This window comes from Lissotriton helveticus, chromosome 1_1, assembly GCF_964261635.1.
Source record: "Lissotriton helveticus chromosome 1_1, aLisHel1.1, whole genome shotgun sequence".
Classification (NCBI taxonomy): Eukaryota; Metazoa; Chordata; class Amphibia; order Caudata; family Salamandridae; genus Lissotriton; species Lissotriton helveticus.
In genome coordinates, this window is record NC_136057.1 from 1573972198 (window position 1) to 1574044286 (window position 72089).

The window sequence follows — 72089 nt, forward strand, 5'->3', positions numbered from 1 at the left end:
TGAGGCAAATTGGATCTAGGGGCCGTAAACTCCCTCACCACAGAGAAGATCTCTTTACAAGAATTGGTAGCTGCCTCTATCCTCCTGACAAGATAATCCTTTTTCTCACGAAGGATATCGCGGTGATGGGCTTTGACCGCCGTCCTATAAGCACATCTAGCCTCCAGATCATATTGAAGGCGCCACGCCCTCTCAGCCACCTTACACTGGCGGCGAGTGGCACACAAAGCCTCAGTGAACCAAGGTGCAGACACCCGCTTTCCCGTGGCCCGAGGGGCCGTTGCCGGGGCAAGGTCATTCAGCCTGCCCATCAGCCACTCCTGCATGGACTCTACGTCCTGCTCTAGGTTACCTGAAAAAGGGCACGGATGGTCCACCAGAGCCTGAGCTAACAGCTCAGGAGTCACCCGATGAAATGCCCTCGAGGCAGATCCATACTGTCTAGAGGCGCTACTGGGTAGTTTCCCCCTGCCCAGAACAGAGAACCTGGCCAGACTATGGTCGGGCCAGAGCACCGGGAGAAGCTCGATATCCACTAAAGGGACCGAGGAAAAAACCTGATCCAGGGTATGTCCCTTATCGTGTGTGGGGCCAGCAAGAAAAGGGACGAGGCCAAGGGGGGCCGTGATATCGAACAATTTATTGGCCTCCAGATCCTCACCCACATCCATGTGAAAATTAAAATCTCCCGCCAGCAGACAGTGCTGAGCACTCAGAGCTAGCCAGGCAATAACAGCCTGAAGGTCATCGAAAAAAGAGCCCACTGGACCAGGAGGTCTGTATACCAGCAGCCCTTTTAAAGCTTGTTGAGGGGCCAGCATGATAGTGAAGGCGAGGGAATCGCAACCTGCGATTGTCTCCAGAGGGAGAATGGAGCACAAGGCTAGCTTCTTCACCACCAAAGCCACCCCGCCTCCCCTTCCCTTGGATCTGTCTTGACGAAAGATGTTATAATCCGGTGGAATGGCCGCCATGATGTCAGGATTAGACGACTCCCCCAGCCAGGTTTCCGTCAACATAAGACATAATGGTTTTTCCCTAACTAGGAGGTCAAAGATCTCCAGGGCATGTCTGCTTACTGATCTCGTGTTAAGCAATAAGCAAGGATGTTTCACCCGCTCCTCTCCTCTCCGCAATGAGGCGGCGGGGGCATAGCCAGGCGACCAACCGCACCCAGGACAGTGCTTTTTTCCCTTATGGCGACCCGGAAAAACAGATCGACAAGCGCAAGAAATGTTTTGCAAAGAACGAAGTTCCCTCGAAGTGTAACAGACCATCTTCCCCGCAAGGGGAGCCCTGTAGGGCCAGGCCCTCCCCCCGCTCCGCCGCCTCCGAGACGCTGACTGGCGCAGACGGGCAGGACTCTGGCAAGACTCAGGCACAAGCGAGGGCAACCCCGCTGCGCGATCCCGCTGCGCTGAGAGGAGCGGTTTAAATAGATCCTCCTGATGAGGTCTCACCTGCCCCACAAGGACGCTAAAGATGGTGCTGCCAGAGCGCAGCTGACCATCCCAAAATGGCGCCCAGAGTCGGAGCGCTGCTGAGCCCAACCGCCCCGGAGCCCGGACCCGCTAAAACAGCGGTGATTAACAATTATATGGAGTAAGGGGGCACTCCTATATAAAAACAAGGGAAAGGAAACATAAAAGAAAACAAATACAAAAAACGGGAAGTTAAAATGAAACGCGCTGACAAGCAGCGCTAACACCAGTACAGAGCCGCCCCTCCGGGCAAATGTGTCCAAACAGGGCGAGCACACACGAGGACCGCCTTAAATAGGTCCTCCTGATGAGGTCTCACCTGCCCCAGAAGGACGCTAAAGATGGCGCTGCCAGAGCGCCGCTGACCATCCCTAAATGGCGCCCAGAGTCGGAGCGCTGCTGAGCCCAACCGCCCCGGAGCCCGGACCCGCTAAAACAGCAGTGATTAACAATTATATGGAGTAAGGGGGCCCTCCTATATAAAAATAAGGGAAAGGAAACATAAAAGAAAACAAATAAAAAAACGGGAAGTTAAAATGAAACGCGCTGACAAGCAGCGCTAACACCAGTACAGAGCTGCCCCTCCGGGCAAATGTGTCCAAACAGCGCCTGCACCTCCAGTCCATTCGCCCACCCACTCTCGAGCAGCCTCTGAGTGAATCTATTCATCAACCTGTCTTGTTTCAACCGCATAACTTTTGCATGCTCTGAGCGCACCTCTAATCTTGTTTTACCATATACTCTACATGTCTGGCAGCGCAGTACCCTGCACCTATTTACTCAGGAATGTCTACCCACGCGAACTGACTAATCGAGTGCTGCCATTCTCCACCGCTGGCAGCCTTTTCCCACACCTGAAGCCTCGGCGCTATCATGGAATGGGTCTCGGCGGTGGGGGTTCTTCCCTCGTCCTGCCACATGCTGGCCACGAGATCAGCAACTACCTTTGTTGCGCCTGCCCCTTCCAATCTTCCCCTTTGGAGAGTGACTTCTCATCTCTTCACCAGAATGGCCCATGTCCTGGCTATGGAGCTATTCCTGGACTGGAATGGAGTTTCTTGGCCCTGTTGGCCTCTCATTGTTGATTTTCTTCTCATTTTCCTACTCTTTTCTTTCTTAATCCCCACGGGGATTGTGGTGGAAGACAAGATTATGATGGGCTGCTCTCTGTTTGGGGTTGGGTCCCACACGGTCTATCGATGCTCTTGACTGCTGCTGCTATCCTTGCCTTTTACTTCCCCGGACCCGTCTCAACATTTTGCCCTTTATAAGCAATATGGCTGTAACCTGCCACATATACCTGCGACTACTCCTGGGACGTGGAACCTGGCCCCCAGGGGTGACACCTCTACAGGCCATTCCCAATCCTAGCAGCTCTCCTCGTTCTTGACAACGGGTACCACCTCTTGTATTAAAGTCCTTTCCCTTAATGTGGAGGATCTCCATGCCCCCAACAAAAGGAGTCCGGTCTGATGCTACTTGTTCATACAAGACCCGGATATTGTCTTCTTACAGGAGACTCATCTCTTGCTATCCGACACATCGCATGGCCCACCCTAAATACCTGTCACAGTATTGGAGACCTACCCCAACCAAGACTGCTGGAGTCGCCATTCTATACAAAGCTGGGATCTGCCACGGGGCTCGCAGGTGGTGAGGGACAGGGAAAGCAGGTCCCTAAGAGTCAAAATGCACGGCCCCTCACCTTGCTCAACGTATATGCCCCAACCATGCACATGATTTCTTTCTTTGAAACTTATTGAAAGGCCAGGTGACAAGGAAGGGTACCGAATAATTCTAGGGGGTAATTTTAACTTTGTTTGGGACCCAGACCTGGACCTCTGTTCTAGTGCCTTCCCGGGCACCGGGGGCGATGTCTGCAGCTTTGAAAAAAGCACTCACTGACCTGGGCCTTATAGATGCCTGGCGCTACCAATTTCTACACACACAAGATTACTTTTACTACTCACATGTACACGCCTCATGCTCCTGCATTAATTACTTTTTCCTCTCCTCATACGGGGCTTAGAATCCGCCCGTACCTCAGACATCTCCATCTCCGACCATGCCCATTTGGAAGTACTATTGCAAGGGCATGCTAACTCTGCTCTCCCCAGGTCCTACGAGACCCGGTCGATGTGGCAGAGATACTGAGGGAGACCTCGGCCTAGTTTACCTCCAACGACCTCCCTGAAACCTCCCACGTTGTTGTGTGTCGACAAACAGGGACATCATCACCTCAATCACAATAGCGCACAGTCGGGAGGCCCGATTAGTCGAAACTGGTCGGGCTAGCGATATGAAAGCCCTGGTGCGATTAGATCACTCCGCACCCTCTAGAACCCTTAACCGGTGTCTCGCTATACTCCGAGGCCAACTGATGGTACGTAGGACAAATAGGGTGGGGCGGACACTGTTAGAATTGAAGCAGCAATACTATGAAGGTGGGGTCAGTTCTCAAGTGCAAACTGTGACGGCGGAGGGCTAGGGCTCATATTGCCATGGTTAAAAATGCAGAGGGTGCTTGGGCCTGATCAGAGTGTGACAAATTAATAGCATTTCACGCTTTCTGTACCGCTCTATATGACAAAGAACCCTCCCCTCCAAGCGAGATCCACTCTCCTCGCGATCTGTCCGTGGACCCCCTTGATGAGCAGCCTTCACAGCTTCTTGAAGTGCCAAACATGTTAACTGAACTTCAGCTGGCGCTAAAGGGCCTGCCAGTTGGCAAAACCCTGGACCCAGGCTGCCTTCTGGTCCATTTTTATCGCATATTTTTACCACAACTACAGGATCATCTATTGCGACTTTTCAACTAATTCTGCGACAGCACAGGTCTCACTACCGTAATGTCCATAGCCTAGATAGCCCTCCTTCCCAAGCCAGGGTAGGACCATGCACTATGCTCATCATATCACCCTATTGCTCTTCTCAACACAGACGCAAACCTTTTCACAGAAATCCTGGCAAATCGATTAGAGCTTTACCTGCCCGGTCTGACTGACCCAGACCAGGTCGGGTTCATTCGCCAACGTCAAGGGGCTGACCACGTGCGTTGGGTAGCTCATCTAGTAGAAAAAAGCCCATTGTCTGGATATCCCTGCTTGCTTATTCTCCATTGATGCTGAAAAAGCATTTGACCGTGTTGATTGGGTCTTTCTACGGGTGGTCCTTCAGAAAATGGGGCTGGGCCCAGTAATGGTCTCTCGGATCATGGCATCTTATTCCACCCCCCAGGCACAGGTTAGGGTCAATGGCCAGCTCACTCAACCCATGCACATACGCAGGGGCATCAGGCAGGGCCGCCCTCTCTTTTCCCCTGCTTTTCACCCTCGGGGTCGAGCCATTATCGATTGCCATCCGTCAATCCGGGGCATTCCCTTTGGGGGCACCAAACACAAGAAAGCACTATTTGCTTATTATTTCCTACTCACTTTGTAGACCTCTAGGACCTCTCTGCCGGCATTGATATCAATTCTCAACTCCTTTGAGGCAGCCTCGGGTCTTAAAATTAATTTGGCCAAATCACGGGCACTGAACCGGTCGATCCCTAGCTAACATATCCCAGAATTGCAATCCCTCACCCCTTTTCAATGGGCTCCACACTCGATCGTTACCTTGGGTTGAATGTGACGCCTTATCTATCCACATGGACACAGGCAAATTGGTCAGAGTATAGGAAGGCAGTGCTGGAGGACCTACGAACCTGGAAAATGCTCCCAATCTCGTGGCCTGGATGACTTAACGCAATTAAAATGTCCCTCCTGCCGAAGATTCTATAGCTATATCTATTTCAAGCGCTTTCTACTCTTATATTACAGACGATATATTGCGCTTGCAGCGGGACCTTAACACTTTTATCAGGGGAGGGAAGCGCCTGAGATTCCCCAATAAACTCCTCATGCTACCCAGGGATAGGGGGCTTGGTGTTTCCCAACCTCCTGGAATATTACTGGGCATCATACCTCGGTTTCATTTCAGAATTGGTGTTCTGTGACAGCGAGAAACCCTGGTTCCATATGGATTGGGCTGTGGCCTGCAGGCCACTCTGGGACCTCGCTTGGCTTTCACGGCATGCCTGGCCTCGTAGTGCCTACATAACCACACCCACAAAAACTGTGCTGGACATCTGGGATAAAATCGCAATACAAAGTAGCCTCACCTACTTTCCCTCCCTAACACACTGTTGGCGCGTAACCCCGACTTCCCCCCGGCTCCACAGCCACAATCCTTCTCGACTTGGAGAGAGGGCGATGCTGTATAATCCAGGACCTCTTGCAGGTAGATAGATTCAAAACCTTTGATCAATGCAAGACTGCTTTTCACTTACCTTACGAGTCCAGGCTGCAATATTATCAGATCCGACATTGTTTGCACACACCACTAAACACACATGGGGCAACCCGGCCCATCGCCTCTTTTGAAACACTAGTGCACTCATATGATGGCTCACAGGGCTTGATCTCGTACTTTATCAAGTGCTGCAGCATTCTAGCCTTATCAGACCCCATACATACCAAGCACAATGGCATGCAGATGTTGCAGAAGAAATCACTTTGAAACAATAGGAGCAGTTATGGCATGGCATTCTGAAAATATTCAGAAGCATACCTCAGCGGGAAACGGCTTACAAACTCATGACAAGATGGTAATACACCCCTCAGCTGTTGCGCAAGATGTTCCCTGCCTTCCCTCCCAATTGCTGGCCAAGGACGAATGGTAATCTGACTGGGAGCCCATGCAGATCCTTGGGGCCTGAGAAGTGTACTACAGGAGCTGAAAGAGAACCAACAATATGAGTTGTTTAATCAGACTAGTTAGTTTGTTTGCTTTACCCCAATTGTAACAGTTTTATACTTTTTTCCATGCACTAAGGTATATGGAGCTAGCAGGGCAATTTTCCACATGGGTCTTACATGTGTTGGACCAGACAGAAGTCAATGCTTGTATTCGTTTTTCTGATTGATACTTCTTTCTACCGGCCTTCCTCACCTTGAATAACCAATGTGCTGGACTGGATCTGGAAATTTCTGACATAGGTCTCCCGTGCTGGTATGGGGTGCTGACTCCATCTGAATGCTGGAAGTGAAGTTGTGGTTACGTCATAGGAACCATATATCACCCATCCCAGTACCCTGCCCCTTTCAACACGGATCTGAAACTCTCATGCTTAAGCCAAAATTCTGCTTCCCACAATTATTTTCTATGAAAACAAGTAGTGCTTTAGGGATATGTCTGACTCTGGAAAGTCTTTATTTAAGCCCTGTAACGTAACAACCGCAGTGGCCAAATGTCAATCATCCGCAGCTACATGATGGCTGTCTTTGGTGCCTGGGTTCTAGGCACAACTTTAGATTGTGCAACCAGACCCTTAGCATGAACCAAAGGGAATCCAGGGAAGCCAAACTCTTCATGAAGCCTGTCTGGGAGGATGGTCAAGCCTGTAGTCGGTCAAGTTCCAGGTCCACTTTCTGTTCTCCTTCATTGTCCAAACCCAATCCTCCAAGTATAAAACGAGAAAATACTAGAAAAGGCAGCACTCCTATTTTTCTAGGCCATTAAGATCAAGAGATAAATCACCCCAAGTGTGCCTTTTCGGGCACCATCTTAAACTGTACTGGTAGAGGCTAGTCCTCACGAGGCCCCTCTGGTGCTAACCTAAATTTCTGGTACTGGCACAGCCCTTTTACTCCAGGCAATAGTAGAAAGATTTTGGTAGGCGTTGATCCCCTTGGGAATGCTGTATGGCTCCATGGGACCATTTGAGGTTGCATTTGGGGTTCGGCTGCCTTCGCTCCAAGCGTACCCTTTGCTCCACTATGGTCTCCCCGGTGCCATCCAATGTTGTTTCAATGCCAGGACCTTTCATGGCTCATCCTGCCCTGGTGCAACTTTCAACGCCAGTTCCAACAACTGCCGGGCTGCCTCTTCTGCAACCACCCATTATTCCTCCACAGGAAATTCCTCTGTTCCCAGTCAAGACACTTCAGTCCAGGAAGGAGGCTCAGAGGCTACTTTAGTCAGAGAAGTGCCGAAAAGAGTATGTTTGTGCCCTTCAACATTACTGGAACACCATGCACAATATTTTTGTAACAAACTCTGATCCTTTAGTTGGGTATCGGGACATGGGTGATAGCGATTCAGCATCTTTTCCACATGTTCCTACATATGAATGGGTAGATTATCTAGCTCTGCAGAATGCTAGGGGGTTGGATCACTCCTCAGACATGGATACTGATCTGCATGCAGAATCTGCCCAGCAAAAATGGCATCATTCCAGGGTCTCCTAGAATGTGTGAAGGATGCCATTACAAGACTGACCACAGCAGGGAACCATACTGTGTCTAGGCACTATTGACCAGTTTAGAAGGACCCAGCATTTCTTTCAGTCAACTCTTCGAAGGAGAGTCTTGTGGTACAAGCTTTTTCCTTGACAAAACTCAATTTGGGATCCTTTCTTACCCACCCACCTCACAGGAGTCTACAAAAAAACTGCAGAGTGTTGGGGGGGGGGGCTGGCTACGGGTAGCCTGTACTCCCCTCCCTCGATGTCACCTGCTTATGTAGCCTCTACACCCATGCTTTGTTAAGCCTGGCTGCAATGATTGTCCCGAACTTCCCTTTTCCTTTGAAGGATCATTTTGCAGAGGTTGCCCTCCGTGATGAGGGTACATTGAGGCAGGTCTGGCCATAGCAGACTCAGTTGCCAGAGTGAAGAGCTCCTCAATAGCCCTGCTCCATCATGCCTGGTTATACTACTACAGGCCTATCTGGCGATGTCCCGGTCACACTCATGGACATGGCATTTGATGGCGTACATCACTTTGGAGACCATGCAAATGTAGCCTTGTAGCACTTTAAGCTGGTAGGGCTATGGGCCGAAGCCTGGAGCTTCAATATTTAACTAAGGACTCCATGATTCCATTGTCGCAGGTCTTGGGAGAGACCTGCGAGAGCATGAGTGCAGCAGCAGCGGTGGAGCAGAGCGGGAGCCAGGAGCCGCAAGCAGGCGGGGGGGGGGGGGGGGGGCAAGAGGCGCAAGCTATACCTGATTCGGTTTGGGTCTAGTTCGCGCTATATTAAACTCAAAAAAAAAAAAAAAGGAACACGCGAAGCCATGAGCAGCCACAGGAAGCCAGGAGCTGTGAGTCTGCCAGGAAGCTGCATCAGGAGCTGCGAACCGAGCATTGCCTGAGAAATAAGCCGGCACTGGTACCAGAAATCTACGGAGAGCTGAGGACTGCCGGAAAGACAACCAGCACAGTGGCACAGTGATCAGTGAGTGGTGAGGGGGACCACAGCACAAAGCATTGGGTGAGGTCAGCGAGTGAGCGAGAAACTTAAAAAAACTGAACGCTCACCGCCCCTCCCCCTCCCCTCACATCCCTCACATTCCCCTCACATCCCCAATGTAGCCCGTAACTTGCTTCTCTCTCTTGATAGCGGCAGCTTGGAAGCTGCGGCCGAGAACCAAGGGAGAACCGCGAGCCCTGAATCCCGAACTTTGATCCCTGAACCACAAGTAGTCAACGGGAGTCACAAGGGACCGTAAGGACACAGGAGGCTGTAAGGACTCGCAGGGAGCCACAGGGGGCTGCGGGAGGTGAGTGCGGTGAGTGGAGAGGGTAGAGCCGCGAGAGGGGGGGAGCACTAGCGCGTTGCAACCTGTATAGCCCCAGTGTGCTCTACTCCTGCTCGCACATGTCTTGCTCCCGCTCCTGCACATGCACACAGTCTCTTCACTTCACACTACTCATGGCCGGCACCTGCTCCAGTGAGCCCCAGTGTGCCCTGTGTGTGCGTTGTGGGGAAACCACTGTGAGCTGCATGGAGCCCCAGGGTGCTGCACGGCGCGGAGTGGTGTTGGGGGGGGGGGGGGGTGAGTGGAGCCAAGTGGCGGTCTGCTCCTGCCCATGTGCTCTCTGCCCCACACCACCCTGTGCTCACGCGAAACACTTTACGGGAGTGAGGATTGAACAGTCCTAAACTTGGACCTACAGTACGCAAGCAATCACTATCAGCATCAGCCGGGAGGACTCCGCGTAAGTCACGTCAGCTGCCCACGTCATCGTCCTTCGTGTAAAAGCCCCGGAAGTAGCAGCAAGGGCTACTGGGACCACCGGCTATAGGACAAGCAGCCCAAAAACAAAAAAGCAGACAATTCACAAAACTAGATAAGACAGAAAACAATTGAACTGATCAAACACCCCCTCCACGCTGCCGCCTCCCCACTGGCAGCTGACAGTCCCGACTGATTGGTCCTGATCCGCCATAGGAGGGCTTTGGCAAATACAACGCAACGGGAAAGGTGCGAGAAAGCAGGGCCTCTCCCAGAGAATAAAGACCACCACAACTATGAGGTCGGGCAGGAAAAGGGGGCAGGCAGCACCGTGCGTAAAGCCAAACAAAATGGAAATCTTTAAATCAAGTACAGGAACTCTGGTGATGGCCACCGAAGTAGTGGAGGAAGTGGACGTTCCCAGTAATCTAGCACCCGCTTGCATCAACCAAAAATCTCATCAAAATTCCAATTTCTAAAGGACTCAGTGTCGTCTATATTCTCTTTCAGTGGCAAAATCCTGGGTCTACAAGATCCACTCATCCCTCTCCTCCCCACACTGCCATCAACCTTACCAGTCATGGAACCAGTTACAGATCAAACTACAGTGGGAATCGGCCAAACCGGAGGTCCCTCCCCTAACATCAGAAAAAATTTTGAAATACAAAATAAATAGCCCACCTATTTCTCAGGAGGGGGCGGAGGAGGTGGAAATTCGTACTGAGGAGTACGTTATCCATCAATCCTTGCATACCCCCACCCCTATCTGCAACGTCATAACAATAGTCCCAACCAACTCCAAAAAGCGGAAGGAGGCACAAAACTTACAAGAGCCTAAAACAACGAACGGCAAGGGCACAAATTTAGGGCAAGTGGATTCGATTGGGCACAATTTGGATTTTTCATCCGACCACCTCTGTAAAGTCATGCCTCAAAAAGAATTCCACAAACCCCCACTTTTGTCACCACAACATCGAGAGGCCACCAAACCGGCCCAATCTTCACCTGGAGCGGAAACCGGGGGCGATAAAGGAATCCCAAAAGAGTATTTTTCTTCGGAGTCTCCAGGGGAAGTGGGCAGGACCCCATCTCCTACCTTGGATCACAGGAGTGGGCTGACCTAATAGTGTCCTATGCACTGGACACTCCTGGGAAACAGCTTTCACCTACAGCCTGCATTAATACAAATAAACAATACACAAATGAAGGTGTGGGGTCCTACAACTGACCAACCTGGACCTCAATAGTTACGAAACAGAACCAAATGGCTGATCAGGATAGTTAGAAACATATATAACCACACAGCCAATAAGTGCCGTGCAGCCAAGGGTTTAGATACTCCCCAACAACTTGAGTATTTTTTGCAAAAAAACTTTTATATTATTCCATGAGAAAAATGGCATCAAATAGACACTCCGTCACAACAGTTAGTACAAAAACATAGAAGAATATATACACATATATACAACAAATATATATATATTACATTAAAGGCAACATATACTTGCAAAAATGATGAACAAACATATAATACAATTATTATGATGACACCAACTGTGATCTACAATGTGAATTCAAAAGCACATGGTTGCAAATTGAACACTTTTTTTACAATTCATTAAAGAAATAAACCAGTCCTTTGGTAACAAAACCTGTGAACAGGGCGGACACTAAGATGGAATGGCCTGCCTGTCACACAACACCTGTGAATAGTGATTTATAAGAAATTGCAGGTAGGGCCCACAAGAGTGGTATGAATTTATCCCTAGCTGCACCCTCCGTTCTTGACACAGGCTGGGGGTCAACGCGTTTCGAACCTTGTTTGTTCTAGGTTCTCCTCAGGACGAGGACTGGGTAAAATAATACTTTCTCAGCCAACACGTTGACTGCGTGGAGAGAAGGGGAAAACACCGGAATAAGTCTTGGTATGATGTCAAAAGTGCCACAATCGAAAAAAAAGATTAATCTGACCTGACCGGCAGACGAACACCCGTGGACTCCAACTGAGCAAGGTTCGAATTGACAGCGAGAGCGTGATCCCCGCTCGCAAGTCTGAAAATAGATTGTGGCCCGTTTCCCTTGAACAACGCACAACGTGTGCAGCTCTCTTCATTTGAACAATACACAGAAAAGAGAAAAGAGAGGATGTGAGTCCGCGCTGATAAATACAGCTCGCCTTGGGCGCCCCCGATTGTGGCACTTTTGACATCATACCAAGACTTATTCCGGTGTTTTCCCCTTCTCTCCACGCAGTCAACGTGTTGGCTGAGAAGGTATTATTTTACCCAGTCCTCGTCCTGAGGAGAACCTAGAACAAACAAGGTTCGAAACGCGTTGACCCCCAGCCTGTGTCAAGAACGGAGGGTGCAGCTAGGGATAAATTCATACCACTCTTGTGGGCCCTACCTGCAATTTCTTATAAATCACTATTCACAGGTGTTGTGTGACAGGCAGGCCATTCCATCTTAGTGTCCGCCCTGTTCACAGGTTTTGTTACCAAAGGACTGGTTTATTTCTTTAATGAATTGTAAAAAAAAGTGTTCAATTTGCAACCATGTGCTTTTGAATTCACATTGTAGATCACAGTTGGTGTCATAATAATTGTATTATATGTTTGTTCATCATTTTTGCAAGTATATGTTGCCTTTAATGTAATATATATATATATATTTGTTGTATATATTTGTATATATTCTTCTATGTTTTTGTACTAACTGTTGTGACGGAGTGTCTATTTGATGCCATTTTTCTCATGGAATAATATAAAAGTTTTTTTGCAAAAAATACTCAAGTTGTTGGGGAGTATCTAAACCCTTGGCTGCACGGCACTTATTGGCTGTGTGGTTATATACTTTGTTTCTAACTATCCTGATCAGCCATTTGGTTCTGTTTCGTTAATACAAATCAAGGCAGCGATCAAGAAACAGCAATCAACAATTCAACTTCACGAAAAAGTCTGCAAACTTTTTCTTCGATCCCAGGGTCACCAAATCAAACCAGGATTCAGGCATCGAAAACATGGGACATCTTATTAAACACAATGCAACAAACGGTTGACGTTTTACACTTCCAGTCAGATAAAATGGCTCTGCAGCTGACACTTTTAGATACTCTCGCCCTCTTCGTGGGGGGCACTGATGAGAAACTAGGCCAACTAAATCTTTTAATCAGTAGAGCCCAGCAGGAAGTAAAACTGATCTGCAACTGTGGTCCTATAATTGACATTCTATCGTCACTCCCCTCAATTGTCTCCACCCTTATTGAAGGCCTGCCAATGGGCACACATCAAGACAAACTAAGGGCAAACTCAAATAATGCTGCAGCCAAAGAAGCTCCAAATAGGGACTCTACTTCCCAAAAAAACACTGGCTCCAATGTCAATCTTTGATCCGTCACGAGGGCAGTCTGCCCACCAGGACCTCTCCGCCATCCAAGGAGCAAACACCAAAGAAGAACTCAAAGCAACAACGCCAACTTAGGAGGAAAGGATGGAATAAAAAAACATCTCCGAGCCTCACAAAGCTCTACCTTTTGTTTACAACAAAAACATCACAGCAGCAAACACAAGTCCAATCTGCCATCACATACGTCCTTGAAGCTGAGGGAGGATCCAACCAGCCAAAGGACACTGTCACTATAGAAAACAAGGAAGTATCACAAGCCGAAATACCATCTTTTGGGTCAGTCTGGGATTATCCAATGGCCAAACCGACATTCAAGGTAATAGAATAATGAAAGTTAAGTTAAAACAGGACGATAGCACCACCACCACCAGTCGAATGTTACAACCAACTGAGTCATGGGAGCCCCCCACTATCGAAGGTCCAAATCACAAGTTGGCCTCAAGCTCAACTGTACATGTCTCATCGCTACTGGGTGCCAACTCCTACACACCAACCTTGAAACTTGAGCCGCCAGCTAACAGGACCACTCCGGACCCAACTAAGGCACTAGAGGAAGCAAACAAAACAAGCATTTACAATGCAACGGTTTCGCCTTTGGAAAAGTTAGAGCAATTGGCAATGTAAAGGACAATGCCATTTATTTATCTGTTTTCAAAACCAACACAAATACAAATGTTGTCATTTACAATGCCAATAGCTCAAACTTTTCCAAAGGCGAAACCGTTGCATTGTAAATGCTTGTTTTATCAAGTGCCTAAGCCAAGTTTCAAGATCAGCTACTGAGCTAGTTAACCACATCTCCTTTTCTTGTCATGAATTATGCTAATGTGCTTCCTGTCTTGAAGACGTGAGTTTAGGGATGCATTGGAATGGCAGGTTGATTTTATGTCAGCTAGTAGCTCTGGGTGAATTGTAGGAGATTGAACTCATCCATGGTGGTATGATCTTCTCCACACTGCCAGTGTGAGTGTGCTTAATGTCTAGTCACGCGCAGGGATGTACTGCAATCGGACTCCATCAACAAGAAAGGGGTAATGTACTAACTTGCCTGCCTGTCCATCCCAACATGGATGCCTATGGCCAATTCTGCTCTTTGGATAAATTGACTGAACTTGGGCATACTAACACACTACAAATGGTTTGAAAATCATATGCCCCACAACTGATTCAGCTTCATGTGATGCCATATAAATATAGGTATACATTAAAAATTACAGTGCCTGCCTAAAAGGGGGGATTCTTTCAATTCTGTGTTTTCACTTAATTTCCATCTTGCTGACTCGTTTGGAATGGAGTAGTTAAACAGGAATCTGGCCATTTTCCTTATCAGGCTATTCTTTTTGTGGAGGTTGTGGCAAGCGATCTAATTAGTGAGGGCATCAGTTCCCTACAGCAAAGTAAACTCATACCCGGCTGCCACTAAAAAGGGTGTGTCCATTTCGTAACCAGGAATGTATAAAAACCAGTCAGACAGTAGCTTCAAATTATTCCCCATTTTTGGTAGAACACTTTAAATCAAGGATAAAACCCCAACACTTATTTTCGGCTAGTTAAAACCCCAATCTAAGCATACCCTCCTGATTTAGCAACCTCTTTTAAACAAGGAGCTAAGCTTTGAAACAAACGCCTATGCCTGGTTCTTATAAGACTACCAGTAGGCCTTGTGAATACTACTTTTCTCGGTCAATTGGTAGTGGATCTTGGCAACTGTTGCAGCTGACAGGAGGTCTTTTTACAGCAAAGCTTTTGACATCGGCAATGGCAGATTGCAATATTGATTAAAGACTATCGTCAGGCGGGTGCCGGGGGAGCAAGCAGACAGCGGGGCTGCTGGCGCTGGTAACTGCTTGGAAGTGACCCTAGCTCCTCCCTCCCACGAGGATGATGGCGGCAGGTAGCCAGCGTTTCAGCATCTCCTGCCTCATGTGAGCAACCTGTGCAGTTCGATGAGGCGGTTCGGCGGATTTTGTGGTCCTGGCAGTTTGTCGGCGTCCATTTCGGTCTTCTGCATATAATTCATGCTTCCCGGGGCGAAAATCCTCTCGGTGCCTAGTCGGAGGACGGAGAACGGAAGGCGTTGTCCTAGGAGGCCCCGCAGGTCTTCCCTCAGCAAAGATCAGCAAAGCAGTGGCAAGAACAAGAGCCACTCTCTCCAAATTCCTGCGGATTCAGCTGCGGCGGTTTGCTTGTAGCTGCAACGATTCCCTGCCCAGACGCCAGCACCTTTCTAAACCGGGTCTCGCTTCTTTGTTGGCGGCGGCAGGTGAGCTCCGAACTATTTTTCTCAAAAGAGATAAGAAGGGGAAGAAGGGGAAGTCGTAGTCGCACGGAATTAAAAACGAGATTATTTCTTCAGGAAAGGCATTCTCTTCGCCTGAATAATGAGCCAGCGTCATTGTTAAAACAAGTCAGGTCCCGGGCCGCGCTGTGATTGGCTGACGTCACGGGGGTTTCCCGGCCGGCAGCCAATCACAGCGCGGCCCAGGAATGACGTCACGGGGGTGTCCCGGGCCGGCAGCCAATCGCAGCGCGGCCCGGGACAAAGGGGCGGGGCTTAAAAAAAGCACCAGAAACGCCCCCGAATCGCGTTTTCGTGAGAGAGCGCGATTGACAGCCTCTGTCTCCCAATGGCTAGTCTCCATTTATGGAGCTAGCCAATTGGAAACAGAGGCTGTCCTAACCTCACTATTAAAAACAATAGATTTCGATCTGGGAGGGGCTTCGCCCCTCGCCAGGTTTCGAAACCTAAAAACCGATAGCACAAGTAGCACCTGTAGCAAAGTAAAGGGACCTCCCTTCAAGCCAAGGACCTCTATACTTGGGTACATGGGCCTCACTTCAATACCACACCCAAACATGGACCATGGTCAAGACCGATCAATAGGCCCTAAGCGTCCCTATTTCCTGACACCTCGATTAGACCGAGTGAGCAACTCACTAACATTACCACGAATTATCACTTGGGGCCAACCTTTGAAAAAAATCCTCCAGTCAACCAAACCAGGAATTTAACCATTACTATTTTTACCCCAGAATACGAATCGCAAGGACCCTTCGACACCCTGAACAGAGGGAATATTCTCCAACTCCTGGGCTCAATTCCTACACTAAAAGGCATACGCTCTACTGACCTGCTCTCAATAGAATTTGTAAAGTTGGATAAAGCAAACGGAAAGAATCCACCAAAGCCACCTGGATTAGTGACCGATTTGCAAATATGGTCTTGGAAGAACAGGAAACCTTTAAAGCCTGGGGGTTACAAACCAACGTGTTCTATAACACAGGATACCCATTCCCTTTACTTGACATAGCAAGAGAAGGACTAATCCGCAAATTCAACAAAATTTCCTACGTACTTAGGGGGCCATGAGGGTGGCCACCACAAAAGGATTAGACATTAAACGCACAAATGAGCACAGCAGTTAACATTGCAGTTGCTCCAGCTCCCTTTCGGATCACCTGAACTATCAACATACATAGCCACCCACAGGGACAGACACACACAACTAGGCATTGCGGACATCAAGGTGTATTACCCCTGAGGATATGCTCATGGAATATTAACGGGCAAAACAACAAGGCCACTGACGCTGAATTTCTCGACTATCTAAAAACCTTCGATATCAATCTAATGCAGGAAACATGGCAAGAGGTGCCTCTGCAAATAGAGGGATACGTCTGTTTCCACACTCCAGCTCAAAGGACTAGCAACTATGGCCGTCTATCAGGCGGCTTGGCCACTTACATCAAAATAACACAAATTCATAGTGCAGTGGAATTATCGCCTGTATTCCCAGCTGTAAACAGCACAAAAATTCAACTAAACCTCACCGGAAAAAAGGAGGAGGTATTGATAATAAACATATACATAAAGCCGAAACAGAAAAAACTGGATTCAAAAAAATTGATTGAGGGGGCGTGGCCAAGATGGCGTCGGAGTAGGACGCTTCTGAGAGCCTCTCCGACGCCGACTCTACAAAGCAACGAATAGCGGGGTCCAGGCCGTTCCTTTCGGCGTTGCACGAGCAGCGGAGGTCACTGGCAGCTTGGGGGTGCCGTCCGGACCCATCGGAGAGCTGTGCGGAGGCCAGAGACGGAGTTTGGAGCGGGGACGAGCTGAGGCCTGCGAAGCACCGGCCTCTGGTACCCAGGGGGCCGGCCACGCCTGACGCGGCAACCGGCGTGCAGGAGGAGCACTCGCCGCTCGCTGCCGAGCCCCGCCCCCGAGACTTGCCGACCCGCCGGGGGTGAGCCTTGTCCCTGGAGTGGGGACCCGGTGTGTGAAGAGGCTGGCGGGGCGTGACTGGAGCCTCGGAAGGAGCTTGGGGGACGACGCACCCACGCCGGAGAACCTTGGGGCTGCGCGCCCACGTGGTGGAGCGGCTCCGACTCATGGAGGCCAGTAGGAGCGGCTGGCGTCGCTGCGGCCCCGACACGGGGTGCCGGCTGAGTCTCACGTACTCTGAGGCGGACCAGAAGCTGCCCTGTTTGGAGCGGGCGGAACAGCGCCCAGAGTGGCTGTGGACAGTGGCCTACTTGGGCCCGTTCTTTGGCCGCCATTGACCCGGGGGACTTCCTGTTGCCTGGCCAGTGGAGCCCCAATACCGGACTATCAACCCTTGGGAGCATCGCTCTGGGTTCCCCGAGGTGTTTCTGGGACATAACGCTCGAAGTGGATGACCTCGGCGCCATCTTTAGGGGACCTCTCGGTTTGACCGGAACCTATCTGGCTGCGCTGCTGGGAAGCCTCATGAGGTGCCACTGCATTTGACTGGTGTCTATCGCGAGGGTCCCCGTTGCGGCGGCTCCCCCCTACCCTGCAGACCACGCTTAATACCTGCTGCATTCCCGGAGTGGTGGTGGTTGCTGTCGGGGGTGGCTGCGCCTATGCACGGATAGCCTGAGAAGTGTGCTTCACTGCTTGCGGGCTTGGCCTGCCATCGTTGCAAAGACTCCAAGGTGCGGAAGGCCTACCACACTGCGGGCAGAGGGCTTAGGGGCTGCTTTTGGAGGGTGACGCGGCACTGCTGACGGGGAGTCCCGAACCCGGGGGGCGCTGTCCTGGGCTTCATACTCCCGCCTGCGACTACCTGCGACTTGGTAGTGGGAGTGCAACAACAACTCGCAATTATGTCCGGCGCGCAGCGCAAAGGGGGGAAGACGGTGAAGGAGGGGGCCCCCAAGTCATCACAGCAACCGGCGTCACCTGGAGCTAGCGGGTCCTCCAGACAGCCAGATGATGAGGCACCTGCGACTAAGGCCTTTATGAAGGAGCTTTTCGCGCCTATTAAAGAGGACATCTCCGAACTCAGAACTCAGCTGGCATCGGACCTCCGGGAAGTGCGAAGGGATGTAGACGGAATTGGCGAAAGGGTAGCGACGCTGGAGGACCATGATCTTGGTCTGGCAAATGACGTGCACCAGCTTCAGCAAGACATCATACGGCTCACGGAGCAGAATTTGGATCTGCAAACCCACGCAGAGGATTTGGAGAACCGTTCCAGGAGGAATAACATTTGCATCAAGGCGGTGCCGTGGGATGGTGAATCGGGGGACCTGCGTGGCTATGTTCTGGCCTTGTTTCTCCAGATCCTGGAAGACGAGGAACTTCGGGACATCCAGATGGACAGAGTGCACCGAGTGGGGCTGCCTAGGAGGGGAGGGGGCCCGCCGCCGGATATTCTTGTCTGTGTGCACGACTTCCAGGTCAAGGAAAAGATTCTGAGGAAAGCTAGGACCATCACCTCCCTGCAGTTTAGGGGCCATCGCCCCCAGCTTTACCAGGATCTGGCAGCTACCACCTTGCAGAAACGAAGGGACTTCCGGCCGGTCACCGCCTTCCTCCGGGAGCGCGGGGTGTCCTACTCCTGGGGTCATCCCTTCCGGATTATCTTTCAATGGGAGAACAGACTGCGACAGATCAACTCCCTGCGGGAAGCGAGGGATCTCCTAGGCATCGAGGAGGAGGAACCGTCCCGAGAGGCTCGTGCCTCACCATTCCGGCGGAGGCGTCGTTCTTCTTCCTGGCACAGGGTGGGCCCGTCCCCTGAGCGACAGCGACCGGATCCGGCAACTAGAGAGCAGGAGAGAGGAGACGCAGTGGCATCGGTGGCCTCCGCCACCATGACGGAGTCCCAGACGAGCTCTGGTGCAGCATGACCCCGCCTTCATGGCATGGCGTCGGAGGGGCTCTTGGCCTGAGGTCCCTGGGGTACACTGGTACTTTTGGAGAAGACACCCCAGACCTTGGACCTGGGGGTCGCCGAGTCGACACCCCTGCCCCGTTACCAGTCCAGTAGGGACCTCCTGAGCCTTGACCTGCTGGAACTGAAGACTGCGAGGTTCAGGTTCAGTGCTCTGTATTGCATTTTGTTCTTTCTTCTTTCTTGTTTTTTTTTTTTGTGTGTTTTTTTTTGGGGGAGGGGGGGGGGGGGGGGGGGGAAGGGGTGCGAGGGACCGGTGGTGGCAGCTCTGTATGGAATGTTTGGATTGCCGAGAATGGGGAGAGACGCGTGTTTTACTGCTTATTCCTGCTCTTTTGGCGTTGGGGATCCACTTTGGCCTCCGATTCACGGGAGAGGATGATCTGGGGGGTGACAGAAGGGTGTATGGGGAGATCAAACGTTTGCTGACAGTCTCACCTGTCCTTCCTATGTTGTTCTGCAGTTTGATGGGTATGCAGGTCCAGTACAGGGAGTGCGGCTGTTTGGTGGTGTACATGGCGTGGAGTGATTACTTTCCCTAATGCCTGTCAGCGTGGGAACTTGGAATGTAAAGGGTCTTAACTCCCCGCAGAAGCGGCAGAAACTATGGAAGTACATTGTAGATCACCACCTGGACGTGGTTGCCCTTCAGGAGACCCACCTGGCTAGGCGAGATGAGTTGAGGCTTCGTCATCGGCAGTTCCCTCTTATTTACAGGGCGTCTGCGTCCACGAAGCATAGAGGGGTGGCCCTACTTTTTCGGGCTTCCCTGCATTTTCAGCCCACGGGGATGTCTGCGGACAAGGAAGGCCGGTGGCTCCTGGTGAAGGGGCTGTTGCATGGTCGTCTGTGTACTTTTGCTGTGATGTATGCTCCTAATGTGGGACAGAATGCCTTCTTACAGGGACTACTGGACAGGGTGGGGAACTTCGTGGAGGGTCACCTGTTCTTGTTGGGGGATTTCACTATGGTGTGGAACAAGGGATTGGATAGCTCTGGAGGCCACAGAGCGGACGCGGGAGTCTTCTCAGACGAAACTCTGCGTCAACTAGGGGACATGGGATTGATTGATAGTTGGCGTTTTCGTCACGCTCAGACTAGGGATTACACCTTCTTTTCCAATGTTCACCACTCATACTCCCGCATTGACTACATCTTGACTAGCCAGGCTCTTCAGGGGGACATACAGTTAGCTGACATCTTTCCACTCTCGCTCTCGGACCATAGCCTCGTGGTACTGAGTTTACATTGGGCCGCCGGGGGAGATGGTTGGAGGAAGTGGTATTTCCCGGCCGCATTGGTGCGAGATGAGGTGTCTTGTAAAGCTCTACGCGCAGCTATTGGCGAATTTTTTCTCCTCAATCCGCCTACGGACACATCAGTATATACCACTTGGGACGCGTGCAAGGCTTCTTTGAGAGGCACGTGCCTCGCTCTCAACGCGAACCTGAACAGACTGCGACGGGAAGAGAGAGAGGCTCTTGAATCCGAGCTGGCCTCCCTAGAACAGGCTCACAAGGCGAACCCCTCTAGGGTGACTTTACGCCCCCTGACGGCGGTGCGTGGGAAGCTGAGGGCCCATTATAATAACAGGGCGGAGTTTACTATCTTACGTCTCCGACGCACCTCCTACTCCCAGGGCAATAAAATCGGGCGCCATCTTGCCCGGCAGCTTCGGGATAAGCGCGAGAAGGATTATATCGGAGGTATTCGCGACCATGCGGGCTTCGTCCAGCATAGGGATGCGGACAAGGCTACTATATTCGGGCGCTTCTATGCTGCGCTTTACTCGAGTGACTCGCTTGATCCGGGGGCCCAATCCAGATTCCTGGAGGGCCTGCCCCTCCCGAAAGTCTCTGGGGTCTGGAACGAGCAGTTATCCTCCCCCGTCACTCGAGAGGAGGTCTTGGATGCCATTAAGGCCCTGAAGCTGCATAAGGCCCCTGGGCCTGACGGTTACACGGCCCTCTTTTATAAAACATTCGCCTCTGACATTTGCGACTACTTAGTCTCCCTTTTCAACGCAATGGCGAGTGATGGTAAGACCACGGATTCTATGGCCGAAGCTTTAATCACGGTTATCCCCAAGCCTGGGAAGGATCCTACCTCTTGTGCCTCTTACCGCCCGATAGCACTTCTTAACCTGGACGCCAAGCTGTACTCCTCCATTCTGGCGGGTAGATTGCAGGATCTGATGCCTGCCTTGATCCATCCTGATCAATCGGGGTTTATTAAGGGTAGGCAGACTCACGATAACCTGCGTCGCGTCGTCCATCTCATTGAAAAGGCGGACAGGTTTCGTATTCCGGCGGTGCTGGTTGGGCTCGACGCGGAGAAAGCTTTCGACCGCGTTGACTGGGGCTTTCTGCACCAGACGTTGGTAGCCTTCGGATTCTCGGCTGCTTTCATTAGGATGATCGAGACCAACTATAGTGGCCCTACCTCTCGGGTGATAATCAACGGCCACAGATCGGCGAGTTTTCGCCATTCCCGGGGGACGCGCCAGGGATGTCCCCTGTCACCCCTGCTTTTTGCTCTTAGTATAGAGCCGTTAGCTTTGGCGGTACGGGAGGACGAGCAGATTCTGGGTCTTCCCTTTACAGGTGAGCAGCATAAGATCTCACTTTTTGCTGACGATGTCCTGCTGTCCATCCAGGACCCAGCGCTATCATTGCCCCATGTCCACTCGGTGCTCTCTACCTACGAGGAGGTGGCGGGCTTCAAAGTTAATTTTGGTAAATCTTACATCCTAAATTTAACCCTGTCACCGGGGGAGGTGCAGCGGATCCAGCTGCTTACTCCGCTCGCTTGGGCGTCGACGTCCTTGCTATATCTGGGCGTACGGTTGACCGCCACAGTGGGTGCTTTGTTCCAAGCCAACTTCCCCTCGATGTTAACTTCCATTAAATCTGAACTGGAGCGTTGGAAGCCTAAATTCGTCTCGTGGCTGGGCAGGATACACGCCCTCAAAATGGTGCTCCTTCCTAAATTGTTGTACTTGTTTCAGGCCTTACCTATCCCGATAGGATCAGACTACTTCCGCCGCTTGAAGACCGTCATGTTGCGATATGTCTGGCAAGGTGGCCGAGCGCGGCTTCCGTTTTCGGTTCTGCGCCGTCCGAGGCTGGAGGGGGGAGTTGGCTATCCGGACATGCATTTGTACTATAAGGCCGCCCAACTGAGGGTCATCGTGGAGTGGTCTCAGCAGATGTCGGAGAAGCATTGGCTCCATATGGATCGGAGTGTGGCGGGACGCTCCATCTGGAGTCTGGCCTGGTTACCCAAGGCACATAGACCCAGGAATGCTTACATCTGCACTCCCACGAGCACGGTGTTAAAAGTCTGGGACACGGTATGCAGCGACGATCGCTGGACCACATTCCCGTCCCCGTTTACCCCGATTCACTATAACCCGGCCTTTCCCCCGGCCTTGATGGAAGGCCCCTTTGAGGTCTGGAAGGACGGCGGCTGTAGAGCCCTTACCCATTTGTTTCATGGCACCGAACCCCTTACCTTCCACAACTGTATGAGGGATTATGGCGTTCCCCCGACAGAACGCTTCAGACACCTTCAGCTCCTGCATTGGGCGACGTCACCGGCGGTAGTGGACGCTGCTACTAGACCCCTATCGAAATTCGAATCTTTCCTTCTCCGCACATCTACCATGAAGGGAGCAATCTCGTTCCTGTACAAATTGCTGTTAGACTCTACTGTGGCGCCGCGGCCGCGATATCAAGGTCATTGGGAATCCACCCTGGGGAGGGACATCTCTACTAGTGAGTGGCAGGGCTTATGGAGGGACGTGACGGCGCATAACCACTCTACTGACCTCAGGGAGGCACATATGAAACTCATCTTTGATTGGTACCTGTATCCCTCTAAATTGCATCGCATATTTCCCACTACTTCAGATAGGTGTTGGCGGGGCTGTGGGATGTTGGGAAACTTTAGCCATATATGGTGGGAATGCCCTACCATTCGGCCATTCTGGACTGAGATCTTGTCCCACATTAAAGACATTTTGGGTTACCCGATCCCGGACTCCATGGCTTTTGTGTTATTAGGGCTTAGGGACCCGCTACTTGAGCACCAGACTAGAGCGGATAAGCGTATTATGTGGTTATGCCTGGGGGCGGCTAAGATGACACTGGCAGCCGCTTGGAAATCCCCGTCTGCTCCCGCTATTTCCTTGTGGCATGCCCGACTGTGGCGTCTGTTGAGCATGGAACGTCTCTCTGATATCTTTCGGGGGAATTTCAAGAATTTTATGTACAACTGGGGCCCGCTTGTGAGGTTTTTGTCCCGAGGCTTGCCCTCGGCAGTATGTCCATCAGCAGTGCGGTCCCTCCATCTCTTCCAGATTGAAATTCCTGAAGACCTGATTTGCTTGCGTGCTTGTTGGCTGCCACCACTGGGGGGGGAGGGAGATGTTGGGGAGGGACGAGGGGGGGGGTTAGTTGGGGTTATTGCCTTCTGTTTCTTCTTCTATTGCGATTGGCTCTGCCTGAGGAGGACCTCTAGACTCTGGATGATATCTGGGCTGTCCTCTCTGTCTGAGGATGCGATGTCCACTGTTGACAATCTGTCCTACACGAGAACTGAGCTGAGCAGACGTTTCCTTGTTGCCTTATCGGATTATTGCTGGCTTCTTGTGGACTTTGGAGCCCTGTAGCCCTTTTTCTTCGATGATTCAGTCCCTATCTTTGCTCCCCCTGTGTGGGGCTTTATGGCGTTATGTCGCCTATCTTCCTCTCTTTCTTTCCTGTTCCCCTTTCCTGTTTCCCTCCCCCTTCTATTCTTCTGATGTTTAAAATAAATAAAAATTTTACAAAAAAAAATTTGATTGAACACCTTTATCAATTGAAGAGTATGCATACCACTCCAAATTTCATTCTGTCAGGAGACTTCAATCAGAGCAAATTAGGCACCACCACAAATAAAGACATTCAAGCCCAGTCTTCTCAGTGGAACATTCAAATCCAATCACACAGAGATCATGGAAGAACATCCAAGGGTGCTACTGACCTGCTAGAAGATCTGGAGAATTTTGGATTAAGGGCACTAAATGGCAGATCTGTCTGATTCCCTCCCGGCCACCTCATTCCTCTTACGCCATGTAACCTCTACAATTGACTACACCTTAGTGTCTCTCCCATTCTTCCAATACATAAAAGGCTACTGTCTAGGGGACAAAGGGGACAGTGACCATCGGCCACAGGAAATCTGAGTTTATGCATCACCAGATAAATCCATCCCATCCCCAGTTGGAAAGCATGCATGCCACACAATAAGCCTAAAAAGAATTAAATCATCTATCACCAACGCCACAGACGTACTCCTGGCAGCAAAAAAACAGCTAAACAAGCTCAGCCACCTCACGGGAACCACACTTACATGTGGGAATCATTTACGTCTATGTTTTCAAATTTGTACTCATCTGTAGCCCAACACTTCCAGCCTAACGATCCAACAGTTGCAGGGAAGGCTACGAGCGCACAAAGGTCAACTCTGAAAAATCAAAAAAAAAGTCATAAATAAATCGCTACGGCTTCTGAGGTTACGCCTGGGGGACACAGATCTACTTTTGCAGCTTCGAAAGAGCAAGGCTGAATTTAGGAAACGTAAATGGGTCATAAGACAAACACAAGAAAATGAACTCTGGGACAAACTCCATTGGGACTCCAAAAGAAACAACTGTGCATGCTTCTGGGCAACGATAAACAAATTCCTACAACCGGGTCATGGCGGGTTAACGAAGCGATACAAAAGGGGATGATGGACGGAGCGTTTGAGCAAATCAAACACTCACCCACAGTCTACTGATCTGGGTTTAATCCATCACCATTCTTTAGCTCACTCGGCCACCCCAGTTCAGACATGGCAATATGCAAATCAGTCTGACCCGGTGCCTCATGGGAACAGTCCAGCCCGAACTGCCATGCCATGTCTTCCCTGGACCGGAAACAAGCATCCTGGAACCGGTTTCGGATTCATAATCCTCATCAGCCAGGCTATCTTGAATCCAGTGGCCAAGTGAGCAAGCGACTCACGTCTGAGCATACCCTGCCACACTTAGGGCGAACAAAGCGATACAAAAGGGGATGATGGACGGAGCGTTTGAGCAAATCAAACACTCAACCCCAGTCGACTGATCTGGGTTTAATCCATCACCATTCTTTAGCTCACTCGGCCACCCCAGTTCAGACATGGCAATATGCAAATCAGTCTGACCCTGTGCCTCATGGGAACAGTTCAGCCCGAACTGCCATGCCATGTCTTCCCTGGACCGGAAACAAGCATCCTGGGACTGGTTTCGGATTCATAATCCTCATCAGCCAGGCTATCTTGAATCCAGTAGCCAAGTGAGCAAGGGACTCGCGTCTGAGCATACCCTGCCACACTTAGGGCGAACAAAGCGATACAAAAGGGGATGATGGACGGAGCGTTTGAGCAAATCAAACACTCACCCCCAGTCGACTGATCTGGGTTTAATCCATCACCATTCTTTAGCTCACTCGGCCACCCCAGTTCAGACATGGCAATATGCAAATCAGTCTGACCCGGTGCCTCATGGGAACAGTCCAGCCCGAACTGCCATGCCATGTCTTCCCTGGACCGGAAACAAGCATCCTGGGACCGGTTTCGGATTCATAATCCTCATCAGCCAGGCTATCTTGAATCCAGTGGCCAAGTGAGCAAGCGACTCCCGTCTGAGCATACCCTGCCACACTTAGGGCGAACAAAGCGATACAAAAGGGGATGATGGACGGAGCGTTTGAGCAAATCAAACACTCAACCCCAGTCGACTGATCTGGGTTTAATCCATCACCATTCTTTAGCTCACTCGGCCACCCCAGTTCAGACATGGCAATATGCAAATCAGTCTGACCCTGTGCCTCATGGGAACAGTTCAGCCCGAACTGCCATGCCATGTCTTCCCTGGACCGGAAACAAGCATCCTGGGACTGGTTTCGGATTCATAATCCTCATCAGCCAGGCTATCTTGAATCCAGTGGCCAAGTGAGCAAGGGACTCGCGTCTGAGCATACCCTGCCACACTTAGGGCGAACAAAGCGATACAAAAGGGGATGATGGACGGAGCGTTTGAGCAAATCAAACACTCACCCCCAGTCGACTGATCTGGGTTTAATCCATCACCATTCTTTAGCTCACTCGGCCACCCCAGTTCAGACATGGCAATATGCAAATCAGTCTGACCCTGTGCCTCATGGGAACAGTCCAGCCCGAACTGCCATGCCATGTCTTCCCTGGACCGGAAACAAGCATCCTGGGACCGGTTTCGGATTCATAATCCTCATCAGCCAGGCTATCTTGAATCCACTGGCCAAGTGAGCAAGGGACTCACGTCTGAGCATACCCTGCCACACTTAGGGCGAACAAAGCGATACAAAAGGGGATGATGGACGGAGCGTTTGAGCAAATCAAACACTCACCCCCAGTCTACTGATCTGGGTTTAATCCATCACCATTCTTTAGCTCACTCGGCCATGGCGGGTTAACATCCATAACTGAAAATAACTGGACACTATTTTTAGAACGTCACTTTAACCAACAATCACCAGGACTTAACATTAACAAGGATGACCAATCAGCAGCACAACTGCAAACTGTGATGACCGACGTGGTGGAGAAAACTGAAATCAACGCAGTCATGATCAGGGATCAAATACGTAAAGGGAGGAAAGAAGGAGCACCCGGGCCAAACGGGATTCCACCAGCTCTTTTTAAACAAGACCCTGAATACTGGTCAGAAACCCTAGCTCCAATCTTCAGCTCTGTCAGACAATCCGGGAGTTTACCCGCATCATGGAAGGGATCATTCATCTTACCAATCTAAAAAGCGGGGGACAAAACCCTACCAAAAATCTACTGTTTAATTGCATTACTGGACATAGAGGCAAAATATTTCGCGGGGAATTTGCTAACAGAGCTGCAAGAATGGGCAACAGAGCAAAAGATAATTCCCCCTAGCCAAACAGGGTTTTGTAGAGACACAGGTACAACAACCAACCTTTTAGCAATGTCACTAGTCATCGACAAAGCAATTTTAACCAAACAATCTCTCCACTTCTGCTTTGTGGATTTTAAGGCGGCGTTCGACAACGTGAACCGAGCTAACCTTTGGTGGAAATTGGCGTTCTGTGGGGTTCCCTCATCCCTCCTGAACCTCCTAATAGAATTACATTCCAACACGTGGATACAGGTAAAGCTTGGAAATGGGTCCCACCTGTCGAAGCGCACACCAACAACCAAAGGCCTCAAGCAGGGCTGCATTCTCACACCCCTTCTATTTAACCTTTACACAGATGACGTAGCAGTCCTCACTGCCTGCAATGCACATGCCCCTCGAATAGGAGGAAAACAGATTTCCAGCATGTCATACGCGGACGATGTTGTTTTAACTAGCCATACATAGACAAAACTAAAACTTTGACTATCGGTGGAAAAAAACTTTCCCATGCCTGGTCACTTGGAAAAATCGTAATCATGAACTGCAGTGTGTATAAGTACCTAGGTGTCATGTTTGACAAACGGGGACAATTTGTGAACCAGCTTAACACCATCAAGAGGAAAGAAATGGCGTTTGCGACAACACTAAGGATGCTAAAAACAAAATTGACTGGACCAACATTTGCCCCACTTCTTTGCGTTGCGCAAGCAAAAATTCCATCAACAGTAACATACAGCAGTGAGATACTTAAAGGCAGGGACGCTTCACTGCTGGACACCACCTTGGCAAAGGCATATAGAGTAATGCTAAACCTCCTGCCATATACCTCGCCAGCACTGATTCGTCTATAGTTTGGCCTAACAAAGCAACTCCATGCAAGGCGAGGCTCGTATATCAAGTCCTGGCACAAAATCAAGAACTCCGCCAAGAACACATTGAACCATCAGCTCTGGCAGGAACTTTGCAGCCCATCCACCACGCCGGCTAAAATATACTTGAATGAATCACTTGCTGCCACAGGACTAGCTGAATTATGTGAAATTCCGACAACGCACTCGCACTTTAAGCGCATTGTAAACAAGGTTATCAAGAGAATTTCACTCACAGAAAATAAAGCCACATTTGCACACAGGAGTCACGCTTGGATGACTTTGTGCAGCTACAAATCTTTTGGCCCACTGGCATACTTTGAACTGGGGTACTCTAGAAGTCTAAAGAGGCCTTTCTAAAACACAGGTTAAGGATCCTGCGAGTCATACCCCATCTCCCACCATGGCTGAGAAAGAACTATGGGAACTTGTGCCGGCTATGCGGAGTTGGGAACGAGGACGTTGAACATATAATATGCTCCTGCATCAAACTAAAAGAAGAAAGGGTAGGCCTCCTAAAAACTCACTTAAATGAACGTGGCATACGCACTCGGAGACAAGCAGTACTAGTTTGTTTTACCCAAGGGATCCACAACTAAATGGGAAGCTTGTCAAGTTCCTATCTCAAGCTGCAGCCAAGCAAAGGATCAGCGGTACGGCAACCTGCCTATAGACTCCTGAGGCCCCAAGGGAAACAAGCCATGGACAATCTGCACTTTCTTATTCACGTATGCCCTGGTACATGACATTTCTTAACATCCCATTGATTGAAAAGGAATCTAATCAATATTTTATTAGAATGTTTTTTTTTTTGGTAATGGTTTTTATCGAATCAAAAACAATAAATTTTTACTTACTACTTACTAACTAAGGACTTTTGCATTCTCTAAAGGAGGTCCAGTACAGACTGTTCACCCCCAAAGGAGCATGTGCGGCCCATAGGAGAGCAGTTGTCCTCCTTCCTACAAGCCTGAAAGGCCATAACATTGAAACAGTGAGTTCTTCAAATTAGAGAAAGAGGGTATACCCTAATCTTCCAACAGCAACTTCCCCTCACCACACGATCCCACCCCAAAAGTCTATTCAGCCGGAGAAATAGCTGTGTATTCTGCAGGAGGAGGTGGCACCCCTGCTTCAAGAAAGGAGTTGGTGCCAGAGCGGAAAATTGGACGAGAGCGCTTCTCTCCACTAGCCGGTTACCAAAAGGGGTAGCCGCCTTTGTCAGATTCTAGACCTCCGGCTCATGAACTTTCACCTGTACAAGTAAAAGTTCAAGATTCTGTCCCTAGCTCATGTTCTATTGCCACTGGAACTAGGAAACTCGATAGTTTCCCTCACATTCCATGAACCATATTTTCGCATACTAATCCTGTAGTCCTACAGGAGATACCGGCACCAGCGATTCATGGTAGGGTGCACTCATTATCAATTTATGGTCCTCTCTTTTGGACTAAAATCTGCATTTTGAGCCTTCACCAAGCTGATGGCAGTGGTTGCAGTGCATACGAACTCCTCAAGGCCACCTTCCTGCTGAAGGTGTTGGGTCATATGCAGTCAGCAGCTTCCCTGCTCTTTGACATGAGCTTTTCCATCAGTGTGCCCTAGTCCCACCTGGAGCATTCTCAGTGCCACCTGTTCATAGGCAAATAACGATGGATTTAGGCCCAGATCTCTGTACTGGGGTGAATGTATGGCATTGTTCGGCATTCTGTCCATCAATTGTTCTTTATTCATTTGTCACTCCGTGTGGGACGGGTATGCCAGACGTGGGTCCCGTGCTCGCCATGCCACTGGATTCAAGCTATCCTGGCTGATGAGTACTGAAGCCGGAAACCGGTCCTAGGATGCTGGTTTCCAGTCCAGGGAGGACCTGGCCTGGCAGTTCGGGCTTGACTGTTCCCATTGGGCGATTTACATATGGCTGGGTACAAACTGGAATGGCATGGTGAGCAAGAAAACGATGGATTTAGGCCCAGATCTCTGTACTGGGGTGAATGTATGACATTGTCCCGCATTCTGTCCATCAATTATTCTTTTTCCACCTGTCCATAGGGACAATATTGGACATAACATTGCTTCGAGCTTTCCTTCCTCTTTAGAGGATCCAGGACATTTGGGATATGATTCTGATATTTCAGGTGACTGCGTGGGTTCCCCTACTGTAGCCTACTTAGTCTGCTGGCTTCCTGCATTCTCCTTGTTGGTCAGTCAAAATACTTATATTTCTCTGCTTTGTTGATCCGTGGGATTGAAATAAACAATTTGCAAAATGTATAAAAGACAGGCTCGCTGTTGTCATAAAACAGATATAATTATTAAGACAAAGTAGAGCAGTTCATTGACTAAACACATTTACAATTTGCAAAACACTCCACAGGTTTCATCTCTATAATAGCTGCTCGGGAGGTAGCTACCACATCTTATAAGCAATTGGAGTGCCTTATCCAGGTTCCCATGAGAAACTACTGTATTGGAGCCAAAAGAACAAAAAGTGTTCCAGTGATTACCCCACCCCATATGTCGGACATTGTTCATTACCACTCACTCCTAGCAGACCAATTAGAAATGAAGGATTTGACCAGAAGGATATCATATCTAAACAGCAGATATAGTTTACGTGCAAGGGAAGGTTCGATTTCATAGATTGATACCTTAAAACTCATAGATGATTTAAAATCAATAAGACATTGTGAGGCTGCCTGTGCTACTGATTCTTCTCCTTGTCACGAACACGCACTTGCACATGAGAGCTCTCTAGTTCCAGGACGGTAGGATTCTGTCTGGCTCTGTCTCTATATCCCAGAGCCCTGCAGCAGACTTTACCTGGTGGTCGGTGAGGAAGCACTTGTTCCAAGAAATGTCCTTCTACCTCCCGCTATCTGTGACAACATTGGTGGGGTGCTCATATGGAGGAGCTGGAGATCAATGGCCTTTCAATTCCAGAATAACAATGAGGGTGATTCAGATGGCTCTCAAAACCGTCTTCCCTTCCTTTCGAGGTCAGTCTGTCCAGATCTTGACAGACAATACAACCTGGATGTGGTAGCTTCTGTGTCACTAAGCATTCAGACTTTGGACTTCAATGCACCAACTTGGGAACTGGCTAGTCGGCAACCATCTGGCTGGCTCTCTGAACACCAGGGCTGTCTATCTCTGTCTGCATTTTCTTGCCAACCAACAGTGGCATTTCTACCCACTGTTGGTCCAGACCATTTTTGACCTGTGGGGCACTATAAGGTGGAACGTTTGCCACTCATGACAGCACCCATTTCTCACTGTTCTTTGCCCTGCAGTATCGACTGCAGGTATCCTTGGGGAACGCATTTCAGTTGAGGTGGATTTTTCCATTTCTCTGCATGTTTCCTCCCACACCATTGATGCCTTAATTTCTGAGACCATGGATTCCTTAATTTCTGAGGAAGATTTGTCAGGACCGGGCAAATTGATCATCGTTGTCCTATCCCAGACTAACTGAGAAGGCTGTGGCATACAGACCTGTTACACCTCTCCTTGTGTCCCCTGCTCCACCTATTTCTCAGGATGGATCTCTTCTTCGGGTGGCGGGACAGGTCCTGATCCCCAACCTCTAAGGCCTCCACCTTCATGCCTGTAGATTGATGGGGGATATTTAAGCTCCCTTCAGCTGACACCGGAGGTGGTCGACGCAAACTGTTTCTTGTCATTTTTTGAAGAAGTCACTCTACTCTGGAAGATGAAACAGATTTTCGTGTGGAGGAGAAAGTGGACACACACCTGTCGGAGGTCCTTAATTTTGGTTTTTCGCTGACGCAGCATGACTGTGCAGTGGGCACCTTCAAGTGATATACAGGAGCCGTGTCTTTACTTCTCTGCTTCCCAGAACATCCATCCCTTTTCAATCTCCCATCATGATCAGTTTTTTGAAAGAGCTATTACCCACTCTGTGATGCACCATTTTCTAATGGATGCTCTTTTTGATCTATAAACCATAATTCGCTGTTGGGTCCGATGATGTCCTGGACAGTTTCACTGGTGGCCATTACTTCAGTGCGGCACGTCAGTGAGTTGCAAGACCTGAGTGTTCGCCAGTCCTTCACATGCTTCTTCTCAGACAAGTTAGTTCTCTGAACTAAATTGGATTTCCTTCCAAAGGCAGTGACCCCTTTCCATCTTGGACAATCCCCTATCCTTCCTATATTTTATTCTCTGCCTCATCCCACCAAGGAGAAAGATAGGTTATACCAGCGGGACCCAGAAAGGACAGTCTATTAGTACATTGACTGCAACAAAGAGATCAGCGGGCATATTTACAAGGCCCCTGCACCACGGGAGCGTCACTGTTTTTTTTACACTCCGGAGCTGCACAATGCTGAGCCATATTTACAAGGTCATGCAAAGCCACCCTGCATGGCTTTTCATGGCCTTGTACATATGGCCCCCTTTCACGCATTACTCTGCGCAAAAGGAGTGTTCCGTGTGTGTTGCTGTGGTTGTTCCCACGCAACTCCCATGGATTCTGACTCCTAATTGTTTTTGTGTAGAAAGGTGTCTCTTCCTGCACAAAAACAATCATCTCTGTAATGTAGGCACGCTTGCACCATGGTGCAAGGGTGCCTGTGTTAGAGCTAAGCAGACAATTGTGCGCCAGTGCAGAGTAAAGCACATGGATGTGTTGTATTGCTGTAATACGACGCCTCACTGCACTTTACTAATGATGCGGCTTGGCGCTTGCAGTGCCACGTAATGTTCTAGTAAATATGCCCCCAGGTCTGATGACAAGCTCTTTGTGGAGTATGGGAGTAGCAAAGACAAGGTGAAAAGACAGGCCAAGAAGAAAGTTACCTACCTTTGGTAACACACTTTCTTGTGGACTCTATGTACCTGCAGAATCCTCCCCCATCTTGCCCACCTCCCAATTCTGAAAGATGGTCAATAGGTCATATTAAAATTAATTAGATTGTTGCGCTGCACTATCCTAAATTGTTTTTTCTGTACCTCATGTCTGCTTCAAAAAGCACAGGTGACGAAAGGGTTGTAGAACTGACAGTGCACCAGGGTGGGTGCTATCTGGCTCCAGTGATGACACTGTGGCTCTGCCTCCGAAGCCGAAATGGAGGCAAAACCCCCTACCGGGGAAGAACTGTAGAAAGGTTTCTATATCTGGTTAGGCACCTGGGGATATTCAAGAGGTGAGGAATCTGAAGGTAGATAGAGTATTCACCAGAAAGATCGAAAGAGTAGTTAAGTAACTTTGTCTTTAATAAACAATTCCTATTCTAGTGGATACCACTAATGAGAAGAACCGGAAAGCTGTGATTGATGATATAGTTCTCTCCGCCTGTGGTATTGTCCCTGCTTCCGTTTAGGCTGTGAATTTCCGCCTTGTCTCAAGTGATTAATTGGGGGGAATAAAGTATTACAGTTATTCAGTGTGTTTTAGTTTTTCCCCATTTTTGTGCTCAAGATGGTTGTTTTCTTAGTTTTCTGTATAAATATGTGCTTTGTATTTTGCAAACATTAAAAATCATTGAAATGTAAAGAGCCCATTCGCAACAGTGCTGCACACTTATTAACTTCAGGACTGAGTCTTTATACAAGAAAGCACCAGTTGCCTCTGAAGGAAAATGGGAAGGCCAAAAGAAGTTTGTGTATTTTGGAGGTCGTGTTGCAGTAGCAGAGTTTCTGCAGCAAGTTGTTTATTTGGAATCCTAGTCCGGGTGTTCCCAAGTGTCTCAAATCGGACCTAATTAACTAAAATAGATGGTAAAGCTTTCACTTGGATGCTAAGGCCTTTTCCATCCTTGTCATGTAATTTCCATTGAAATGAATGGCAACTCCATGACGAGCTGAGCTCGTCATGAGCGTCGAAGGGGTTAATGGCACTAACTAGCTGGAGTTTTGGGCCACTGGTGATTCCAGAGGAACTCCTCTTGGGACGGGAGTGGAACGACCTGCTGTGTCTGCACGGGTCCAAGCTAAGCAGAAAGCATTTCATAGAAGTATTTCTCCTAAATAATGTTCTGAAAAATATTCCAGGTTTACCGAACTGCTCGTTATGATGCATTACTTCTAACCACTGATTCCTCACCTTAGAATATTCACCATACTGCATCTGTAAAAAAAAATCAGTATTGCTCCTGGTGCCATTAGATGGTACTGTGCTGCTCCACTTTGGATTTGTACACCCAAGACGTTACAGAGCGGAGCCACACATAAGTACCACCCCCGAGTACTGACACCAGATTTGTCCTTTTCGTTCCTTTTGACTTGGATATAGCACCCGCTCCCAACCTTGTTGGTTTTTCAACGACCCCTCATATCAATTACAGTGTTCTAAACAATAATATCCCCCTCCGAAATCGCCAGGTTTAAAATCATGCGATGGCAGGAAAAAAAATTTCGTAAGGGTCCCACATGCAGGAAACAAATGTTAGTAAGGGACCCACATGAGGAGTCTCGTGTGTGGGCTCAGGTGATGACTCAAAGCCATGTGATAAATGGATGTGCAGGCAAAATATTGAGTTTTACATGTCGACTTACAGAAATATCGAGTCCTAAATATCGTGAGTGAGATATCGACAGCAAAAAATATCAACCGCAAGAATATTGTGATCAAGAATATAGATTTAAGGTAAGAAATATTGATTTAAAAAATATACAAGTGTTTAATATCGTTTGCAAAAATATAGTTGTTTGAAATATCGATTGTTTAATAGTGTTATGAATTTTAGTAAATATTTTAAATGTATGTGATGTAGTATTTTTGTATACGACTTTTTTATATTTTCTAATGTGTTATATTTTTAGTAGTTATTTTAATTGAATTTTGCGTTTTTAGTTCTGTAGCGGGTGTGGGTTTATAGGAGAATAGGGTGGGGAAGTAATTTAATTATAATAAATTAATTATTTTGTATTATTTATTTACTTGAGATTGTATAGTGTTAATTGTGTTCTTTATTATTAATTGGTTAATTAATATAAATTAATGTTTAATTTTAGGTGCGCATTTTGGGGTTTATAGGGGTAAAGGGTGGGAAGTAATTTGTTTTTTATTAATTAATGAGTTAATTGGATTTAATTAATTTATGGAAAATTAATTATGGAAATTGTGTAATTAATTTTAGGTGTGGGTTGTGGGTTTTATAAGGGTAAGGGGTGGGAAGTAATTTCTGTTTAATTCATTAATTAGTTAATATTAATTGATATTTAGTTAGGGTAATTGTTTCTTTTTTGTGTGTGGGTTTTACTTTTAAAGAGGTGAAGGGTGGGTATTAAATATATTTACTTTATAATTAGTTGTTTAATAGTAATAGGTTTTAAAAAAAAAGTTTTAATTCTGTAATTGTTTTATAGTTTAATTTTAGCTGCGTGTTGTGGGGATTAGAGGGTTAAAGTGTGGCAAGTTAATTTTTATTACTTATTTTGTAATTAATATTTCTTTAATTGGTAATTATGTTAATTATGGAAGTACATGTCCTTTTAAATGTAGATGCGAGTTGTGATTTGTGTGGTATTATAGGGTAGGAAATAAAATAAATAAATCTATAATTTTTTTGTAATTTTATAGTTAAAAATATTTGTTTGAAGTTTATTACTTATTTTATATAATATCTGTAGGTTTGTGTCATATGTCATTAAGACTGTTTTTTATTTTTAATATTAAGTATATTTGTATTTTAATTTTTAGCATTTATATATCCATTTTAGTTTTTTTATATTTTGTTTTATTAAATTATTTTTATTTTATTTTTTAACTGACTGGAGTGTGAACAGTACATTTTATCCCTCTGCTATCCAATATTTTCTCTACTGTTGCACTCACTGCCTCCGCTATCCAACACTTTCCTTACTGTTGCACTGACTGGAGTTGGAATAGTAAATGGTATCCCTCTGCTATCCAACACTTTCCCTACTGTTGCATTGACTGTATTGGGAAATTTAAATATTTTTAAATAGTTTAATGTTTTAATTTATAATAGAATGTTTTTTTACATTCTATGTTATTGGTGTGGACTTTGTTATTCTAGATTTCTAGTTTAACATCAAGGAACTCGATCTTGCTCTTACTCATGGCACCACTGATTGATGCAGACTCTGTTCTGATCACTCTTGATGTACAGAGTCTGTACACCATTATTGACCAGAAACAGGGATTGTAGGCATGTGAACATTTTCTGTCCACAAGAAATATAATGTACCGCTAACATACATGCATGTTACTGGAAATAGTTAAATACTGTCTTGAGAACAATATATTTATTTTCAATGGTGCATTGTTCCGGCAGATTACCTGTTCTGCCGTGGGGGTCATGTTTTTCTCCCAGTTTTGCCAATTTTTTATGGGCAGCTGGGAGGAGAGCATCAGATCCGATCCCGTTTACAATCAAGATTTTCAGAATGTGTCGATGTGGCTTCGCTACATCGACTATCTGTTTATTGTGTGGAAAGGATCAACTGAAGAAGGGGAGTTCATCAAAAGATTGAACAACAATGATCGCAACATTATACTCAGTGGTACCATGAGTAAGAGCAAGATCGAGTTCCTTGATGTTAAAGTAGAAATCCAGAACAACAAAGTCCATACCTCTCTGTTTCGCAAATTCAGTGCTGGCAAAAGTATCCTGTATGCCCTCAGCAGTCACCCTGAGAATCTCAAATGGAGTATTCCATATGGGGAACTGCTGAGGGCAAAACGTAATTGTAACACCAATCAATCTTACCTTCTAGAAAAAGACATCATTGTAGACAGATTCAGGGAAAGGGGATATTATAATTTTGACCCTAAATACCCAGTGGCCCGCCACTTTAGGGAGAATAATTTTTCCAATTTGAAAGAACTTAGATTTATCATCCTTGATCACGTGGCAAAAAATCCCAGGGGGGGAAATAGGACCCTGAGACTCAGACAGCGGGAGTCAAGGATGAATATAGATTTCCAAACGAGGGCCCCGGGAGGACTCAATCAAGACGAGGAACTTGCAGTTCATCTGAAAGAGTAATCCTTATGTTTCATGTGATGAATTTCTGAAATGTTGCTCTGAACTGTTCTTTCATCAATGCTAAATTGTGTTTCTTCTCCTTTTTCTATCCTGTGCCCTAGGATGTTTTTACACCAATGTGCGTTGTTATATTGGGTGTTTTTAACAATTCTCTTATAGTTGATATATACTTTTTATGTTTATTTCAGGAGATTCAAGGAGGGGCTCGAGTTATCCTCACTCATGTTGCACGGGCGGTTTTCCCTCGTTGGTGTCCATCTTCTCACGAGCACCAGGATTGTTTTTGCACGTACCTTTACCTTTATCACCATCACGGGTCATGGAACACGTTATTGGACTTTGTTACCATTGACACACACCCAACCCCGATTTCCTGGGTTGGGGGAAGCGGTCTGAAGGCCGGTCTAAGGGTTATGCATTCCGGGCCTGTGAGAATGTGGTTGTTGCACATCTTGGTACACTACCTTCTGCTTTAAGGTTAGCTTACATTAATGGACTATTGACATTTAGGGGTCGATTCCGATCCTGGAAAAAAAACGTCCGTACGATTCGTATCCGGAGCCCTCTCCGTACAAATCGTAAACATGCCGTACGACCCGACGAGTACGATCCGGACCGGGGTATGAGGACGCGATTCGTACGGTCCACGTCAGGTAAGGGCGATTCGTATGGAGAAGCACACAATCACATACACACCATACGATAATGGAGTGTATGCACCGTACCCCGCGATCGCAGGGTGTACGCACCGTACACCCAGCGAACATGGGGTGTACAAATCGTATCCTGGGGGGCCGTTCCGTACCTGTTTCGAGGTGAACTCTGCTTCTCCGGATGTTTTTAGCTCCCGTAGAAAAAGCGTCGTACGGTGCGAACCCGACACGAATTGTACTTGCTAAGTCAGAGAAACCAGCCGCGAACCGTACGGATGTCGTGTACAGAGGGTTCCGAGGGAGATTCGTACGGGGGTTTGATTCGTACGGTCTCTGTACGATTCGTACGGAGTCCAGCTCCTGGTACGAATCTTACTTCGACGTACGTACGGGGGACGTTGCAGGGTACGATTCGTACAGGAAAAACGCTCCATACGGCTATTCGGAGCGGTTTTCCCGAATCAGAATCGACCCCTTAGTACTTTGGCTAGTGCCGATACTTTTGAAATGTCTCTTTTAAAATATGATTGATTTTTGGCACTTGCCAGTACCGGACATAATGTCCTTATTTATTATAATTTTTTTGAGCCGTGTGCCTCATATTCTAGTGCACACCTCAATATTCACAATATAACTTTATTGTGCGCCTTCCCATACTCATGCCCAATGCGTACACACACGTAGAGATGCGGTGATTGGACCGCCGGGGACCATGTGAACTGGAGGGGAGGTGTGGCTATAGTTGCCGGTGCCATTAACTTTGACACGACACTTAACATTTATCATGATGTTTTCATGTTTATGATTTTTATGATTATGGCACATGAGGAGGTCCACGGACCGGCATTGGAATTTATAATAACACACGATCCTTTACTCTTAACTTGAGTTACAACGCTGACAATGTATCATTTTGGTCGACTATTTGCAGTATTCAACATTTATTCGAGTGTGTTGGTTTATACGACGATCGTTTGAAAAGTACTTATTTTCACTGATTTACTTGGAGTGTACAACATAGTCCTATGTTTGTGTTTATTTTCCTGTGATCACACATATATTGGTGATTGGGTGACAGCTAATTCACGTGATTAAGACAGTTTGTCTGGCGAAACGCGTTGTGGATTAAACAACACTGCTATAATTCTGAGTGCTGATTTCTGTACTTTCCTGAGAGCGCGCTGATTTTGGAACTTCTGTGAGTGATATATATATATATATATATATGTAGCGTGGGATGTGGGTCAGGAACAGACCGGAGAACTTTTTTGGGTAAACTGGGTTTTATTTTTAGTAATGCTCTTCTTCTGCGTGAGGTCAGTCTTTCCCGGGCGAATTCAGATTGGTCCGTGGTCGCGGTGGATGAAGCCTATTCCGGCTTGGGGGGGAACCCTTGTTGGCCGTAGGTGGTCTTTGGGAGTCTTCTTTTCACCTCCCCTCGACAGCCAGCCAAAAGAGAACCAACAAGAGGGACCGCCGTTAGTTTAGTGGTTTAATACTGAATGCCCAGGGGTTACCGGAGTGACGGGGACACCGCTGATATGTGCTTCACAACTATCTATAGTGATGGGGCAGCGTGAAGGAGGAGTGAAGGTAAGGTCAAGGGAAGGATGGTAGGTAGGGTAGGGAAGGAACGCGGGAATGAGGGAACACAGGAAAGGAATGTGGGAAGTATAACTACAGTATTTACACAAGAGGACCGCCTCTCTTCCCCACCCAGGCTGACTAACGCCTCCGTACCTGCTGAAGCCACACTCCTCCCTCGGGAGTGCGGCACGGCGAATCGTGGGGACGTTGGCCTCCTGGCTGTCTCTCGCCGTCTTCGCCTTCCCCCCTCTGCTCGCGGGTCTCCTCTTCTCCCCACACGATTTCCGGACGCCGATCTCAATTCAATCTTTATTATGTTTTGGAACTCCATAAAGGTCCACATAAAAGAAACACACAATACAAAACTCCATTCATTGCAGAAAGACAATTTACAACAATTACCGCGATACAAAATAATTCATAGATACATACATCATAGGCGATCCTTCAATAAATATCTAAAAAGCATTTAAAAAAATTAAAAATATTAAAACAGAATCTCTCATTTGGGGGGTAAAAAAAGGCAAACATAAAAGAGTTAGCATTTAAAATACCCATTTGCAAGCATATTTGCCTTAACCATTTACGACGAAATGGACGCAGCACTGGACATATAAAAAGTACATGCATTCGATCTTGAGTGGACAGGTGACAAAAGTCGCAGATTGCAGGGACTCCGTACCATTTAAACAAAAGATTATTTAGAGGTAGTAAGTCCTGCCTCAGGAGTAACCAGAATCTCCGGGCGCCGTGGGGCAAATTCCAAGTGACATAAGGTTGCACAAATTTTCTTGCAAATGAGTCAGTCAGGGGATTAACACCTTTCTTAACAAGGATTGAGGCGCTGTCCAATCTGTCGCTAAGGTCCCAGGAGGCCTCTTTCAAGACAGACTTTAACTGGGTTGCGGATAAGGAAAAGAGGGTACTCTCCTCCAACTGCAGAAGCGATACAGCCTTTCTAAAGTTATTAACAATTAGGGAATGTTCTCGTAAGCTTCCCAATAATTCTGCCTTTAAGAGGAATCTCATAGTCCCCTCTTCTCCTCTGGCTATGCTTGCGATCCAACGTACTACAGCTGCCAGGCCCTGCACCCAACTGCTGCGCAGGCCAAACTCAAGTCTGCAAGCGGCCACTGAGCAGGCGGAATTAATGGAGGTTACGCTTCTTAACAATTTCCCTTCAACCACATTTGAAAAATCCCAATGCTTTAGGTCGACCAGTTCCAATCCATACAAGAGGGTAGAGGGAATTTTTGCCCTGAAGACCTCCAATAAATAAGAAAAATGCCTTCTTCCCATTGCCGAGTACAATGCACTTAAGCTTCTCCCTTGGGATAAGGCTTTCCGGGCATTGTTGTCGATATGGGGTTTATCACTTAAAGTGTCTGAGATTAATTTTCCTAAGAAAACATAACTCTTTACCACCTCAAGTTTGTAACCTCCCACAGACCAGACAAAGCTCTCAAACTTATGTTTTTTCCGGCCTGAAATACACATAATTTTACTCTTTGATGCATTGATTTTTAGATAATGGGTTTCTGCATACAAATGTAGAGCATGGAGGCGTTTGGCAAGACCTTTAGGCATAAGATCCATTATTAAAATATCATCCGCATATAACAGACATGAAATGTGCTTTCCGCCCAAGACTGGGGCTATACCATCACAAGAGAAAAGTGAGGCGGGTAAATCTGCAATATATAGTGAGAAAAGCAGTGGGGCAAGGAGGCAACCTTGCTTAAGGCCCTTTATTGAAGGAATAATCTTAGATAATCCCCCATCTCCTCCTTGCAGAACCTGACACCATGTGTCTGTATGTAGCGCCTGGATCATATCTAGCAATTGAAGGGACATACCCAAAGCGGATAGCTTTCTCCACAGCAGAGGGCGATCAACCTTATCGAATGCTGTGGAGAAGTCTATAAAGGCCACATACACTCTTCCGCCACGTACCCTTATGTATTTATAAGTAATAATCTGAAGGGCGGAGAGATTATCCAGGGTTCCATGCCCCTTGCGAAAGCCTGCTTGTTCTAGTGGCAAAATTTGATTTAGAACCACCCAATCATTAATTAAGGACAATAAGCATTTAGAGAAAACCTTCCCAATAGCGTCTAAGAGGGCTATTTGTCGATAGTTATTGGGAAGGTTTCTATCACCCTTTTTAAACATGGGCACCAAAATGCTCCCCTTCCAAGAAGATGGGATAGTTTTTTTAATGTAGCAGATCCTGAATAGAGGGAATAGAATTTTACTCCAGGATACTGGATCTTGTTTCAGGACTGATATCGGGAGTTCATCCGGTCCCATAGCTCCTGATGGACGCATATCCTTAATAGCCAGTTCTATGGATGATTCAGAAGGGGACTCAATTGTGGAATTAATATCTTCACCAATTCCCCTAAGTTCCACTCGCAGGTCATTCTTGGCATACAAATTTGAAATGTCTACCCAGGTTTGTTCCGAGATAGGAATTGGAAGGGGACGCACTCTTGTGCCACAACCCTCCCCAATGAGAGTCCAGAACTGTCTAGATTTCCCTTGGACAGCAGCCTCCCGAAAACCAATCCATAAGGAGTCCTCTTTTTCTTTTTTCTTTTTTTTCTTTACCCTACTTCTCCTTCTTTTGAGGAGAGATATTTTCTGAGATCTCTCTGCTGATCCACATATATATTGCTCCCTCACCAACTTGTTTATTTCCTTATTGAGGGTAATAACTGCTTTAGGGAAGGAGATTTTTCTTCTGATTAAATTAGATTTTTTTACTGCAGAGATAATCTCCTTCATAAGAGCCTCAAAAGAGGACAGTTCCAACCCCTGCCAATTATCTAGGTTAGTTAAAGTTTTTTCAAGGATAGGCTCCAAACCCTTCATGGCTTTAAAATCCCAGAAACATCTTCCTGTTTTTTGAAAGGTGACCACGTCACCATTAAGCGACCAAGGGTCAGAATTAGGAGGATCCACTGAAAGAGTTAACATAATAACATTATGATCACTGAAGGTTGATTCTACAACAACCAAGTCCCTTAAAAGAGAAAAAATACAGTGATCAACAATTACGTAGTCCAGAATTGATTTACTTTGGGAGGAACTATGTGTGTAATTTGCGGGGACATCAGACGGAAGCCTACCGTTAGCTATGAGCCCCTCCGTAATGTACAATTCTTCTAACAGTAGTTTACCCCGTTTATTTGTTTTTATATTTCCTGGGAAAAGGGCTTGGGGAATCAACAGAGCCTCCTCTTTTGCTTTATTTCTAAAAAGCTCTAGGCTGAGGTTGGAAACTTTGCAATTTAAATCACCTACTAACAAAAAATTGGGGGAAGGAACTGTCTCCTTAATTTGTTTAATAAAAACGAAAACTTGTTTTAATAGAATATTAAAATGATCGTCTGGCGGTATATAGGCGTTTATTATCACAAAGGGATGTCTTTCTCCCATATTATCTAAATTGAAAAGAGTCACTACCTGGAAAAGATTACTGGGGTCTACGTAGCGGGAAAAACTCCACTTTATTCTATTGGTCAGTAGGCACGCAATTCCCCCTTTTGCATGTCCCCTACTAGAGGGGGTAGCTGCCACCTCCAACACAAAGTAATCGCTCCCTATATTCAATTTATCAACGCACCATGTTTCCTGGATGCAAATTACACTGGCATTCAAGGAAGAGAGGTACAGTAATTTTTCAGGGTTCCAGGAAATAACAGTGAAAGAGCTGCTAAAGGTGAGAAAACCGTTTTGGGTTGTCTGTCACCTTGGACGACAAGGCACCAGGTAACCAGTTCCATTGCTGTTCATTCTCAATTATGCCCCTATTTATTGTCATTGGAGCGGGGATAACATGTGTAACTAGCCTTTTCGTTTTTGAGACACGAATCTTTAAGTCCTCGAAAGGCTGAGAAGAGCCGGCTTGACCCAGGACCCGTTGATAGCCGTTCTCATAGTGGTTATTAACACATGTAGCTAAAAAAGGCACCACATCAATCCCCTGACTCTGGAAAATTTCTGCTTGATTTAGAATAAGATTCACTATCAAATTGGAATAGAACCTTACCCTAATAAAAGACATGGACCCTGTTCCTAGTATCGTTACTAAGTCGATATCATTTGATTGAAGTAGTTTCAGACCCTCTATGTCCTTACAGCATTTCAACAATAAAGATCTATTCAATACCAAATCGAGATCAAATAGTGGGAGAAAATCCAAAATCAGTGAATCTGTATGGGTTTCCATCGTATTAATAGAAAAGTTTTGACCAGGAACTACCCCTTCTGCCAATGTATGGAAAGAAGGGGCAGTAGGGTTAAGAATGGTTGATACCACAGGAACAGATTTTCTTATTTCCACTACAGGAAAGTGGACCATGGGCCTTTCTTGTTCTACGTCCAGTTCTCCTGAAATTGGATTAGAACAACTGGTGATAATTTCATCGATTTTGACAGGAGGCACCACAGTATTGAATAACAAAATATTTGAATCATGCCTCGAGATGCCGTTGTCGATCTCAGCCTTAGCAGGGGAAGAGTTATGGCAAACTTGGGAGTCCTCGAAAAATATTTGTCTCTGCCTCCTCTTTTTGAATCTACGGAGAGGCTTCCTCTTTTTTCCTTTACTCTTTTTTTGTTTTCCCACTTTCTCCTCAACCTCCATCCCCTTGAATTCTGGACCAAAAATGGGAAATAGTACCTTTTCTGCATTGGCATCTGACTATACAACACTTTTTTCCTCTATAACAATACCTGGTTCAAAATCTTTTATACAATTATGAGCAGACGTTTTGAAAACTGGGCATAATTCCTTCATAACAGGGGCAACTAGTATATTCTCAGATGGCAAACAAGGTGCATTAGCTGGTATTTTTTCAGGGAGTAGTATAGTACAGGGATCCATACTGCAATTCTTTTCTGGAGTTTTCGATAATAAAACCTTTAAGATTTGAGTGACAGATTCCAATACACAATCTGTACTGCCCACAAATGTACTCAATAACGTTAGAATTGAAGATAACAAATGTTCCAAGGAGATCAGAAATTCTGATATAGATTTCTCTGATGACTTTGAGCTAGGATCATTATGACCTCAATCCCCGTTATATTGAGCATCGGACTCTTTGACATGTTAGTCTGAAAAGATAAATCTTGGGATTTGAGGGATGGAGTGCTACTATAAAGATGTAGACCAGAGGGGGTAGCGCCAATTGGGGTCTTTATAACGTCTAGTAATTTCCTAGACTCATCTACCAAGTAGCGTTCACACAACTCTAGGTCAATATCCAAAGGCTGAGAATCCCCGTTAATAACCTCCCTCAACTTGGAATGGCCTAATGAGACATTGGGAATAAAGTTTTCAGATGTTAATGGATCCTTAGTTTGATGTAAATTATCCAGGTTAGGGGCTGAACACTTATCATTCTCAGAAAATATAGGAAGAGATGATAAAACACCCAAACTAGAATGTAAGCTTAAATTTAGATTTCCCAATTCCGTCTCCTTCTGTACCTGATCAGGCACTAAATTATGCAAGGGAGTTGAACCGGCGCCCTTATTAAAAACAGTCTTTTCCGGGGGCACCTTTTCCACCGTTTTCTCCCACAACTGAAATATCTGGCTTTGGCCCTTCAATTGGAGAGTTGAGGCATTCTTGTTTCGGAGGGGGTTGGATCTAGTCTTAGCAAAGGATCTTCCCCCCAACAATCTCCCAGATCGAAGCTTTTTTGCGGTCATATTTCAGGCTATGTCACAAGGAAGGTGAAACAATACACAGTGCCAGAAAACGATTTCAAATATGCTCAACGTTTAAAAAAGGCGAAGCAAATGAAGCGCATCAGTTGAATTACAAATATTGCGGCAATTGCCAAGGTCTATAAGGCTTGAATGGATACGAAATAGATATGTTTATAAATAAATGTTAATAAGTGGGCCGATCCAATTCCTCAGCTGCTCCCAGGGACACTGTTCCCTGGGCCATTGCTGACACCGCAGCAAATTCAGGAATCCATGCTGCAGACTTTTGGTGAGCTTCCAGCTCCCTTTGGCATGCCTTGGGCCTCAAGGAACTATAGGGATCACCAGTTAGACTACCCCTAGCGGACTATACTGGGTGCAGTGGGACCCTTTAGGTCCCTGGTCGCCTGCATACTGACTCCAGTACATACTTCCACTCCGGCTCAGAGACCTGCACCAGGCCCTTCCTCTTCGATGCCAGTACCTTTAGTGCTGTATGAGCTTCTAATGCTGATTCTGAAGTCCGACATTGAAGCAACTTAGGGAGATCTCAGCCAATGCTGCCCTGCGATATTACAAAAGCTCTACCAATTTCCATATAACCTGACTCTGATCCCGCCTCTCAACAAGGGTGGATTACACCAGCAGGGGCTCCTTTATCTTTTTGCCTCAGACTTTGAACAAGGGACACCCCAGGATGGGGATGATGATGGTGGAGACTGAAATGGGTTTTGCCTCGCTTACACAGGTAACAACTTTTATAAGAGACCAGTTGATTTGACACTTCCCCTTGGGCAGCAATGTACTTGCCACTTGGGCCACCAATGGAAGAAAGTGCTTTGTTTGTAGTTATGAGGTGTGGGCTTCTGAGATCCTTGATTTGCTGCTAGCCCAGTTGAGACCAACAGGGCCGGACTGGGAACAAAAAACGGCCATGGCAAAGTGCTCGGCCGCCCCTCCCCCCCTTTACGGGGGGTTGGGGGTGCCGCCGAGCTCTTTGCAGGGCCGGTGCTGCAAAAACGGCCCTGTAACAAAAACGGCCCCCAGTGGCCCAAAACCGGCCCCCACTCGTGCGGCGCACTGGGGGATTGCCCGGTGCCCGCTACGGCCAGTCCGGCCCATGAGACCAAAACAAAAGTTCTTACAGACTTTTTACTACTTAGGTCAGCCAAGTCTGAGCCTTTGCTCCTTTTTAACAAGGACCGTACCTCGTCAACGTCGGATTGGTAACGGGGGCATTCGGGCAATGCCCGAGGGGCCCGGGCCGGGTTCCACCTGGGGGCTGCTTTTGAGCAGCATGGGGGCCGATTTGGGCGGTGTCTCTTTTGTTAGACTATACCGCCAGCGGCCCAGTGGGTGTCTGAGTGGCCTTTCTGGAGGGAGATGGGCACCCATTACCTCCCGTATAGCAGCAACAGGTAGAGGTGTCACCCCTTTTCTCTCGCTGGGCCTCCCATTAATGTAGGCATACTGAGCGGGACAGGGGGCCTGAGCAGAAGTGGCCTCACTTGTTTCCAGGTGTTTCATTAGTGTAAATTAATGCGTGCATTTTTTTTTACAACCCCCTCCCCCCCCCTTTTTTATGTAAAATTACGCTGAAGCAGTGATTTGAGGGAAGGCATTATGCAAATGTGGGGCGATTTTTTTTATGCGTGCCCGGGACGATTTTTAATCCCAATCCAACCCTGTACCTCGTAGTCACCTCAATCATTTCAAGGCTGTGGACATGGGTCTGGCAAGCTGAGCACAGACCAGCAGTGGCATCATTTCTCCAATTCCCCCTCCCCTGTGGTAACAGCCACCAAACTGCTTTAGTTTACCCTTCCTGGCATTTGCCCTTTCAGTGGGAGGCTCGATTGAACACTTTCTCCCAGAGTGGCGATTCATCACGTCAGACAGATTGGTCTTACAAATTGTTCAGCAAGGCTATGTCCTACCTTTGAACGGCTAAACATTCCCCCCAAACAGAGAGAAGTTCAGAAGAGCACCTGTCCTTTCTTTGGCAGGATATGCAACTGTTACTCTCTATGGGTGTTGTCTAATGGGTTGAGGACTTGAAAAGGGGAAAGGGTTGCTAATTTTGCTATTTCCTTGTGAAGAAAAAGGATGTGGTTTTCAACCTATTTTGTACCTTTGGCCTCTGAATGCCTTACTGTGGGAGGACCAATTCAAAATGATTTTGCTAGCCCAGATCCAGTCTGCCCTGGACCCCAGTGACTGGATTGTGCCCTTGGACCTGCAAGACACCTATTTTTGATACATGTGTCCTGCAGTCCCATAAATCTTATGTGTGGTTCAAAGTATGCCAGGAGCATTTTCAGTTTGCTCTGCTCCCTGTTGGCCTCACCAGCGCCCCATGGATGCTCGCAAAAGTGATGACGGGTAACACGACCCATCATCGGAGGTTACGAATACATCATGCTTAATCTGTGGGCTAAGAAACCCCTCATGAAGATAGAAGATTGAGGGACATTTGCGCTGTAATGATACACAGTGGGTCAGATGGGTGCAAGATCGCCCTTGAATGACTTAAGGTTTGGATTGTCCTCCACTTTAAGCAGTTAGGGAGATTCTAATTATTTCTGATTTGAGTGGCAGGCCCTTTGAATTGTAAGATGTTTATGAGCTCCTTTGCCCTCTGTGTGGCGCAATACAATACACGTGCTGCTTGAGGTTCTGCAGGAAAAAAGATCCGGGGGCTTCCTCTTCAAGTAGGGTGGTAGTAATATGGGCTTATCTCTCCTTTGCAATGGCTTCATTTCATTTAGGAAAAAACAGTCATCTGAATTTTGCATGGTTGTCGTTCCCTGTATACATGCTGCAAGCAAGTGCCATAATTTTGCAGTTTATCCAGAGAAGGATGTGCCTAAAACGGTTTTCTTCTTGTGGTGTGATATGATTAGTGAAGATGTTAATAGGGCAGTTGCTAGCACTTTGCTATGTGAGGAATGCAGAGTATCTTTGAAGCAGATCTTCTGGCAATAGTGAGCCAGTGGAGGGCATCTAGGGCTGGTGAGATGTGGTTGTGCAGGGGATGACTCGCCGCTGCATTCTGGATTCTCTAAAGGTGATTAATTACCAGGGCTGAAGCTCCATGCAAGCCATTTGGGTAGCTCGATCATTCTATAACATGGGACGTAGTAGCCTGACCTTTTGGAAAACTCAATGATGAAAGATAAGTCCTTGTGTCTGCATAGCATGGAAACGATTTTTTTACCTGTTCAATTTCAAAGCTCATTGAGAGGGTCAAGTCCAAGATAACCCCCAAATGTCTTAAAAAGTTTTTTTCCAAAAACCAAATTGATTCATTGATAGCACAATGTGTGTATCATTGTAGGAAGGTGGAATCTGCTATGTGGTTGCCCCATTTTTTTCTGGTGTTTTGATGGTTTTTTACTTAGCTTGGCTGGGATCCTGCTAACCAGGGCCCCAGCATATCTGCTTTCCTCTATAAATTGATTGCATGTACATTAGGTACACTCCAGATTGGTTACTGAGTTACCCTTGTGAGTCCCTAGTATATGGTACCTTTGGTACTAAGGGCATGGGTACCCCAGAGGCCCACCAGGGGCTGAAGAATGTATTATGCCACCCCTGGGAAGCATTCCAAACTGGCACCACAGGTCTGCTACTGCAGCCTGGGTAGGGTGGGGCATGCACCTGTTGCTAAGATATAGGTTACCTATATCCACCTTTAATCACTGACACATATAATCCTATAAGTCACTCCTATGGCAGGCCTTCTCAATCCTGAAGGCAGAGTGCTTGGTTTTGTCTGAGAGGGTACCCTTGCATGAGCAGGACCCCTATGCAGCTTTCCGAATCTATTCTCTGAAGCTGTTCTGTGATGCAGCCAGACCATATACTCTTAAGGGCATTATAACCTCGCTGCAAATGCTAACTTTGGAATGGCTGCATGGAAACATGTTGTATTTGGTGTCAAATATATTGGAATCCTACCTCCCCGCCAGTCCTGGCGGCGGGGGTAGAATTCCACCCTTCTAGAGGGGGAGACATGTACACAATGACCTAACCGGTAATAGTTTAAAAGAGCCCCAGCATCACAAAATGGATGCTGCAGCCACAGACACGAGTCTGACCTCCTGCTGCTGGACGAATCTCCGGCAGGGGAAGCCTGGACAATAGGTTTCCTGTCACAGGGAGGTGTAACCCCCTCCCAGACAGGCTTTAGTGTATTGGGGCTGGGTGGGTGCATTCATAGAATGCTTTTCAGACAGTGCTGGGGGCACACTTTGTGTCCTTGTGCATATCCCAGTTCAAACCGGTTGCAGTGGCACTCAGCCCCTGCTCTGGCGCGAAACTGGACAAAGGGAAAGGGGTGTGGCCACCCCCTCCCTAGATCCTCCCATAGGTGGGTCCCCAGAGTATGTCCAACCCCCTAACTTAGTATAAGTATGTGACCCCAGTCCATAGGACTTCAGATTACACCTGGACGAAACTCTGCAACATATATCCTGGAACTTCGACCGTCTATATCAACTAGAAGACGGAAGAATCTCCCTTGGGGTCAAGGAGGGACTTCCCTGTTCAAACAGGCACCAAAGAAGCATCTTGCCGGTCTGCATTTCCGAGGCTCCCGCCGGACCCCGAAGTATTTGCGACTCAGAACATGGACTTCCAGACTTCTCAGAGGCCGACCCGAGATCCCAGCAAAGCTGAGACCCGCAGCCTTCACGAGTGACGTGGGACCGGAACTCCTGGACACCGTGCACATTTGCTAGTGCATCCACTTCCCGAGCTTTCCCGAAGTTGTGCAATTTGCTACTTGTAGTCCAGGCCCCGAGCACCATCTGCACCGAAGATTGTGGGCCTACACTCCACGAGTGTTCCGTGAGCCCGCTTCTAGCATTTCTGCTAGAGTCCCCTTCGCGATCCCGGGTCCGTCGACTGGTGAGTCCCAACGAAGGTAACTGTTCTTTTCCTTGGGCTTCCCTGGTTGCTCCAGACGTGCCCTGACTCCCCTCCAAAGGGTGAGTCCCTCAGACCTTGCTGGTCTGCACCGAAGCCAATCTCTGACACCGCAGCACTCGACATCCTTTGTGGGACAGCTCGAATCCAGCTCCTGGTCGTCATCGACGTCTCCTGATCCTCGTGGCTGAAGAGTCGAGCTTCACCTGAAATCACCCGACATCGGTTGGCATCTTCTCATCGCCTTCCTGGTCACTGGCAAGTGACCCAGACTCTGTCCCGTCTGCTTTCAGGTTCTTCACATCTCTGATCCACCCTTGGATCCACCCGGACACTTTCCACTTGGTTGCCAGCAGCACTTTGCAGCAGCTCACCATTGAAATAGACGTCAAAATCCGGCACGAAAAGACACCTCTGCATCCGGCCTCCCTGGGTGAGGTAACTCGGGTACTCCGGTGCTCCCGTAGGTGTTGACTCTAGAACCTCCTAGTTCATAGGGGTTTGCAAGTCCTCTTCTAAGTGTCCCAATCTGTAATTTTCCAACCGCGACTTTCCCCATAGAAGTTAATGGTGATTCACAGCTGTATTTAGAAACTGCACGCGTCCCCCGTGGGTCCCCTGTGTCACTACTTTGGGTGGTTCCTGGTGGTCCCAGCGGTTCTAAAGGCTCTAGGCCTTGTATCTCTGTCAATCGTGGTTCTTATACCACCTTCTTAATATATGGTTTGGTGCGCCCATAGGGCTCGAAGTATATTGTGCTAATTTACTGTGTGCTAAATAAGTTTACTGAATGTACTTTTGTCTCTAGCCTCATAAAGAGACTAGAGGGATGTGTTTAGAATAAATACGTATATTTTATATATATATATACCTGGTGTGGTTCTCCTTTCATTTGTTCATTCATGAGATTATAGACTGGTAAAACAAGCTGCTTTACATTCCTTTAAGACTTAGCCTGAGGCTGCTCTCCACAGCTACCACTAGGATAGCTTTCTATATAGGTTGTCTTTAAACCTACCATCAATAAGGGTTATTTGGACTGGTGCAAGGTGCCCACTAGAATAGTGGACAGCACATGCCAGGCCAACTTCTCACAATCATTATGAACTCCCAAGATAATGTTTGGGAGAAAATGATTGCATTCCTAAATATTTATTTAATGCAGTTATTTGAGTGATTTCCAATACCACTGTTTAACAGGAAGGCGTAAGCCGTCTGCTGTCCGAAACCAAAATTGGTCCTGTGTCCTTCCGATTACAAGATTTGTGTATTTTATTTTTTCGCCTTGTTTATGCCAAGGTTATTCTCATTCATAACATATGATTGAGAATCGAGGGACAGGGACAAAAAAAATGAAAAGAAAAGATAGCATAAAATATGGACTACAGTAAATGATAGGCCATGTTAGCTTTATTTTTCTCAACTGCCTGTATCACAGTTTGCTTTTTAGAGCTTTTGGAAGGAAATAGTGCTGGAAAATGTCAAATTTGCCATTATTTTCTCAAACTCATCTTGGTGGGTCGTAGGGGGTGGTAAACATGCAACTCTCCTTTGAAGGGTCAGGCTTGCCGGACGCACCATGAAAGTATTAGATTTCGCAAGTGCCCTTTCTGAACGTAGGCTTTTTAGCAATTTTTTAAGAAAACTGATGTAAATGCATTATTTTACACCATTTTGTTCAAAAATGTCTTGTGGGAAGAATCTCTCCCCCCCCCCCCCCCGCCCCCCTCCTCCTTTGAGCAATTTCGGCTTCCGCACTCGCTACAATTCAGGACAGGTATTACAGTCCCCACTTTCAAATACAATCACCACCACAATTGTAGTATTGTGAAAAGGTTTCCTTTCGAGAGGCTCATGTAGCTGTTCCCGCTAGGACTGTCCTTCACGCTGGTCTGAAGGCCATGTACTCCTCACACCAAGGCAAACCACTCTGTCCTCAGAGGGTGCATCACCTTTGTGGGTCTGATTCAGACGAAAGTTTACCTCCCGGAGATACCAATAGGGATGACGTTATGGTGATAACAGGAGCTACAGGAAGCTATTGGGCTTGCTACTCCCTTATATAGGCCTGTTATCCCTCATTGGCGCCCAAACAGATGTGTGTGCTTTTTTTTTTTTGTAACTCTTTTTATTGTTAATAAAACATAAACAAACAAGGCAATAAAAAGCAATACAGCTGGATATGCGTTCAGGGAGGAAGGAAAATGCATTACAATTTAATACAAATCATCAATGCGAGGGGGGGGGCAGAGGGGAAATCAGTCATAACACATCGGGGCTTAGACAACACTAGGAATGTCGGGTCAGGGGGAAAGAGGAACATCCGGAATATCAGCGAGGGGAGGTGTGTGGAAAATTAGTGCGTTTTGGTGAACATTATCTGCGCCATCTTGCCTCTTCCCTGATGCCACACTTTTGTCGTGCGCGCCCGCCATTTTAAGATGCCCCGATCAGAACAAACCCTTTTGCATGCCGCTGGCCCCTGACATAGCCCTTTTCCTTCACTAAGCCTGCACGCTGACCACCCCCTGCTTGCACCTGCCTTGAGTCATAAACCCCTCTCCGGCGCTGCTCTGCCCCAGGCCCTCATCCTGTTCCCAGCGCGACACCTCCCTGTTTTCCTTTCATGATCTCCGGCCCTTAGATGTAAACCCCTTTTCCCCGTGTGCCCGTTTTGTCCTCCCCGTTCCCAAGCCGACACCCAGCTCTGCCGATACCATCCTTGCCCCTCCCCGTACAATAGAAAGCTTCCCCCATCAAAGAATCCCCGGGTTGATCAAAGCCCCCACCCCATGAGATCCGATCAAACTCCCCACATTCCGTGAATCGGCGGATTATCCAGCTGCGCGATGCTCATCACCTGTTGTGACTAGGGTGGGGACTTCAACTGTAAATGTGTGTGGGAACGGGCCCAAAGGGGAGTTCCGAGAATGTCTTTTCCATACATCAAAGCTTTAAACATGTATGTGTAATCTGCAATAAAGTCATAAATGTAGGTATAAGAGGCCAGGCCTCAGAAATACAGTTAGAGCACCTCAGAACGATACCTTCTGTCCGTTTCGTTGTGTTCTCCTCCGGAGAGAATAAAAAAACCTTGTTTCCTGCTTTCCAGTCTCCAGCGCCTGCCTCTTCATTGATTTAAATAACTAGAGGGTCACAGAGGCAATACCGCCGGGCAAATATCGATTGTCCCCGACCCGAATGACTTTTTTACAATTGGCGTCCCAAGCGTGGGGCCCATCAGCGACTCGTGGATCCAGTGGGAGAGGTCCCGACGACAGAGTGAACGACTGCAACGATCGGGAGAGCTCTTGCCCAATAGACCCTCGTCTGGCAGCCGATCATCCGAACTTCACTAGTTCCGAACAGACCTCTCTCGAGTGATCTACGGTCCTGACTGGGAACCATCAGGAGTGCCGTGAGAAATACGAGAAAAAGAGGACGATCGGGCGCTGGATTCGGAAGACAAGAAACTGTCCACATGGTCCGGGTAAGGTCGTGTTGCCACGACAAGTTGCGAAAAATTTGTTTTGATTGCTTGATTGTTCAAAATACTAGTATTGCTTTTGTTTATTTTTATTTAGAGATTCACTGTCTGCAAACGGAGAAACAACAGGCTCCCTCTCCCTTTGCAAGCAGTGGAGGATAAGTAGGGTAGCAGCCGTGCTTGTTCTTTTTCTCCCCCACTCAATAATTGCTTGAAACTGAACTGTTGTTCGCAAACTATTGTTTCCTGGAGATTCCCTGTCTGCAAGTAGGGAAGAGACCACCCTTTTTGCAGATAGTGAAAAGGGTAGGTGACGCAGATCTTTGCGGACCTACTCATTCTCCCCATTGTTATTTATTGGTCGTTTGGTTTTATATTTTTTTTGGATCCATGAGGTATTCACTACCTGCAAACAACGTAGAATAGAAATATTCTGTCTAGTCTTTGCACCTAGTGATAAGATAGGCAGTGCTGACTTTTTAGTCCCTCGTTACGAGCCGTCATGTCTGTCTTCTCCCCATTGATAAATAGCCTGTTTAGCCCGGACCGGGTGTTAGAGGTGGACCATATAGCTCCACTAGAAGGCACCCCTAATAAGGACATGTTCATAAACTATGGGTTAGTCACCATAGCTTATAATAAATTATGGCACAGGTATACCGAAGATAGCCAAGACAAACAGTGGCCACTGGCAGGATCCTTTGACCTTGATAAAATAGAAGCGTTAGAAATAGCCCTTCGAAATAATAAAACAACGCCAATTATGCTCGACAGTCTCGGTATGTGGCGCAGAGAGGCTACGAAACGACAGAGAAAAGACGAGGATAAACCAAGTAGGGAAATATACCGACAGGACAACCCCAGGACACCGCTACCCACAACTTATCCCCCGACACTACGCAAAGGACGACCAGACTTAGGGTCAGACCAATGCGCTTTTTGTAGGTATGTCGGACACTGGAAAGCCCAATGCCCGACTCTACTGAGCATGAGTAAAGGCAAAGGGCCGACAAGAACGACAGACCGACAGTACGAGAAAAGGCGCGAGACAGAGAAGAACCCGACTTACATAGACAGACCAGACAGAACTACCACGTTTGATTATGCCCGATGGCACAGATTTCGCCAGGAAAATCTCAGCGGCATGCTCAAGTTCTCCTAGGTCGGGCAATATCAAGACGGGAACCCAGCCTCGTTTAAAATTCACAGACGGAAAGAGATAATTATGACCAATAACTGTTTTTATATTTGTCTTGGGTCTTTGTATGTCGTACTTGTACTGTCCCCCGTCTGAGTTTGTGTGTATGTAATGTGCAAATCTGCGTCATCCCTCTACACGTGTTTCCGTGTTACTCGACCTCTGTTAGCAGAAACTTAGCATAAAAGCAACCTGGAAAGAAAGAAATGGCGAAACAAAATCCGTAGACCATTAATAAACTTGAACTTTTAATTTAACACAACAAACAAGGAATAATAACGATAAACTGTAGAAAATGAAAGTCAAACAGAACATTCGCCCCCCCCCCCATTCTGGAACCTTCCAAAGTAGGGCAGGGTTACGGCTACGCCCAACCAACGGCAACCCATATAAGGCGAGCCCCGCCGCCAACTCTTGGTCAGGAAATCTTAACGTATGGGGGAGTTGGAGGAGAGGCAGGAGCCCGCAGTCTGGGCATTTGCAGGTAGTCCCGCCACATGTCTCCTTGGCCGGCCGCAACGGGCCTGGAAAGACTAAGGTAGTCCCGCCACATGTCAAGAGGAGAACGGGGCACCTCTTCCTTTTCTCTTCCGTCACAGCCGCAGCAGTCCTGGACGGCGGGATGTCCTGCACGTACCTCCACAACAATTTGTCCAAGTTGGGCTGGGAGGGAGAGGCGACGCGGACGAGCCTCTCCCACCTCCACCGGTAGGAGGTTTCCCAGCCCCCAGCCCGACGCCGAACACCCCCAGTCAGGCGATGGTGCCCATACTTCCACAGCACCGGACACACCATGGTGGCACCCCAGTACTTGCGCAGCACCGAACGTACAATGGTGGCACCCCAGTATTTGCGCAGCACCGAACGTACAATGGTGGCACTTGGGGAACACCGGATGTGGAGAGGCCTTCATGCGGGGCGATGAAAAGCAGCGGCATGGGGTGCACCGGGAGAAGGAGACGATGTGAACGAGTCTCCCTCGCCCCCCCAGGTGGGGGCATCACAGCTGCACCCCAGCTGAACGTCCCGCTCTCACAAAACAGGGACCTCTTCCTTTCACTCCGAAGGGTCTCTTCCATTCTTGCAAACTCGACGAGAGTGGCCCCTGTAGGGCCTCAAAATGGCGTCTGGATCCGCTGGAAGGCGGGCCCCGGCCACTAGAGTAACTTTGGCCAGCCATACAACTCGAACATTTGTCCCATGGAGCACGAGCCCCCATCTCCGACAGCATCTCCGCAGCCTTGAAGATCATACAAAGGTCCCCGGCGGAACCTTTGGCCTTTGCAGGTTTCCGGTCAGGGACGGCTGCCTTGATCGCCAACGAAACAAACATGACATTGCCACACCTTCTGTTAGCGTGAATTCTAGAACTGCCGAAAAGGACTCTGGTCCAAACTGCCAGTAATGGAAACATTTCCCCCTGATGCTGCTTCCGGACTGTGCCGGCCCCGCCCAAAATGGCGCTGGTATCAATCGGAACTTACGAACACCTCGTGGTGTTCCTTCGCACTAATATAAACTTGATGTTCTGAGATTTTATATGATCCCTTGTACACTTGGCTAGAAAAGACAAAGAGAACTCACTCGACAAATAGTGTGAAAAGATCCCCGTTACAAATGTTGATTACGAATGTACAATGTATCATATTTTTATAACTGATGTAAACCTCATTTACGACGCACACGTACGGTATGCATATAGGAAATCTGATTACAACTGTTATGATTATGCTTCTAAATTATGAAAATATATGCCCCCGAACCCCCAGCCAATTAATAGACGTTTTAGTCTCTTACAAATGAATGAGTAAAACTTTCCGATGTTTTTATTGTTGCAAACGACACCCCCCACTGTACGCACTTTAGCCATTGCCACGACCGACCAAATACGACCACACCCTCCTAATCCATATGCTGAAATGAATTTGCAAAATAAAGTCTTTGAAACTATGGACGGGTATTGCATGCTTTATTTTTAAACAATATGGGATGGGTAGGAAAGTTCTTTCTCTGTGCACCCTACTCTGCTCTCTCTTTAAGGTTAAAGGAAGATGGTTGCCCAGCCCTGGAGGACGGATCGGATCGACAACACGACACTCCGTCTTAAAAGTACGCGACTGACTCATGAACTCTCGCGTAGAGGAAGACCGTGACTTCCAAGGATGGGTAAAACGAATGGTGTAAATGAGGGAATGTAAAAGGAGGGTGAAATGAAATAATGTAAATATTGTAAAGTACAACGTTCCAAAGTAGCAGGGACCCAAGAACCGAAGAACTTTAGAACGCCACGGCGTTGAAAGAGGTTTAAGGATCCCGATAGTGAGATATATCCTTTGACTAGATACCTCGCACTAGGCACCTCTGGTTTCCTTTTTATGTTTCCCCGCACACGCCCTACATGAACACACTACCCCCCCTCGACTCCGAAAACCATATCCCCGGGGACCCTGCCCCAAGGAGGAAAGACGAGTAAGAGGTAAGTAAAGGACTTATGAATCCATGTATTTGAATGCGCGCGAATGCTGTCTCCCCCACCCCCCCCCCTTTTTCCCTCCCTCTGCAGGTTACATCAGAGATTACAGCCAAGGTGTGGCGAAGATCTGAGACCTTGCCATGTCTAAATACACGAAACGGACTAGCGCCGCAGGGTGGTGTCTAAGCACGCCTGCAAACTACTCACGTATCGAACAAACCCGAAAAATTAGCACAACCTGATAAAAAGTGATCACCCTTAAACCAGACCGGACGAATGAACCCACGTCACGTATGATGCGAAACTGTGAGGGAATGTGTGTGTGTGTGACTGAGGCGTTGACCCAACTGGTCAAAGGACCGAGAATGCGAGAAAGTGCGACAAAATGGTACCTCCTTTTTCCCTTCTTTCCTTTTCTCAAAGCACGTCCCCTCTACCCTGTCTAATGCTCAAACTGCATGATTACAAGATTCTAACGCGGACTCGTGAATACCCTTTACTGTGTAATGCACTAAATAGCCTTTCTTGAACGCACTGCCGCCCTCTCTGTTGCACGTGTACTATTTAGCCTGCCGTTGCACTCTCTCTCTCTCTCTCTCTCTCTCTCTCTCTCTCCCTCTCTCTCTCTCTCTCTCTCTCTCTCTCTCTCTCTCTCTCTCTCTCCCTCACTCACTCTCTCTCTCTCTCTCTCTATTTTTGCACTACCACTCTTCCGAGTGGTTAGCCCCGAAATTGGCAGATTGCCACCCCTAGCACACCACCTAATTGGCTTCAAATACCGTCAGTATTTGCACAAACGCTTGTCTTTAATACAATCACCCTGAGGCCGCGTCATTACCTCTCCTTTTTCCGCTAGAAGTCAATGAACCCAGGTTGGGCCGTAAGGGAAAGGACAGGTAAGACGACAGAGGTTCCCTAATCTGGCCCGAAATAAGGGAACTACATGTCAACGGCTCCTATAGTATAAAACAAGGACCTCAGAATACGCGACCCTCCCCTCCCCGAATCGTCGCAATACCCAAACCAGAAAAACGATCACCCCCGTTACCTCCCCTGTCTATGTCCCTGGTTGTTTCCCATAAAAACCCCTGTCCTTCCTAGAAGTAACCGGGCTGTAAAAGGTTACGTAGGACCCAGAATGATGTTTTACAAGGTTAACAGACTAGACCAAGGTAAAGAAATCATCAAAATGAACCCCGCAGTAGTTGAAAAACAGGATGCACCGATAGAAAGGAAATGTTTAGCCATGTTCGTCTCTCAGCAAAATACCTGTGTAGTACCATGTTGACGACTCACTGTGCCCTTTTGTAAATGTGAAACTCTAGAGAACGGCATATCTTTGCCAGATTTGTCTCCCGAAGGTGGGTTACCATCAGATGAACTGTCATGCCTGTAATAAATGATTATGAAGGAAAGTCATAGTAAATCCAACAGGTCCGCCACCGGTCATTCATATGCCAGTGGTGAACATTAAATATAACGGACATTTTCATTCTTTGCCTGGAGCTGGGAGAGAAATAGACTTTTTGATTATCTTCATCTGCAAATTTTCTAAAGACTGTCTTTTCAAACTTGTTTAAGGGTACTGCTGTTGGAGGAGAGAAGGACCGGATGTGGGAGCACGAGGCCCGACTGCAGACTAAGGGACACCTGCGACATTAGCCAAGGCGAGACCACGACTGAAAGGAGCTGCAGGACGAGGCACTGTTTTCGACAGTATGAAAAGAAAGGGTCGACCTGATGCCCCTGCTCGACGTCCAGTGCCTTTCGACAAGTCCCCGCTCTCTGAATTCCGTCGCACGCCCGTCCATTTGAAGTCTCTCGTTCCCCTAGTTTGTTCCCAATTTGGCCTTGCTCCATCCCCCTTTTTCCTCTGACCTACCCTATGGACTGTTTTGAACGCTCTTCTTCCATCGGAACTTTCTGACAATCACCTCAAAGGACACAGGGCGAAAAGGACCTTTCCGACCAGAAACGCGAGGAAAGGGTCGTGCCCTGCAACGCAGAACTTAGAACAGAGCTGGACTCGTAGCTCCACCGCCGGTGCTCAACAGCGCCAACGAAAGACCACAAAGAACAATGAGAACTCATAAAACTTCGAACATTCGACATCCTCAACCACCGTTTTGCTACGCCTCATTTCTCTCCCAGCCGCCATTGTATTGATCCTGCTCCAATCCGAATCTGAAACATGTATTAACCTGCCAGTTCACGTTATGATATGTACTTGCTGCTCGCCGTTTTTGTATTTCATTCCTATGACTTTCCTGCTGAACAAATTTATCAAAGTTTATCAAATAGGTGCACCTCCTAAAAAACTAGAAACCTCAAAATGTATTGTTTACAACTCTTTTCCATCTAGGGTTCCTACCGTTTTCTTTCTCATGCTCACCACAGTAGAACCGAATAGAAAATGAACCAGCAAGATGTCTTGAATATGTTAAAGGGAGGACTGTGGAAAATTAGTGCGTTTTGGTGAACATTATCTGCGCCATCTTGCCTCTTCCCTGATGCCACACTTTTGTCGTGCGCGCCCGCCATTTTAAGATGCCCCGATCAGAACAAACCCTTTTGCATGCCGCTGGCCCCTGACATAGCCCTTTTCCTTCACTAAGCCTGCACGCTGACCACCCCCTGCTTGCACCTGCCTTGAGTCATAAACCCCTCTCCGGCGCTGCTCTGCCCCAGGCCCTCATCCTGTTCCCAGCGCGACACCTCCCTGTTTTCCTTTCATGATCTCCGGCCCTTAGATGTAAACCCCTTTTCCCCGTGTGCCCGTTTTGTCCTCCCCGTTCCCAAGCCGACACCCAGCTCTGCCGATACCATCCTTGCCCCTCCCCGTGCAATAGAAAGCTTCCCCCATCAAAGAATCCCCGGGTTGGTCAAAGCCCCCACCCCATGAGATCCGATCAAACTCCCCACATTCCGTGAATCGGCGGATTATCCAGCTGCGCGATGCTCATCACCTGTTGTGACTAGGGTGGGGACTTCAACTGTAAATGTGTGTGGGAACGGGCCCAAAGGGGAGTTCCGAGAATGTCTTTTCCATACATCAAAGCTTTAAACATGTATGTGTAATCTGCAATAAAGTCATAAATGTAGGTATAAGAGGCCAGGCCTCAGAAATACAGTTAGAGCACCTCAGAACGATACCTTCTGTCCGTTTCGTTGTGTTCTCCTCCGGAGAGAATAAAAAAACCTTGTTTCCTGCTTTCCAGTCTCCAGCGCCTGCCTCTTCATTGATTTAAATAACTAGAGGGTCACAGAGGCAATACCGCCGGGCAAATATCGATTGTCCCCGACCCGAATGACTTTTTTACAGGTGTACATATATCACCCCGGTAACAGTTCCATTGGCCCCAGATTTTACCCCACTTCTTAGGTCTGCCGCGCGCCACATACACCGTCTTCTCTCTAAACATACACCAGTCCATGTTCTCCTTCCATGCCAAGACCGTGGGCGGTCTCTGGGAACCCCACAATTGTGCAATATCTCTCTTGGCAACCATATTCCCAAGGGTCGCCCACTGAGTCTGCGCCACATCATAATCAGTCGGTTCCCAAACATTCAACAAACAACGCCTGGCTTCAGGCAACAGAGCAACACCCGTGACCTCCTCCATCACAGCATGCACTCGATTCCAAAAGACTACCACTTCCGGACACTCCCAGATTATGTGGAGGAAAGTACCAATTAAACCGCATCCACGCTTACACAACCCATCCACAGAATAACCCATACGAATCAGGCGAGGGCCGGTCACATAAATCCGATGCAGGATCTTAAGCTGTACGAGCCGGAGACTGGCCCGAATCGCGACCTCCTTAGGTGAGAATATCGCCGATTGCCAGTCCTCGTCATCCAACTCTAGACCGTCACTGGTCCAGACCTCCCTGAGGTGCGCCAACAGGTCAACTTGATCGTTAATCAATTTCTAATATATCAAAGAAATAGTGCTGTCGGGGACATATCCGTCAAGCACACGATCTTCGAGTGGAGATGATTCCGGGATAACAGTACCTTCAGGAAAAACCGAAATTAACGCGTGGCGAATCTGTAAATAACGGAAGAACTCCTTGTCACTCAGCTCGTATTATAACTTCAACTCCTCAAAGATCTTAATCCTAACCTTGGCCCAGAGATCACTCACCCTGCAAATACCGATCATATCCCACTTCTCAAAGCCTTTCGTCTGCCACAAGCTGCCCAGTCTGTCAGACGCATAGAGCGGAGTCGCCCGGGTCAGTCGATCCCTCCATCCCATTGCCGCATTCGCACATTGCCACACTCGCACCGCTATCTTAGCGGGTCCCGAAAGTATCCGTCCAGCAGATTTGGAATAAAGCGCCCTGTTATAATCACCACCCGGTAGCAGCCACTTATCCATCGCAAACGCAGGATTTAAAGCAGGACCGTACATGGCATGATTAATCTCCCCCAGCTGAGAGGCCCAATAGTATCGCCTAATATTCGGAAGTGCGATACCGCCGTCATACCAAGGAAGCGTCAGTTTGGCGAGGGCGATACGCGAACGCCCATCCCATATCATCCGCCTCTGCAGACTCTCCACCTCCCGGAAATAGCTCGCCGGAATGACATCAAACGTGTTCTGAAGCGCATATAAAAACCGCGGCAAGGACATCATTTTAAAAAGAGCTGCACGCCCGAGGGGGACAGAGGCAGTTTGCGCCAGGCCACAACGTCAGATTTTAACCGTTGGAGCGGAGAAAGCAGATTACGATCATAACGGACCCCGGGGTCTAATGTAATATAGACCCCTAAATACTTAAATCCCATCTGCGTCACCTGTATGGGGCAACCGCGCGGCAATGAGTGAGCGTCACCAGAGAGTACGTAGATACAGGACTTGGGCCAATTAATCACAAGGCCGGAGTTCCTCCCGAACGAGTTCAGCACATCAAACAGTACAATCAGCGACTTTCGAGGCGACGTGATATACAACAAGATGTCGTCTGCATAGAACGATATTTGATCCTCAAAGTCTGGGGTCCACTGAATACCCCTCTTCGATGGCTCCCACCGCAGCCAGGCCGCAAGAGGTTCCAAAGCGAGGGCAAAAAGAAGCGGGGACAACGGGCATCCCTGCCGCGTGCCCCTCCCAAGAACAAAGGAATCAGAAACTCGACCATTCACCACAATCTGAGCCAATGGTTCCGTATACAAAAGTTTCACCCAGCCAATGAAACCAGGACCAAACCCGAACTTTGCAAGGGCAGCCCAAAGATACGGCCATTCCACTGTATCAAAGGGCATCGTAGCATCCAAGGAAGCCAAGATGGCCGGTTCACGCAGTGACGCTGCTCTCGCGAGAACGCCATGCAAGCGCCGCAAGTTCAATGCTGTATTACGATGTGGAATGAAACCAGATTGATCCGGATGGATCAGGTCACTGATTACCTTTATCAAGCGGTTAGCAAGCAACTTTGCGAGGATCTTGGGCTCCGCATTTAGAAGCGAAATCGGCCTATAAGAAGCACAGCGATCCTGCGGCTTCCCTTCCTTATGAATCACCACAATGGTCGAAATTCGCTGATCACAGGGGAGGGAGCCGATGTCTCGCGATTCCAGAAACATATCACGAAGATACGGCGCCATTTTGTCAGGACGCAGCTTGTAAAGCTCAATGGGGAGACCATTAGGGCCCATAGCTTTTCCCGAACGGACGGAGCGAATAGCGAGAGCCACCTCTTCAACCGAAAGCGCTGCGTCCATCAGATCTCTGTCTGAATCCGACAAGCAAGGCAACGCAATGTCTCGTAACAACTGATGTGAATCTTCCTCTGGTCTATCGGAAACTGGGGAATACAGTTTTCGAAAATGTTCTGCAAAACACTCAACAATCTCAACAGGGTCAGTCACTCGCACTCCATCTGTTCCCTCGATCACAGGAACCACACGACTCGCCCTCTCCTTTCTGTCTAACCAAGCAATCAGTTTCTAAGCCTTCTCTCCCACATCATATAGCCGTCCCTGCTGCTCTCTACTCATAACTCTAGCAGCGTCTGTTACCAATGCCCTATAATCAAGCTGTTTGAGACTGAGGACATGAACCCTATCGTGAGTGATACCCAACTCCAAATCCCCTTCCAGCTCAGCTATTTTGGTCTCGAGGCGGACCACTGCTTCATTTTTGCCTTTCTTGGCACCAGCGATTAATGATAGCGCCTGTCCACGGATAACCGTCTTGAAAGCCTCCCACAGTGAAACAGAAGAGGACACAGATCCCACATTCTCGGTAAAATACTGATCCAGAGACTTGACCAACTCTGCCCGGGTTTTGGGGTTACGGAGATACCAAGGATTAATCGGGGCCACTCGACCCTCAGCCCTCAACCTCGTGTCCATCAAAAGCCACAGTGGGGAGTGATCTGAAATACCCCGAGCCAGGTGTCTAACTTCCCTAACTGACAAGGCCTGTGCTGCTGGCATCAAGACATAGTCAAGTCTAGAGTGACTACCATGAGCACCAGAGTGGAAGGTGTATTGCTCCTGTCCCAGATGCAGCAGCCTCCAGCAATCTACCAGTCCCAGCGTCTCTAGAAAGCCATTCAGCCAAGATTGTGATCTCGTGAGGTCCCTGGGGGGGTAGCGGTCCTCCCTGCCAGAGACGACAGAATTAAAATCTCCACCCATCACCAGAATGCCATTTGGGAGTCCCAGAACTACTCTCCCCAAATCAGCAAAAGTCGTGGTTTGCAGGCCAGGTGGGACATATACAGAAAGCAATGAGACAGTCTTCCCCTCCCACCTACCAGTGAGAGCAGCATAGCGCCCCCTGTCGTCAAGGATGATGTCATCTACCTCCAGGAGGACGGAGCTCCTAATTAGAATACCCACCCCCCTAGAAACCAGTAGTGAATCCTGAGTGTGCAATAAGACGATATCCACGCCGATTCATAGCATGGCATTTGTTTCCAATCAAATGTGTCTCTTGCAATAGCACTATATCAGGGGAGAGGCGTCTCAGTAGTTGCAACACTACCCCACGTTTTATCCTATCCCCCAACCCGTTAACATTCCAACACAGCAACTTCAACCCCCTACCCCCATCCCAGAAGTGAATGCAGAACCCACCCCATAGCGAACACAAAACCCAGATCCAGAAATAGAACAATACGTTGCCTTGAAAAAACATGAAAAACACCCAAACCCCCTCCCCCGCCCCCAACAAGTACCCGATACAACTCCCCCCCCACCCTGCACCCCTGCGTTAGACTCAAAATCCACCCCAACTTGCAGTGTGCCTGTCGCCCTAACATTAAACTAGTCTACAAAAAGAAACCCAGAGGAGGAAAGAGTCCCACTCCCCCCGCCACCCCTGGGTATCCCACCATAAATAACGCAAGTGTAAAAGTCATCGAACCACAGCTGCTAGTTATACTCAAAGTCCGGAAACCAGAAACCACTTCTCATTCTTGCTCCATCGGGCCACCTTCAGCTCCTCCAGATTGTTCCGTGCGATCACGCTGCGTAGGCAATGCATCAAGCCAGTCACTCACACTCTCAGGGCGATCAAAGAAAAACGTCTGATCCTTGTATTCAATACGTAGCCGAGTTGGGAAAAGCATTGCGTATTTCATACCCATGTCCCTCAGTCGTCGCTTCACCCCCTGAAACCCCATCCTTTGCTTCTGAACGAACTGGGTGAAGTCTGGGTAGAAGCTCACCGTAGTGTTTTCGAACTTCGTGGGGCCGCCCACCCGAGAAGCCTGCAGGATAGCGTCTCTATCTCTGAAGTTGAAAATTCTGGCGATAATAGGCCGCAGAGGGGCACCCTGCTTCGGCTTCCCACCCGGCACTCTGTGTGCTCGTTCCACCGCAAAGAAGTTGCTCAGGCCTTTGGGGGCGAGGTGATTTAGGATGAGGTCCTCGACAAGGAGATCCGCAGCTGGTTCTTCCGATTTTTCAGGGACCCCAATAATACGTACATTATTGCGTCTGGCCCGACTTTCAAAATCCTCCAGCCGACGAGCAAAGAGATCATTGGAGGATCGTAGGTTGCGAACCTCAGTCTGTAAATCGGATACATCCGTCGTAAGGCTGGAGGTCTTCAAATCTAAGGATTTGACCTTTTCGTTAGTCCTCGATAAGTCCACCCTGATCAGATTGACGTCGATTGCCACAGTGTGTAGCTTGAGGGCCAGAGCCTCATATTTCTGGCCAATGGAGGTCTTCATACTAGCAATGGCGCCCATGACATCCTGTAGAGTCAAATCATCCGGCGCAGCTGAGCCGTCACCTGCCACTTCCAGAGACCTACTCGCACCACCGGGGGACCCTTTAGGATGGTTATAGCGATCCATAACATTCGATTGAATAGTGCCCCCCCCCCCCGGTGAATGGTCTTGGTCTTTCGTGTCTCGCTATCGGGTTTGCCCGTCATAATAGGTGTTGCGCCCCGGAGGGGCCTTTGAGACCTGGTAAAAACGGCTCCACACAATTCACCCACCGGGATCTCCAAAAGCGAATTTCAGCAGGATATCACCACAACCATGAACACTCAGCAGTTGGCCCACGGCGGGGTTGCGGGGTCCGGCTGTACCCTGGGCTACCAAAGCGGTCCTGAGATAGGAGGAGGCCAAGGAACCAAAAACGAAACCGAAAGTTAACTCCAAGGTTGTCGATAGAGCCCCGCAGGCCGATGTTGTTCAACTACTGCCTGGGCACCATAATAACTCGAGCCCCGGGCAGCTCCATGGAGTGGGCCACAAAAGTTCAAAGTATCGTAGTTGAGGTTCCCGGAGTCCAATTTGATTTCTGGAAGCCGCTATTATATCAGCTGGGTTGCGTCTTCAATAACCCGTCGTAATCAGGATAAAATTCAGGATAGATGCGGGAGGTGGCGAGGGTCTCGGGAGCCCTGTGCTCACGCGGCCATCTCGGATGCGTGCGAAGCTCCTCCCTCGTGTGTGCTTTTTTTGCTGTGGTAATTCTATGTGCTGCTGTGGTCCTAGACCTACAGCTAGCTTCTGTTGAATATAAAACCAAATGTCTTTCTGCAGATCCTGTAGCCTGGGCTTGCTTCCTCTAAGCCCTTACTTCCATTAATTGAAGCCCTAACTGTGTAACTGATGGGCACCTGGTCTAAATCTTTCTGTTCCCTCCAGTGATCAGATCAGGCAAGTAGTCAGACGCCTCAGGTAGGCACCAGACAACTCTGACTATTTGACACAGCATCCTATTCCTGAGAGTCTGGTGCGCCAGGCTTCCACCAGCAAAGTCAACTCAAACTCATTCCCAACAAGAATCCTCCCACCACCACACAGGGAGTCAAAGAAGATTGAGGCAATCAAGAAACAAATATTTTCTTCTGCCTGGTTGGCCTTGAGTTAGGTCAATGCAGTGCGTTTACTAGATCAATATACAGAAGCCCTGTGGAACATGGCCAGCAAGATCTTGCTGGTGGTACCAGAAGTATTTAAGGCCTCCCTGACTCAAACCATTCAGGATAGTCCGTACGCAAACAAAAAGTCATTCATTTTGGCCTGGATATGATAGATTGTCATGTAGAGCCTGAAAGTACATAGGATCTGCGCGTTTAGACAACATAAACTAAGGGATTGGTGTTGAGACTGATTCTCGACACCCCCGCAGGATATGTTAGCCTTTAGACCAGCTAGTTCACAGTGCCACTATAAGTTTCCTAATCGTTCCAAGGAGTGAATAGTTTCTGGCAACCATCTAACATGACAACTCTTGATCCGTCAGGGATCGTGGAAATAGTACAGTACTTTTTGCCCAGTCACTTGTACTCACTGTCTCAGAGAAATATACAGAATAAACAATCAGGACGTTTTTATTAAGCATTTTTTCAACCAGCGTCATTCTAGTATAAAACATATGTGTTGCAACAATTAATAGACAGAAGCTAACGTAAGAGATTACAAGCACCAACAGAGTAAATAGAAGGTGGAATTCTACCATGGTGCTAAAACAATGAATATATGCCGGCATATATACACATGACAGCGTACTCTTACTATGCGGACCCTATCTAAGTGTACCTAGCATGTATGTGGGTGTAAAGCTAAGAATCCCCTAGGAAAGAGCCAACCCCATTACCTGATGGGAGAGAACTAAGTACCCCATCTTGGTCTCGAGTTGGACGCCCCGCAAGGGATGTCAGACCACTGCCTGCTGGAGCTTCTGCAGGCCAGAACCCCAGTGTCTTGTGTCCGCTTCGAAGTGTCTCCTCCGTCTATCTAGGAAAGGTATGGGTTTTTTATACCATATGTAGCAGGGTGGATACCTGACTATGGTTACCCCAGATTTTTTGCCTTGTGTTTAGCTGGTTTTCCACTTAGTTGGCCTGGGACCCTGCTAATCAGGGCCCCAGGCTATCTGCTCTCTCTGTAAAATGGACTCCATGTACCCTAGGTACATACCCAATTGGATATTGGGTCACCTTATGAGCCCCTGCACAGTGTACTATAGGTACCCAGGGCATAGGTGCATCCAAGGCCTACCAGGGGCTGCAGCATATCTTTTGCCACCCCTGGCTGGCCATCCAAACTGACACAACTGGCTGATCACTCAGCTGGGGCAAGGTCGTGTAATCACCCCTTGCTTAGATATAGTATACCTATGTCTAAACCTATATCTGGACACATGTGCACCTATAAGTCACTCCTATGGCAGGCCTTAACAATCCTGTAAGGCAGAGTGCTTGGTTTTATGTGAGATGGTGCTCTAGCATGAGCTGAGCCTGTCTGCAGCTTTCGGAACCCTTTCCTTATAGCTGTTCCAGGATATTGCCATACCATATACTCTTAAGTGCATTCTAATCCTCGCGGTTATTGCTAACTTTGGTTTGGCTTTATCAAAACATGTTGTGTAAGGTTTCATACACTTTGGAATACTACCCCCTCGCCAGTTCAGGCGACGGGGTTAGCATTCCACCCTTCTAGAGGAAGAAGACATGTTACTTTACTTAAATGCGGTTAAAACTAACCTCTGCATCACAAAATGGATGCTGCTGCCACAGACACAAGTCTGGCCTCCTGCTGCTGACCGAAACTGCAGCAGGGGAGGCCTGGACAAAAGGTTTCCTGTCACAGGGAGGTGTTACACCACCCCAGACAGGAGATAGTGGATTGAGGCAGGCAGGGCAAGTGAAACTAGACACTGCCTTGTGTTTTGCTGGTTTTCGACTTAGTTGGCCTGGGGCCCTGCTAATCAGGGCCCCATGCTATCTGCTCTCTCTGTAAAATGGACTCCATGTACCCTAGGTACATACCCAATTGGATATTGGGTCACCTTATGAGCCCCTGTACAGTGTACTATAGGTACCCAGGGCATAGGTGCATCCAAGGCCTACCAGGGGCTGCAGCATATATTTTGCCACCCCTGGCTGGCCATCCAAACTGACACAACTGGCTGATCACTCAGCTGGGGCAAGGTCGTGTAATCACCCCTTGCTTAGATATAGTATACCTGTTAGAAGCGGCTGTCTCCAGTTGGCAGAGGTATACACTTCTGACAAATAGGGACACACCTCCTCTAGTCAGGGCAAGGGGATCACACACTTAGATAACCCCTGCTCACCCCCTTGGTAGCTTGGCAAAGCAGACAGGCTTATCTCAGAGGCAGTGCGTTAAGCATTTATGACCACATACAGTAATAAAGTGAATACACTACAAATGGACACGACACAGTAGTATTATAAAAATAAGGATTTTTATATAAGGCTTAGCACAAGACCAAATAACGACAAAAATATACCACAGTCTTAATAAATACTCTTGGAAGGAAAAATAATAGTTCAAGCACGGTTTCTTCTTAGCACAAAAGTCTTTAGTATCAAAAGCAACTCTTCTTAAAAACACAGTTCTTGGCAACAATGTAACCCTCACGGGAGTCACACGACGTCGAGGCAAAGTTAATCCAAAGGTTCGGCGTCGACCGCGAGGAGCGCTACGTCGAGCCCGGAGTCGCACAGACCCCAACAACACAGTACCTTGGAAAAGTGAAGCACTCGATGATCAGCGGCGTCGAGATGTCCGGCGTCGCGTCTTCGGCGTCGATCGGGCCTCGGAGTCGGGGCGATCTGCAGCGGCGTCGACCGAAGTCAGGCGGGAGCAGCTCTCACGAGATGAAGCAGGATACGGCGTTGTCGATGTTGCAAAAGTGAGCAGCGCTCACGGCGTCGAGAGGGCTCGAAGTCGATGCGATCAGCGGCGGCGTCGACACAGGGTCACTTGGAGCTGGAGCCGAACTCGCTACTCACTGGCGTCGCTACTGGCGTCGATCGGGCCCGGCGGCCGGCGTCGAAGGTGCGGGACACTGGAGCCGTTACTCACGATGTCGAGCTGGATTCGGCGGCGTCCGTCGGCATCGAGATTGCTGGATTCTTCAGAGGTGCTGGATTTCAGGTTCCAGCAACAAGCACTTTTAGCAAATAAATTAAGTCCTTTGACCCTGTGACTTCAACAGGAGGCTGGCACTTCTTCCAGCCCTTGGAGATTTTCTTAGCAAGTTTGAGAGTACACACTCAGTTCATCTCTCCTGGTTCCTTGGCAAAAATAAAGAAGCAATGCAGGATTCCCCCAACAAACAGCACTCTGGCAGAAGGGGTAGGCAGTCCTTAGATCAGCAGGCTTCTTGTCCTTGGTTCAGGTTTCCTTGTCAGAAGTGATCTAAATTCTTGGTTCAGGGGTCCTTCTCTTATACCCCTTTTTGGCTTTGATCCCTTTGTCCATGCAGGGGAATTTCCCCCCATCTTGGGTTTGTTGTGGGTGTTGCCAGGCCGAGGCACCTGGCCTATTCACTGGGCAGGGCAGAGTCCTCAGCCGCCCAGCAGGAGCGGAGCCAGCATTGTCACTGGCAGGGGCAGGGCCATCAGTTGTCCGGCAGGAGGTGGGGCCAGGAAAGTCCCTGGCAGGCACAGAGTCATCAGTCGCCTGGCAGGGGGGCGGAGCCAGCATTGTATCAGGCAGGGCAGGCTATCACGAGCTACTCTTCCCCTACTCTCAATGCAAATGCCCCACTCATCCCACACTGACTCATTCAGACCTCTGGAGCCACCCAGCTCCTGTCACACGCACACCAGAACCAGCAGAGACCGGTAGACAGTTAGACAAGAAAATAGCTACTTTCTAAAAGTGCTATTTTCAACCACAGAGTCCAAAAACCATCCACACAAACGGATGCGTTATTAAACCCTGAGTTCAGGGATACCAAACTCGACATTGCACCATGCTCCCCGAGCCCGCTAGGATTATAGCATTAATAATCCTGGCAGCCCATTCTAACTGATGGAGAGCAGGTTACCTTACAATAGTGAAAAACGAATATGGCTGTAATTCACTATCAGGACATGCCAACCTTGTCAGGCTTGTCCTACCTTATGCTTACAATGCACCCTGCCCTTGGGCCTACCATAGGGGTGACTAACATGAAGTTAAGGGAAGGTTTAGGGACTGGCAAGTAGGTGTACTGGTGCAGTCCTCGTGACAGTCAGACTGCACGTGGTCTAGCAATGGTAGACCTTCAGACATACTTTTACTAGGCCGCTCTTGTGGGTGGCACAACACGTGCTGCAAGCCCACTAGCAGCATTTGTATTTACAAGCCCTGGCACTCCTGGTGCACTCTACTAGGGACTGACAGTAAACCAAATAGGCCAAACATGGAAGTCAATCAATACAGCAATTTCACATAGGGAGCACTTGCACTGTGGCACTGATCAGCAGTGGCACAGTGCCCAAAGCAGTATACCAGCAAAAACATCATAAACAGAGGAGGCAAACAGAAAAAATGGAGGAGAGACTCATGCCAATGATGTCAGGTCTACCAATACCTATGTCTAAACCTATATCTGGACACATATGCACCTATAAGTCACTCCTATGGCAGGCTTTAACAATCCTGGAGGCAGAGTGCTTGGTTTTATGTGAGATGGTGCTCTAGCATGAGCTGAGCCTGTCTGCAGCTTACGGAACCCTTTCCTTATAGCTGTTCCAGGGTATTGCCATACCATATACTATTAAGTGCATTATAATCCTCGCGGTTATTGATAACTTTGGTTTGGCTTTATCAAAACATGTCGTGTAAGGTGTCATACACTTTGGAATACTACCCCCTCGCCAGTTCTGGCGACGGGGGTAGCATTCCACCCTTCTAGATGGAGAAGACATGTTAATTTACTTAAATGCGGGTAAAACTAACCAGAGCCTCAGCATCACAAAATGGATGCTGCTGCCACAGACACAAGTCTGGCCTCCTGCTGCTGACCGAAACTCCGGCAGGGGAGGCCTGGACAAAAGGTTTCCTGTCACAGGGAGGTGTTACACCACCCCAGACAGGAGATAGTGGATTGAGGCAGGCAGGGCGAGTGAAACTAGACACTGCCTGGGGCACACAAGGTGTCCCATGCATAGCCCAGTTTAAACCGGTGCTGGGGCACTCCAGCCCCAGCTCTGGCGCGAAACTGGACAAAGGGAAAGGGGTGTAACCACCTCCTTCCTGGGTCCCACCCATAGGAGGGACCTAGCAGGTTATCCAGCCCCTTGATTTGGAATAAAGGTAGGAGCTGTGCCTATAGACTTTAGATAATCCTGACTGAAACTTTGAAACAAAACTCTGGACCCTTTGACATCCCACTCGACGTGGAAGACTGAAGAATCTCCCTTGTGGTCAAGGAGTGACCACTCTGTGCAAACAGGCACCATCCAGTGCCCAACAGTTTGCTTTGTTGCAGCTCCCGCCGGAGCTCGAGTGACAGAGATCAACAAGAACCAGATTCCCAGACATCCAACAGCCCGATCCACAGCCACAGCAAAGCTGAGACCCGTGGAGGCGACGTGAGACGTGGGACTGGCCATCTTGAAAAGACTGAGAAGTGCTGACAGTGCAGCTCCCGAGGCACCCTCGAAGTTGTGCATTGGGGTTTGAAAAGCTGCAGCCCCGAGCAGCTTGTGCACCAAAGATCACCCCTCCACACTCACCCAGTGCTGCGCGGGGCCCTTTTGCATTTTCCTGCTTGACGCGTCTGTCCGGTCACCTGCCCATTGGCTAGTGGCCTCTACGACGACGAATCTTTGAACCTACTCT